Raw genomic sequence first — 72,089 nt, forward strand, 5'->3', positions numbered from 1 at the left:
GGATATGGGACCCAAGGAGTGCCCAAAGTATCCATGTTGTAAGTGGTGAGGTTTTTGCTTTCTGGCTGCTAATATCTTGATTTCTTTTCCATTATGCATTTCAAAATCAGGTGAAAAGTAAAGCGTAATCCCTCCCCCCCCCCCCCCAAAAAAAATACACAGAAAGCAGGGTTGGGGGCTACAAATATAAGGCTTTCTGGCTATCGTAACAAAATGTGTTCCCATATTTCGGGGGATGTGGCAGAGATATAAAATGCTGGATAAAAACTGTGGATTGAAGCATTTGTTAGTACGGCATATTACTAAGTTAGAGTTTCTCTTCTTTCATCCTCAAGGACCTTATTATCTATTCTGATCAATGTCTTGCTTGTTTCTTTCCTTTCATTATGTTATGTTGAGCTGCTCTCTGTACTTCCATTCCAAGAAATGATATTAGCACTCTTATCAGTGGCGAGATTTCCAGTCACAACGTTTGTCTTTATTAGAGAAACTACTTTTTTCTGAATTAATACATGATTTCTCAGATCTGGTCCTATTATTATCGTTTATTGTTTTAAAAAAAATGTTTATTCATTGTTACAAGGTCATCCGTATCACATGGAAGGACTGACATGCTTGACGATCAATGTGGATTCAACTCTTGTTCTCACAGGCTCAAAGGATGGCTCGGCTCACATTGTGAATATAACTACTGGAAGGGTCAGAAATTTCAATTGATGATACTTTACACTTCCCATTTTTCACAGTGGTTTTTTCTGTAATTGATGCTTCCTGACCTTAGGGGCAGTTTGGCTTATCGCTGATTTAATATTTTCTATGTCAGGTTGTCACTTCTCTGAGTGCTCATACAGATTCAATAGAATGTGTCGGCTTTTCAGCAAGGTTTTATCTACATCTGACATCTTTCTTTCTATCCTTATATTTTAGCCTTTGAGTGCCTTTGATTTGAAAGAGCGCGGAGGATATGGATTGGAAAAAAATGTGCAACAACTAAACCATATGCATGTGAATGTGCCTTGACCACTGAAGACTTGACTGTCGTATTGTCAAATTGCTAGAAAAGGAACCAGATGTTGTTAGCAAGCCTGAAGATGATTTAACTGAAGAGTCAGTAGTTATGTTGATATAGTCTAGGATAACATATCAGATTTATTGGTTAAGAACATTTAAAAGAACACTTTGATGCACCTTCAGTATCAACTGTGCCTAAGCAGTCATCTATTAATTTATGTGAGGATCTTTTGTGGGCATAAAATTGTTTTAGTGCGGATTTGGTTTGCTGCATTCAGATGTTTTGCAGTCTTTGTGTTGTATTTTGCGGGAGAGGATTGCTAATTGTCTAAGTAACAGATTGTGGTTTCAAATGAGAACATCCTGCTTAGACAGCTTCGTAAAGCAGGCATAAACGTCAGCATTGATTGTTATTATGCCCTTGTTTCTTCTATGTGACTCTAGATTGCTTTGAGATAAGCTTTGATAGTAACCCCTGAGGACCATTCTTCCTGAGCATACTACAAGCATACTTTTTGTATGAAAGTCTCTTCCCATAGGATGGGTTTAAGGTTGGCTCTGTAGCCATCGCATGGACTATTTGGAGACAAGAACAGGATGAAAAGACTTAGACAAGGGTGTACCTCTTAAATAGATGACTTAGGGATAAACATAGTATGTAAGGCTTTATATCAATTTCAATAGTTCAGCTAATCTCGCTCTCTGAAGTTCAAATCCCTTTGCCTTCCATCGGATCCTGATTGATTGACATGAGTTACATGCCTTGAATGTTCCGCTCTCTATTAGTAATTTTTGGGTTTGCTAAATTAATATTTGGTGATTTAAAATACTTCCATCATGTGAAATGACTTTCAGCGCTCCTTGGGCTGCAACTGGAGGCATGGATAATAAGCTCATTATTTGGGACTTGCAGCGCTCCTCACCTCGCTCCATATGTGAACATGAGGTTTGAACTTTCTTGTGCTCCAACTGTATATTTCTGTATCTTTACATGCAGTTGAACATCCATTTGCTCTAAACCACAATTTTTTTGTGTGCCATTCGCTGACAATAACTTTGTTTAGGATGGCGTGACATGCTTATTGTGGCTGGGGCAATCTAAATATGTGGCAACAGGTTGTGTTGATGGGAAAGTGCGGATATGGGATAGCCGTTCTGGAGAATGTGTGAGGACCTTTAATGGACACACTGGTGCGATTCAGTCTATTGCTGCATCGTCCAATGGGGAGTACCTTGTTTCTGCCTCTATGGATGGAACAGCGCGCGTTTTTGAGATAACAGACTTTAACTAAGGAGATCCCTATGGCTGTGTTCTTAAAAGAGTTAAAATAGTTACACTGAAGTTTAAGTACTACATAGAGCTCAAAGTTGCACTTCGCAAGGCATTTGCTTAATTCTTGTTTTCAGTTTTGCACATATATACTTTATAACTGATTACAGCATCTGAAGCTTAATGTATTAGTAGAGTAAGTATTCTTTGTTCTTTTTGTTGGGCGTCCCAAGCAAGAGCAGATTTTGAGGTTCATATTTAAGTAAGATTCTGTACTTAAATAAATCAAAAGATTCGGAATGCAGCTGTTAGAAGGTGAAAACATACTAATGGGGGTAAGATACGTAATATCAGTGGCGTACGCATGAATTTTCGCAACTGGTATCAAATTTTTGAAGAAGTGAACAAATAAATAAATTACTGTAACAACAAGCGGTGTCATTTTTTATACCTAATATTTTACTTTTATATATTATTTATACATACAGATTATGAAAAACTTTCGACGAAGCTCTTGAATCTATATTTGTTGTCACGAACGATGATCTTGAATTCAACTAGCACGAACTTTGATTTGAACTCATACTCCTTGAATGTTGATTTGTTTTTCGTTCTTGAGCTTGAACTTGATTTATTCTTCTTTCTTGAGCTTGAACTTGATTTCTTGAATTTGAACTTGATTGCTTGAAGTTTGAAATTTATAGAAAAATTTGCGACGTTTGATCCACGAGCTCTTTCTTGCTTCTTGTTATAATATATGTCCTCCCACTTCGTCTATTTTACTTTACCTCATATAATATGTTGGTATTATTTTTTCTTCCTTAATTATATATGTCGTTTAGTGGAGATGATTGTTTTTTATTATTGGCACGGTAGTTGCCCTTTGATTGGCATTGATGCAATATTACCTGTTGGCAAATCCTTAACTCTAGGTTTTAGAAAAAAAACTAAATTAATTCAATTATGAAATAACACAACTTGCCTATTTAGGGAATAGTTGGCAGAAATTGATCGATTTTTTTATCAACTTTCAATCCGAATCAGCAAAATAATGTCTCCTTGCATAATATGGATTACAAACATTCATGATCAGGATTTTAATAATTCTTCAGAAGATGTTGATCTGGAACAAATGTTTGATCGTATTTATGGATATTTTATACTATTCAAAAAATGAAAAGTTTAACGCAATTGGAATCCTCTTTTAAAATAAAACAACAACAACAAATTTAAGATCTGTGCAGAATAAAAACAACAGTCTCTTTTATCAAAACCCCTAAAAAGTTTTTCGGTTGCTTCTCTTTGACTGATCCGATACAAATTATACATTTTTATTAAAAAAATCTCATTTTCAAGCCTCTAAACTTAAAAACTTATGATTAATAAAGATGATTCTAAGTTTCTAACCTTCTTATTATACACTCGCAACGTATCGCACTTCCCTGGCTAAAGTAATATACTAAAGACGACCTAAAAAAAAGGAAAAAAAGAAAAGGTTCTATTCTGTTATAAATAGAATTTTATTTATGGAGAATGTCCATATTTAGAGAAATTCTAAGGTTTATTACTTGGTGGCTAAGTCACTCTCTCCCTATAAATAGAGGGTTCTATTCCATTGTAATTCATCCCAATATCAATAAGAATTCTCTCTCTACTTTGTTCTGCAATACTCTTCTTCTTCTTTTATTGTTTCATAACACGTTATCAGCACGAGACTCTAACCAATTGAGTAGAAGCTTTGGGATTGAACATAATGATTGTCAATTGCTCTTTGAACTTCCTTCATGATTAAATTCTGGATTTAAGGTAAATATTTTACTTTTCTCTTTCAAATTCTTGACATTCTATACTTTGATTTTAAATACAAGCAAAGACGATAAATTTTGATTGCAACTCTAATGGAGTTTGAAAGAAATTCTAACCACCCAAAGTGGTAAAATTTCTATGCCTTGCCATGATCAAATTCATGTATGATTGTGGGCAAAGAATTGAAAACCCGTCCCATTGAATTTGCTCCATTCTCATACCCTTTAGAGAATGTGATAGCAGTATGTGATAAGTCTGAAAGAAGACAAAATTACTACTATGAATGTATCAATGGATGTGGACGTGGCAATAAACGAATAAATTATAATCGTCATTATTGAGTAATGCGAATAATAAGAATTCTAAAAATAATCCTTCACTTTGTGAAAGTAATGTTTATCATCGATTTGACATGAGATTTTATAAAGCACATATAGATGATTATGGTCCATTCATGATGTCAATGTGACAACATCTTATTTATGAATACATATTCATTCTTGGAAGAATATGAACGTGTTAGTGGTAGTGAATATACCATACTCACCTCTAGAAGGAGGTTTAAGATGATATAAGAAAATAATATCATTATTATGGCATGAATGGTCATTGGTCACATACCTATTGTACGCCGAAACATTTTGGCAATGTGATTATTAAAGGACAACAATAATTTAAGAAACATATCTTGCATATAATTTTGACCATGACCATAATGGTATAACTTTCTCCTTGAAAGAGATATATGACCATATGAATGTTGATGAATATGTGGTAGTACAAAATTAATTGAGAGCTCTGGAAGAGCCAATTATACTATTTTGGAGAAATACAATTGATTACCAATAAGGTATTGTATTGTAGTAAGTCTCAAAGAAACTTATTCAATTTCTAAAGTATTCGCGAAAGCGGTTGGTTATATTGAGACTATAAATAAAGGAAGATTTAATATCTTCTATTACTACAACTTGTAGCGGGATAATATTTATATGAAAAGTTACCCGTTTTATTCTCCAGTTTGTACTACACAAATAAAAGAATGCCACAATAAAGTAGAACTTTATTGATATAAAACCCATATCATAATAAATTTGGAGTTTATTGATATCGAGTTGGCATAGCTGGTTTAGCCATATCAATTTAAGTATGATGTGCAAAAATAATAGAGAATTCACATGGGTAAATATTATAGAACTAGAAAGTTCTTTACGAATTCTCTTATATTGGTTATTCTCATTAATTAATTGACCGACTAAAGTTGAGATTGAATCCCATGAATTCTAAAAATATCAAAGGTGAATATGGGCTCATTCACCTGCCATGTATACCACATAAGATGTATTTATGAGATGGTTATATGTGCAATTATTATTAACTCGCAACATGGTATTTTGCGAGGTAACTTGCTCAATAGTTTAATTTCGAGCATAATTTCCAGATTTTCTATTCAAGAAGTTCATCTTGATAAATTGGTTTATATCACAGCTAGTTTAGCAAAATAATTTATTGAGTGTCTCCACTTAATAGCTAAATTATTGTTGATGGGAACAAAGTTATCTATATCAGTTTGATATAGGTCATATACGAAAGTATATTACATTCTCCCCTCGCAAGTGATTCGGGGTCAGGAACCAAATAATTTCATCTTATTATTATTGATGTACGGTGTATATATTGATTAAGACTATAACGCACAAAGATGGGTTCCCAAAATTGAGGAAGCAAGTTAGTTTTTCTAACATGAGGGGGAGACATGATAAACAGTTGAGAAAAAGTTATGTGGAATGAATTATCATTTGTACATTTAGATCCTCGAATAAGATAATATGAACTTGAAGTTCATAAAAAGATAATTCATTTGCAATATATTGCAAAGCATGTCAGACGCATTTGCTTACCCAAAGAAAGTAACTATATTCTCATTGGAATTGCTTATATTAAGTCCTAGAAGGACAAAGTCTATGGTACGCTTAAAGCATATAGACAAATCGGTTTCAAATAGCTTCTTGATAAAGAAGATGAGCAAATGATCAAAGTGATCATAATAAGGAGGCAAGTGATCTAGAAGATCACATGACATAACACTTCATTAAATCTCATGAGAGATTCAGGTACCTGAATATATGAATGAAGAGATCTCTATGTTATGTCTTTATGAAAAAATATTGGAACCGATATAAAATGTTCGTCGACGACATCTATGATAATGCTAAATATAGAATTGGTTTCATATGAAAGACATATTATCACACCTCCTTTTTCCGCCCCCGCGGGGGGTGAAGGAGTTTTTTCCAATTAAAGGACAATCGAAACGGGATTTGTTTATTTATTTCAGAGTCGCCACTTGGGAGATTTTAGGGTGTCCCAAGTCACCAATTTAATCCCGAATCGAGGAAAAGAATGACTCTGTTTAACAGTCTGCGCACCAGAAATCCGGATAAGGAATTTTGTTAACCCGGGAGAAGGTGTTAGGCATTCCCGAGTTCCGTGGTTCTAGCACGGTCGCTCAACTGTTATATTCGGCTTGATTATCTGATTTTTATACAAATATGAACTTATGTGCAAGTTTTATCTTTTTACCGCTTTTATCATTATTTATTTTTATTTTTACAAGAATGTGAACATTGTTTAAAACATGTCTTTGGATTACGTCACATGAAATGCACCCGCAATCCGGAACACATTTTATTCAATGTTTTGGGATTTGGATTTGGGTCGCATGAATGCGCACCCGTGCTTAAGAATGTATTATTGTTAAAATCGTGCCTAAAGCGATTAGCGTATTATTATTTATGGGTAAGACCGTGGAATTCACTAAACAGTCTATCCCGAATTCTAAATACTCAATTAAACATTTATCGAGGGCCCCACAATTGTTGCATTTTATTGGGCGAGGCTCATCTCATTTTATTTTTTTAAAAAAAAAAGGTCAGTCCTAAAATGCCTACATTTTTATTTGAAATTTGTCTCTACAAAATAAAAGAGAAAATATCTTAATTTATTTACATGTTATTACCTAGTTACATTATACTAGGCATGTTCTCAGTTTGTCAAATTAAAAAAAAAAAACTTAGCAATCTAATTTTAATCCTAAACCATTTACATGCTGAAATTAACCAATATTATTTAACTAAACAATATTACTACCCAGTTCCTACTAGATGGCCTATTCGTTTGATGACTCGACGGAGTTACTACACCATTTGCTAACTACATGATTCTGATTTTTTGCAAGCTAAATAATTTGTACATACAAATAAAATTCAGAATATAATTAAAACAAATTTAGAATTTCAACTCTTCATTTTTCGTATTTATGCTTCATATTTCGGATTACAATAATCAGCGTGTCAGTTGTGTACCTGATATTGGAAGCAAAAAAAAATGAAGATGAGAATCAGCAGCAGTAATAACAATACAGCACAGCAACAACAGTCCAACAACAGTAACAACCCAGGAACAGAGTTTGCAAACCAGTGGAGCAGTAATCCCGAAACAAAAGCTTCAAGCTTTGATGAAACAACAACAATTAATGCTGATTTCAAACAATGAAAGAAAGCAGAAGATTTTTTTTAGTTTTTTTTTATTTGAAAGTTTAAAATATTTTTCGGAATTTTTCTTTCTCTCCTAAATATTCAGCTCTTTTTTTTTTCTCTTTCTGTCCGTTTTTTTTTGTTATGTCTCCTCTTTTTCAGATTAATTCCCTCTTCTCTCTATTCTCCTGTCTGTGTGTTCAAGACTTCCTATATATAATCTCAACCCTTTAATCAATTAAAATCAATCCCTTTCCCCTACCAAACCCATTATCTTCTCACTCATCCCCATTACATTAAATAAATATATCATCACCACCCCATTATATTTTGTCCCCCATGCTTCACTAAACAAATACAAGATTCCTCCCCACTAAATTTTGTCTTGTCCCCCATTTATATTAAACAACTATATCACAACCCACCCCATTACATTTTGTCCCCCATGCTTCACATAAAAAATTACAAAATGTACAATTTCTAAACTACCCCTCTGACCTTATTGCAATTACCATTTTACCCCTGAACGTACTACAAATTACCAAACTACCCCATCAGCTATAACAATCAATTAATCAAACTTAACCAAGATATAGACAATATGATCAATTTCTAACAATGTTCAAATAACAAATCACATGAACATGATTTCTTCAATATTTCAACAACAAATCACATGAACACAAATTGAACAACAAAGAACAACTAAAATTTGATTGAACAATATTTTAGCAACAAACAACAACAACAACAACAAACAAGTATATTCAGATTTCTAAATTCAATAATTTTGAACTTAAAATCAACTCTAACAACATTACAACCAACAATTCCTATATTAAACTTAAACAAGATTATGAGACAAATTCAAGAAATAATCATAAATGATAAACAAGAAATCAAACTATACAAATTTCGGATTCAAGATCAACCAAACAAAGTATGAACATGAATGAAAATATTCAATAACAATAACAAACAAACTTTGTTCAAACTTCGAATTAAACTTAAACAAAACAAATAAACATATTCAAATTACTAATCTTCAAATAATCAATTAATCTTTCTTAAATTAAATCCAACCAAAAATATAACAAAGATATATGATCCAAAATTAAAAAGCAAAACATAACTTCACATTAAATTACTAAATTAAAAACGAACTTCAAACAAAGTGAACATAAATTAAATCTATTTTTAAACAACAAAACATGATGGATTCACATGATTTAAACAATGTTAACAATTTCTGAAAATACATAAAACACATGAAACAAATTGAAGAAACAATTAATTTAAACTTCAATTTGAATCTAACAAACATTAACTAACAATTCCTTTTTTTTTACAAAAAATGAATAAAATTAACATGAAATAAACATGAAAAACAACTAACTAATTTCCCATTTGAATCTGAAAATTAAATTAACAAAACACATGAACAAACTAGAAAACTATTTCAACGATGAACAAACAAAACAAGAATCAAATATTTAACGATTTTAACTTCGAGAAATATAAAAACGAAATATGGACAAAAAATAAAACTCAAAAACCAACTAACCGGAAATGAAACGACAACAACGACCGATCGACGATGAACACAAACCTAAAAAGCAACTGAAGCAAACGAAGTAGCAGTAGTTCAACACGACAGACGCGATGAAACAGAAGCAGCTGGGGTGCGTTTGGTTCGCTTGTACGAAGAAGATGAAAGCAGCCACAACAGCGTGGCCATGGCAGAAACGTGAGCAGCAGTGACGACTCAACACAGCAGCAACTCGACGTGACCGGAAGGAGGAAAAGAAGCAGCATCGCGGCAGCAGGGTGAAGCTGGTCGAGGGTTTTCCGGCGTGACTGGGGTTGTTGGTCGTCGACTGTGGGCGGGGTTATGGGTGACGGACTGTTTAGGCGGAACAAGGAAGAAGATGACCGGAGCTCAACAAATAACCATGGGAGCTTGTGAAGGAACAGAAGTGAAGAAGAAGGAGATGACGACGGGGCAGCCATGGGAGCTCGGAGGGCAGCTTCGTTGTTGCGTCAATGGCGGACGTGAAGCTGGAACTTGTTGGACGAAGGGTGGTGGTCCGGCTGTGTCGACGGAGCAGGCTGGGGTGTGTGTGGGGTGGGGGCAGCCATGGATGGGAGCTTGGAGTTTTGAAAGTTTGGAGAAGAAGCAAAGGTGGGGGAGGCGGATGTGTTTTTAGTTTTTAGGGGTTTTCTTCTTTTTTTTTTGTTTTGTAAAATGCAAGATAGGGGGTGTTGGGTTATGGACCGGGTTGACCCGGTTTGAAATGGACTGGGTCGTTTGGGAAGATTGGGCCATTTTTTGGGCCTGTGGCTTGAAATCGAAGAAGAGGCCCAATTCCGACTTTCTTTATATTTTCGCTCTCTTTTCTTCTTTTTATTTCTCTAAAACTAAATTATAAAAATACTTAAATTATTATTAAGAACTAAATTAAGTTATAAAAGTGCAAATTAACTTCCAATAACAATTAACGCACAATTAAGTAATAATTAAGCATAAAATTGTATATTTGGACATTAAATGCTAAAAATGCAAACGATGCCTATTTTTGTAAATTTTTATTTTTTTGTAAACAAACTTAATTACTAACAAATTGTAGAATTAAATCCTATATGCAAAATGCGACATATTTTTGTATTTTTTATTAATTTAGCAAATAAACATGCACAGACAAATACAAATAATTATTCAAAATATCACAAAATATCACAAAATTGCACACCAAGAAAAATTATTTTATTTTTTTGAATTTTTGGGAGTAATTCTCATATAGGGCAAAAATCACGTGCTTACACATATAATTTTGTCTATGTTGTTCAAACGCTTGAAAGTATAAAGTTAATGGTATGTGCAATCAGTTTTCGATATCTTATTTGTCTAGCATGACATGAAAACTTGATATGCATCTAATTAAAGTCCATTATATGACTTAACTTATATGACAATCCTTAAAGGATTTAAATCGCTTAAAGCATATACAATTCTTAGTCTTGAAGTACCACATCCTAAGTGCAATTTGTGCACATATGTATCTTTCTATAACTATAAGCATGATAATATGATAGCGAGAATACCTCTATGGAGATATTGAAAAGGCCATTCTACGGAAGTTTATGAAGACATTACTTCTCTATCAAGAATGATGATTTCAAGATACAATATATTCATTCAAGTTAATATGGTTGATTTGTTTATCAAGTCTCTACCAAAGATCGTTTTGAAGATGGTGCACAAGATTGGAATGCAAATGCTTAAAGATGTGAATTGATGCTCTCATAAGGGGGAGTTAATGTGCGTTGCACTCTTTTTCCCTTACAAGATTTTGTCTCACTGGGTTTTCCTTGCAAGGTTTTTAACGAGGCAACCAAAAGGCGTATTATTAGATATATGTACTCTTTTTCCTTCTCTAGAATTTTTTTCCACTGAGTTTTATTTTAGTTAAGGTTTTAATGAGGCACATTATCTGTTGAATAGACATTCAAGGGGGAGTGTTATAAATAGAATTTTATTTATGATGAATGTCCATATTTAGAGAGATTCTAGGGTTTATTACTTGGTGGCTAAGTCACTCCCTCCCTATAAATAGAGGGTTCTATTCTATTGTAATTCATCCCAATATCAATAAGAATTCTCTCTCTACTTTGCTCTGCAATACTGTTCTTCTTCTTTTATTGTTTCATAACATATTCCTATTTTTTTTGTTTTAATTTCCTCATATTCAAATAGTCACATTTATGTAACTAAAATAAAATAAAATAACGTTCTTTCTGTTACGAACAATAAAAGAAGAAGAAGAAGAAGAATATTGCATAAAAAAGTAGGGATAGAGAATTCTTATTGATCTTGGAGTGATTTACAATGGAATAGAACCCCTCTATTTGTAGGAAAAAAGTGACTTAGCCACCAAGTAACAAACCCTAAGATCTCTCTAAAATATAGACATTCACCTTAAATAGAATTCTATTTATAACACTCCCCTTGAATGTCTATTCAACAGATAATGTGCCTCGTTAAAACCTTAACTAAATAAAACCCAGTGGGAAAAAATTCTAGAGAAGGAAAAAGAGTACACATATCTAATAATACGCCTTTTGGTTGCCTCGTTAAAAACCTTGCAAGGAAAACCCAATGGGAAAAAACCTTGTAAGGGAAAAAGAGTGCAACGTGCATTAACTCCCCCTAATGAGAGCATCAATTCACATCTTTAAGCATTTGCATTCCAATCTTGTGCACCATCTTCAAAACGATCTTTGGTAGAGACTTGATAAACAAATCAACCATATTAACTTGAATGAATATATTGCATCTTGAAATAATCATTCTTGATAGAGATGTAATGTCTTCATAAACTTCCGTAGAATGGCCTTTTCAATATCTCCATAGAGGTATTCTCGTTATCACATTATCATGCTTATAGTTATAGCAAGATACATATGTGCACAAATTGCACTTAGGATGTGGTACTTCAAGACCAAGAATTGTATATGCTTTAAGCGACTTAAATCCTTCATGGATTGTCATATAAGTTAAGTCATATAAGCCATATAATAGATATCAAGTTTTAATATCATGCTAGACATATAAGATATCGGAAACTGATTGCACATACCATTGACTTTATACTTTCAAGTATTTGAACTACATGTCCAAAACTACATGTCTTTCATATTAAACCAATTCTATTTGAATTGTGTATCTTCTATTTGGCCAAAATTTTTGTGTCTATATTCGATAGACTTAAGATCCTCATTTATACTTAGCGCTATGATAGATGTCATTGACGAACATTTTATATCGATTCCAACATTTTTTTCATAAAGACATAACATAGAGATCTCTTCATTCATATATTCAAGTACATGAACCTCTCCTTAGCTTTTATGAAGTGTTATGTCATGTGATCTTCTAGATCACTTGCTTCCTTATTATGATCATTCTGATCATTTGCTCATCTTCTTTATTAAGAAGTTTATTTAAAACAGATTTGTCTATACGCCTTAAGCGTACCATAGACTTTGTCCTTATAGGACTTATTCTAATAGGAGCATTTGCATTGAAAATATAGTTACTTTCTTTGGGTCAACAAATGTGTCTGACATACTTTGCAATATATTGCAGATGAATTATCTTTTATGAACTTCAAGTTCATATTATCGTATTTGGGGATCTAGATATACAAATGATAATCAATTCAAAGTAACTTTTTCTCAACTGTTTATCATGTCTCCCCCTCGTGTTAGAAAAACTAACTTGCTTCTTCAACTTTGAAAATTCATCTTTGTGCATTATGGTGTTAATGAAAATATACACCGCACATCAATAATAATAAGATGAAATTATTTGGTTCCTGACCCTGATCCACTTGTGAGGGGAGAATGCAATGTACTTTCGTATATAACATATATCAAATTGATATATATAACTTTGTTCTCATAAGAAATAGTTTAGCTATTAAGTGGAGGCATTCAATAAATTATTTTACTAAACTGGTTGTGATGTAAACCAACTTATCAAGATGAACTTCTTGAATAGAAAATCTGGAAATTATGCTCGAAATTAAATTATTGCGCAAGTTACCTCGCAAAATACCATGTTGCGAGTTAATAATAATTGCACATGTAACCATCTCATAGATGCATATTATGGGGTATACATAGAAGGTGAATGGGCCCATATTCACCTTTGATATTTTCAGAATCCATGGGATTCAATCCCAACTTTAGTTGGTCTATTAATTAATAAGAACAAGCAATGTAAGAGAATTCGTAAAGAACTTTCTAGTTCTTTAATATTTATCCATGTGAATTCTCTTTTATTTTTGCATATCATGGCTAAATCAATTATGCCAACTGGATAAATTATCAAAATTGATAAACTTCAGGTTTACACCATGACGTGTGCAATTATCAATAAACTTCAAGTTTATTATGATATGGGTTTTTATATCAATAAACTTCTATTTTATTATGGTATTCTTTTGTTTATGTAGTACAAATTGGAGAATAAAGCGGGTAGTTTTCACATACATATTACCCTGCTACAAGTTGTAGTAATAGAAGATATTAAGTCTTTCCTTTATTTATAGTCTCAATATAACCAACCGCTTTAGCGAATACTTTAGAAATTGAATAAGTTTCTTTGAGACTTACTGCAACACAATAAATTGACATGATAATCAATTATATTCCTCAAAAATAGTAATAATTGGCTCTTCCAAAGCTCTCAATTAATTTTGTACTTCCACATATTCATCAACATCCATGTGGTGAATATTTCTTTTAAAGAGAAAGTTATAGTCAAATTATATGCAAGATCTGTTTCTTGCATTACAGTTGTCTTTTAATAATCACATTGACATAATATTTTGGCATATAATAGGTACGTAACCAATGATCATTCATATCATAATAATGACATTATTTATTTTTTCATCTCAAACCCCCTTCTAGAGGTGAGTGTGGTATATTCACTACCACTAGTACGTTCATATTCTTCCAAGAATGAATATATATTCATAAATCACATGTTGTCACATTCACATCATGAATGGACCATAATCTATATGTGCTTTACAAAATCTCATGTCAAATCGATGACAAATATTACTTTCACAAAGTGAATGATTATTTTGAGAATCCTTATTATTCTCATTACCACAATGAGACGATTATAATTTCGTCTATTGTCGCGTCCACATCTATTGATACCTTCACGGTCATAACTTTGTCTTCTTTTAGACGTATCATATATTGCTATCACATTCTCTTAAGGAAATGAGAATGAAGCAAATTCAATGGGACGGGTTTTCAATTCTTTGCCCACAATCCTATATGAATTTGATCATGGCAAAGCATATAAATTTTACCACTTTGGGTGGTTATAATTTCTTTCAAACTCCATTAGAGTTACAATCAAAATTTATCGTCTTTGCTTGTATTTAAAATCAAATTATAAAATGTCAAGAATTTTAAAGAGAAAAGTAAAATACTTACCTTAAATCCAGAATTTAATCATAAAGGAAGTTCATGGAACAATTGACAATTATTATGCTCAATCCTAAAGCTTCTACTCAATTGGTTAGAGTCTCGTGCTGATAACGTGTTATGAACAATAAAAGAAGAAGAAGAATATTGCATAAAAAAGTAGGGATAGAGAATTCTTATTGATCTTAGAGTGATTTACAATGGAATAGAACTCCTCTATTTATAGGGAAAAAGTGACTTAGCCACCAAGTAACAAACCCTAAGATCTCTCTAAAATATAGACATTCACCTTAAATAGAATTCTGTTATGAAACAATAAAAGAAGAAGAAGAAGAGTATTGCAGAGAAAAGTAGGGAGAAGAAAATTCTTATTGATATGAGATGATTTACATCAGAATAGAACCCTCTATTTATAGAGAGAGATTGACTTAGCCACCAAGTAATAAACCCTAGAATCTCTCTAAATATAGACATTCACCATAAATAGAATTCTATTTATAACACTCCCCCTTGAATGTCTATTCAATAGATAATGTGCTCGTTAAAATCTTAACTAAAATAAAACACAGAGGGAAAAAATTCTAGTAAAGAAAAAAGAGTACACATATCTAATAATACGCCTTTTGGTTGCCTCGTTAAAAACCTTGCAAGGAAAACCCAGTGGCACAAAACTTCGTAAGGGAAAAAGAGTACAACGCGTATTAACTCCCCCTGATGAGAGCATCAATTCACATCTTTAAGCATTTGCATTCCAATCTTGTGCACCATCTTCAAAACGATCTTTGGTATAGACTTGATAAACAAGTCAACTATATTAACTTGAATGAATATATTGCATCTTGAAATCATCATTCTTGATAGAGATGTAATGTCTTCATAAACTTCCGTAGAATAGCCTTTTCAATATCTCCATAGAGGTATTCTCGCTATCACATTATCATGCTTATAGTTATAGCAAGATACATATGTGCACAAATTGCACTTAGGATGTGGTACTTTAAGACCAAGAATTGTATATGCTTTAAGCAATTTAAATCCTTCAAGGATTGTCATATAAGTTAAGTCATATAATGGATTTTAATTAGATGCATATCAAGTTTTCATGTCATGCTAGACAAATAAGATATCGAAAACTGATTGCACATACCATTGACATTATAATTTCAAGCGTTTGAACAACATAGACAAAATTATATGTCTTTCATATGAAACCAATTCTATATTTAGCGCTATCGTAGATGTCGTCGACGAACATTTTATATTGGTTCCAATATTTTTTCGTAAAGACATAACATAGAGATCTCTTCATTCATATATTCAGGTACCTGAATCTCTCATAAGATTTTATGAAGTGTTATGTCATGTGACCTTCTAGATCACTTGCCTCCTTATTATGATCACTTTGATCATTTGCTCATCTTCTTTATCAAGAAGTTCTATTTGAAACCGATTTGTCTATACGCTTTAAGCGTACCACAGACTTTGTCCTTCTAGGACTTAATATGAGCATTTGCAATGAGAATATAATTACTTTCTTTGGGTCAGCAAATATGTATGGAATGCTTTGCAATATATTGCAAATGAATTATCCTTTTATGAACTTCAAGTTCATATTATCTTATTCGAGGATCTAAATGTACAAATGATAATTCATTCCACGTAACTTTTTCTCAACTGTTTATCATGTCTCCCCCTCATGTTAGAAAAACTAACTTGCTTCCTCAACTTTGGAAATCCATCTTTGTGCATTATGGTGTTAATGAAAATATACACCGCACATCAATAATAATAAGATGAAATTATTTGGTTCCTGACTCTGATCCACTTGTGAGGGGAGAATGCAATATACTTTCGTATATAACATATATCAAATTGATATATATAACTTTGTTCTCATAAGAAATAGTTTAGCTATTAAGTGGACGTACTCAATAAATTATTTTGCTAAACCAACTGTGATATAAACCAGCTTATCAAGATGAACTTCTTGAATAGAAAATCTGGAAATTATACTCGAAATTAAACTATTGAGCAAGTTACCTCGCAAAACACCATGTTGCGAGTTAATAATAATTGCACATGTAACCATCTCATAAATGCATCTTATGTGGTATACATGGCAGGTGAATAGGCCTATATTCACCTTTGATATTTCCAGAATTCATGGAATTCAATCCCAACTTTAGTTGGTCAATTAATTAATGAGAATAAGCAATATAAGAGAATTCGTAAAGAATTTTCTAGTTCTTTAATATTTACCCACGTGAATTCTCTATTATTTTTGCACATCATACTTAAATTGATATGGCTGAACCAGCTATGCCAACTGGATATCAATAAACTCCAAATTTATTATGATATGAGTTTTATATCAATAAAGTTCTACTTTATTGTGACATTCTTTTATTTGTGTTGTACAAATTGGAGAATAAAACAGGTAACTTTTCACATAAATATTATCCCGCTACAAGTTGTAGTAATAGAAGATATTAAATCTTCCTTTATTTATAGTCTCAATATAACCAACCACTTTCGCGAATACTTTAGAAACTGAATAAGTTTCTTTGAGACTTACTACAACACAATACCTTATTGGTAATCAATTGTGTTTCTCCAAAATAGTATAATTGGCTCTTCCAGAGCTCTCAATTAATTTTGTACTACCACATATTCATCAACATTCATATGGTCATATATCTCTTTCCAGGAGAAAGTTATACCATTATGGTCATGGTCAAAATTATATGCAAGATATGTTTCTTGCATTATTGTTGTCTTTTAATAATCACATTGCCAAAATATTTTGGCGTACAATAGGTACGTGACCAATGACCATTCATGCCATAATAATGACATTATTTTCTTATATCATCTTAAACCTCTTTCTAGAGGTGAGTATGGTATATTCACTACCACTAGCACGTTCATATTCTTGCAAGAATGAATATGTATTCATAAATAAGATGTTATCACATTCACATCATGAATGAACCATAATCATCTATATGTGCTTTATAAAATCTCATGTCAAATCGATGACAAACATTACTTTCACAGAATGAAGGATTATTTTGAGAATCCTTATTATTCTCATTACTCAATGATGACGATTATAATTTATTCGTCTATTGCCATGTCCACATCCATTGATACATTCATAGTAGTAATTTTGTCTTCTTTTAGACTTATCACATACTGCTATCACATTCTCTAAAGGGAATGAGAATGTAGCAAATTCAATGGGACGGGTTTTCAATTCTTTGCCCACAATCATACATGAATTTGATCATGGCAAGGCATAGAAATTTTACCACTTTGGGTGGTTAGAATTTCTTTCAAACTCCATTAGAGTTGCAATCAAAATTTATCGTCTTTGCTTGTATTTAAAATCCAAGTATAGAATGTCAAGAATTTGAAAGAGAAAAGTAAAATACTTAACTTAAATCCAGAATTTAATCATGAAGGAAGTTCAAAGAACAATTGACATCATTATGCTCAATCCCAAAGCTTCTACTTGGTTAGAGTCTCGTGCTGATAACGTGTTATGAAACAATAAAAGAAGAAGAAGACTATTGCAGAGAAAAGTAGGGAGAAGAGAATTCTTATTGATATGAGATGATTTATATCAGAATAGAACCCTCTATTTATATAGAGAGAATGACTTAGCCACCAAATAATAAATCCTAGAATCTCTAGACATTTACCATAAATAGAATTCTATTTATAACAAATTGTATTTATAACACTTTCACAATTTTGGCCCATAAATTATTATCCTTCTAATACCCTCCTTAAACCCCAAAATCACTAACATCCACCCCTCTTCTTCCGCCGCGGCCGCCGCCGTAATCTCATTCATACGACGACGTTTAGGGTATAATCATGAACGCTCCATCACGCCACCACGATGAAGATGAACACGAAGAAGAGGTCTTCATAGATGAAAATGATATCATTCAAGAAATAAACGTTGATGAAGAAGGTATAAAACAAAAGTCCAATCTTTTCCCCCAAACTCTTATTTTTTTATTTTATTATAGTTAGATTTATGGACAACTACAAAACAAATAATGGTTGCAGAGTTAATTGATGCTGATGAAGATGATGAAGGAGAAGAAGAAGGAGGAGGATTGTTAGGTGAGTTATGTTTGGCTCAATGGAAGTCTTTTGTTTTAAGTTTTCAGCTTTCTATTTGACTTAATCACTTCTAGATGCCTTCTGAGTATATACAGCTAAAATTTCATATATCTTGGTTACTCATGTTTCTGCTGTAATTACTTTTACTTGCTCCCTACATCCCAATTTATGTGAATGTATTTGACTGCACTACAGGTTTAAGAAATAAAGAAAGACTATTGTAACTTGTGGTCTAAAACAAGCCATACATTTTTGTGATTATAAATCACCTTATAAAGGGTAAAATGTAAATTTTAAAGTTAAATTATTTCTATATATAGAATGGTGATACACTAAAAAGTAAAGCGTATCACATAAATTGTGACAGGGAGAGGATATCTTGCTGCAAGCTGCAAACTTTGCGAAATTGAATTATTGCTGTAATTCTGGGTTTGGACTTTGTATTACTTATTTTTCTTGTTGGGTGCATTTTCTTGGAGGGGGGGGGGTGGGGTGTTCAGTTCAGAACCTTTTTTTTTTTGATTAATTAGCATACTGATATGGATGTTTGGAATAATGGTTTCAGATGAAGCTGATGATTCGGTTCATACATTCACAGGCCATACTGGTATTGTACTTCTTTAGTATTCTTGTAATTTGATATTTGAATAATGAACAACGCTCATTTGATATTCTTATTTAGTTTAGTCCTGCAGTAGTTGGAAAACTGGAGGTTGCCTGATGTTATGTTGAGTCTCTTTGTGTTTCGGTTAAAAAAACATGTGTGAGGTATAGCTAGGTTGTTTAGCTGACTAAATTGGGAAACATTGCCTTTTCAGTCGCATAGAATTCTACACTTAGAAGTGATATTGCCTTTGATTGATGGTGCTTCAAATAAGTGGACAGATTTTACTGGGAAGTGCATTGTCGAATCTTCAATCAAATAAGCAAAGCTAATTTGAAAGAGGCAAGCTTGAACAAATAATGAGTACTAAAAGAAGGATTGGACGATGAAAGAGACAACCAGTGGTCATGGTGGAGTATACATACAATTTCTTAAGATATGAAAAAGAAAACCAGTGGTTTTAAAGACACTGATGGATCATGGTGTAGTAGTAGTCTTAGAAAGTAGAACCAGATGCCAATGCTTATTACCAAACAAGTTTTATGCGTGGAATATGAAAGTTGCAAAAGGGCTATGTTTTTCTTGGATTGAGATTTTTCTCAGAGGACAAGATTCAACTTTGCCCAAATTGAGATAAAAAATAGGATTTTGTTTATAGCCAACTGAATCTTTTTGATTTCAGTTGGAGTATTCTACAACATGCTTTTGGAAGAGGAGATCCTGCAATGAAAAAGAAAAAATTACTTGATCTAAAGATGAAAAAGAACAAAATATGATATATTCTAGCTAACTGTTCTAGGCTTCTAGCTGTTCATTCTGTGACTGGATTTTAATCTGGAAATATGAACAAGATTTTTGCATCAGATGGTGGTCCTCTTTTTGGTATTTGTATCCGGGAATTTCCCACACATCAATGTAATTTTTTTGGCTTGTCCTAAATTTGCATCTGCTGCTAGTGAACCTGCTTCACTTAAGATGGTTTAACCTCACCGGCACAATGATTTTAGATATGGATGTTAAATGTGTTTCATGGATTTTGTAGTAGTTAATAGTTTGATGCAGCCATGAGTTAATTGTTGTTAATGCCTCCTAATTGAGTATAGTGTATAATTAGTTTGTACTTTATGGTGCTTACTGTTTTCTTGATAATTTGATTTTTCAATACTTTTCCTCTTTGTAGGTGAACTATATACCGTTACCTGCAGCCCAACAGATGCTAGTTTGGTGGCAACAGGTGGTGGAGATGATAGAGGATTTATGTGGAAGATCGGCAATGGTGATTTTGCTTTTGAGTTGCAAGGTAATTGAGTCTTGACTAAAACAAAAAGAATCCTTTTCTTGTGTTTATCATTTGAATGGTTCATGGTTTAATGTAAGTTGTTTGATTATGGTGCAGGTCACACAGATTCTGTATCGAGTTTGGCTTTTAGTACTGATGGTCAGTTTCTTGCTTCCGGGAGCCTTGACGGGAATATAAGAGTGTGGAACATAACTTCAGGTGGTCTGAATGGCACACTTGAAGGTCCTGGAGGCGGAATAGAGGTGAAACATTTTCTTGTGTGTAACAAATCCTATTTTTGTGTAACAATTTGAGATCAATTATGAAATATGAGGTTGCTCAGTGGATCAGGTGGCATCCGAGAGGACATGTGGTGTTGGCAGGTTCAGAGGATTCTTCCATTTGGATGTGGAATGCTGATAACTGTGCTTTCATGAACACGTTTTTAGGTCATAGTGGTAGTGTAACCTGTGGTGGTTTCACTCCTGATGGTACTTTCTCTGTTTCTCTGGTAATATTTCCAGTGTTTACCCCCTTTTGAGTAGAACTTATGTTTCTTATATATATTTGCTCAGGTAAATTGATTTGTACTGGGTCCGATGATGCGACCTTGAGGATATGGGATCCAAAGAGTGCCCAAAGTATCCATGTGGTAAGAGGTGAGATTTTTGCTTTCTGGCTGTGGCTGCTAAATTGGGTGAAGAGTAAAGCTGTTATTCTGCCTCCAACACTCCCTCCTCAAACCTACACACCACAAAAGGGGTAGGAAGCCTACATATAGAAGGCTTTCTGTCACTTGCACAAAATGTGTTAACATATTTCGGGGGATGTGGCTGAGTGCTGGATAAAAATTGTGGATTGAAGCATATGTTAATAATATATTGCTGAGTTAGCATTTCTCTTCTTTCATTTTCAAGGACCTTAATCCATGCTTATTGATATCTTGCTTGTTTCTTTCTTTCAATGTGCTATATTGAGCTGGCTCTCTGTACTTCCATTCCAATAAATGATGTTAGCACTCTTATCAGTGGCGAGATTTGCTGTCACAACGTTGGTCTTTTATTAGAGAAACTTTTCTAGATTTAGACCCCACTTTTGGGATTAAACTGGGGTTGTTGTTGTTGTTGTTGTTTGTACTTTTCTAGATTAATACTCCCTCTGTTTCAATTTAAATAACACACTTTCCTCATTAGTCCGTTGCAAAAAGAATGACATATTTCTATTTTTGGAAACAATTTAACTTTAAACTTTTCATTTTACCCACTTTACCCTTAATGAGAAGCTTTTATGGCGAAACAAATGTCATGGGCCCCACAAAGTTTTTGCCCCTTAAGCTTTTAGGACCACATATTTCAAGAGTCTTCTTTTTTCCTCTTAAACTTTGTGCCAAGTCAAACTACATTATTTAAATTAAAATGGAGGGAGTATATGATTTGTCAGATCTGGTCTTACTATTATTATTTTTAATTTCTGAAAAATGTTTATTTATTGTTGCAAGGTCATCCGTATCACACGGAAGGACTGACATGCTTGACGATCAGCTCGGATTCAACTCTTGCTCTCTCAGGCTCAAAGGATGGTTCGGCTCACATTGTCAATATAACTACTGGAAGGGTCAGAATCTTTGATGAATGATAATTTTCGCTTTACATTTTTCACAATGGCTTTTTATGTAATTTGATGCTTCCATACTTTGGACGGTGTTTGTCTGATCACTGATTATTATTTTCTATGTCAGGTTGTCACTTCTCTGAGTGCTCATACAGATTCGATAGAATGTGCCAGCTTTTCGGCAAGGTTTTGTCTACATCTGACATCTCTATCTATCTTTGTATTTTAACCCTTAGAATGCCCTTTAACTGCAAGGGGACAGAGGAGACGGATTGGAAAATAATTAAAATATCATGCAACAATCACCACAAATATGTGAACGTGCCTTGACCACTGAACACTTGACTGCTATGTTGCGCGGACTCTCCAAAATGTAGCCGCACCCTTGTCGGATCCTTCAAAAATGCACTACTTTTGGAGGATCCGACACGTATCCTGCCACATTTTCAGAGAGTCTGAGCAACATAACTTGACTGTCTTATTGTAAAATTAGCCCAAGAGGAACCAAATGTTGTCAGATCTCCTGAGGATGATTTTACTAAAGAGACAGTAGTTATGTGGACATAGTCCAGGATAACATATTAGATTTATTGGTTAAGAACGTATTTAAAAAACGGAAAAGGGTAAAAAATACCGATCTCCTATTGGATATTGTTTAAAGTTACCCTCCGTTATACTATTTGGTCATTTTAATCCCTAAAGTCTTACTATTGATCATATTTGCCCTCCATTTGACGGAGGGGACATGTGGAGGCCTTCTAAACCTTACCACCAACCCTGAATTAAATTAAACCTGACCCATTACCCATAACCCAGTAAAATCTGGTGTTCTTCATGGTTTGCTTGTAAAATCTGAAATCTCACTAATTCTTATTCTTCATTGAGAAATTTGGTTGTTATGAAAAACAACAACATACCCAGTAAAATCCCACTAGTGGGGTCTGGGGAGAATGGAGTGTACGTAGACCTTACACCTACCTCGAAAAGAGTAGAGAGGCTGTTTCCGGGAGACTCTCGGCTCAACAGGAGAGACAATAATATCAGAAAAGAAACAAGAGAAAAGGCATAACAACAAAAGATGCCAGAAAGAAAATAACAACGAATAAGTGAAAGGACAATACACAAAACTATGCAAAACAACAATGTGAACACAACATAGACCGCTAACAAACCTAAACAAAACTCTATCAGACTACCCGGTACAAAGAGGGAGGAACTCTCGACTACCCACTAGCCTACCACCCTAATGATTGAACTCCACATGTTCCTATATAGAGCCATGTCCTCGGTAATCTGAAGCCGCGCCATGTCCTGCCTGATCACCTCGCCTCAATACATCTTAGGCCGCCCTCTGCCTTTTCTTGTACCTGCCAAAGTCAACCGTCACACCTCCTAACCGGTGCATCTTGGCTTCTCCTCCGCACGTGTCCGAACCATCTAAGCCGCGCTTCTCGCATCTTGTTGTCCACGGGAGCCACATCCATCCTCTCCCGAATATCTTCATTCCGTATCTTATCCAGCCTAGTGTGCCCACACATTCATCTCAACATCCTCATTTTTGCTACTTTCATCTTCTGGATATGCGAATTCTTGACTGGCCAACACTCAGCTCCATACAACATGGCTGGTCTAACCACCGCTTTATAGAACTTACCTTTGAGTTTTGGTGGCACCTTCTTGTCACACAAGACTCCAGACGCTAACCTCCATTTCATCCACCCTACCCCAATACGGTGCGTAACATCCCGTCGATCTCCCTATCTCCCTGGATAATTGACCCTAAGTACTTAAAACTTTCTCTCTTGAGGATGACCTGTGAGTCAAGCCTGACTTCCACATCCGCTTCCCCCGTCACGTCGCTGAACTTACATTCCACATATTCCGTCTTAGTCCTACTTAACTTGAAAATTTTAGACTCCAGGGCCTGCCTCCATATCTCCAATCTCCCATTAACGTCGCGCGTCTCATCAATCAGAACTATATCATCAGCGAACAACATACACTATGACACCTCTTCTTGGATATGGTGTGTTAGTGCGTCCATCGCTAGAGCAAATAAGAACGGGTTGAGCGCAGATCCTTGTTGTAACCCCATAACCACCGGTAAAGGCTCTGAGTCACCTCTCACAGTCCTAACCCGAGTCATAACTCCATCATACGTATCCTTTATCGCCCTAATGTAAGCCACCGACACACCTTTCACCTCCAGACGTCCCTAGGGACCTTGTCATATGTCTTCTCTAGGTCAATAAATACCATATGCAAATCCCTCTTCCTATCCCTGTATAGTTCTACCAATCTCCTGATAAGGTGAATATCTTCCGTAGTAGAACGACCCGGCATGAACCCGAACTGGTTTTCTAATATAGACACCGCCCTCGTTATCCTTCCTTCCACCACCCTCTCCCAAATTTTCATGGTATGACTTAGTAACTTGATACCCCTATAGTTGTTACAATTTTGGATATCCCCTTTGTTCTTGTATACCGGAACCATTGTACTCCAGCGCCACTCATCAGGCATCCTCTTTTTCCTGAAGATAACATTAAATAACCCAGTCAGCCACTCCAAGCCTACTCTACCCGCATATCTCCAAAACTCTACTGGAATCTCGTCTGGTCCGGTCGCTTTGTACAAACTCATCTTACCCATCGCACCCACGACCTCCTCAACCTTAATGCTCCTATAATACCTAAAGTCTCGGTGACTCTCGGAGTGCTCCAATTGCCCTAACACGATGTTTCCATCCCCCTCTTCATTCAGAAGTTTATGAAAGTACGACTGTCATCTTTGCCTAATCTGGGCCTCTTCCATCAATACTTGACCGTCCTCGTCTTTGATGCACCTCACTTGATCCAGGTCGCGAGCCTTCTTCTCTCTCGCATTGGCTAACCGAAATAACTTGTTGTCCCCACCTTTACCCCCAAGTTCCTCATAAAGCCGACCAAAAGCAGCAGTCTTAGCTTTTGTGACGGCTAATTTCGCCTCCTTCCTAGCCTCCTTATATCTTTCTCTGTTCGCTCTCCTCTGATCCTCGTTGGTGCTCTCTACTAACTTAATGTAAGCCGCTTTCTTGGCTTCCACTTTACCTCGGACCACGTCATTCCACCACCAATCGCCTCGGTGCCCGCCAGAGTAACCTTTCGAAACTCCCGACACCTCTCTTGCTATTATTCAAAAAATAGAAAAATTGGGTCTGGTTCATATTGTTCTTCACAGTTTGCTTCTAAAATCTGAAATCTCATTTATTCTTGTTCTTCATTGAGAAATCTGGCGATTAACTAGAAAATTACCCAAAACTAGAAAAATTGTGTTTGCTTCATATTTGTTCTTCATGGTTTGCTTCTACATCAACAACAACAATACAGTGAATTCCCATAAGTGGGGTCTGGGGAGGGTAGGGTAGGTTGTACACAGCCTTTCCCCTATCCTGGGAAGGTAGAGAGGATGTTTCCAATAGACCCTTGGCTAAAGAGAAAATAAAAAGAAACAGTGGAAACAAGTAGTAACAACAACAAGATATTAGGGAAGTGAAATAAAGATAGCAATCAAACAATAGGTAGTAATAGTAACTAAGAATAAAAAGATATCGTACCAACGCTAGTGCTACCGGACTGAGAAAGAAAAAGGGACACGCTCGACTAGCTACTAATCGTCTACCCTAATCCTCGACCCCACACCCTCCTATTAGGGGTCATGTTCTCGGCAAGCTCCAGCCCGGATCTCTTCTCTTGAAACCCGGATTTGGAAGTTGGGTTTGAAAATCCCGTCACTGATTTGGGGTTTAGAACTAGGTCACCATTGCCGAGCTTAAAACTTCGAATTTGGGTTTGCATTTTCAGAGGTCTGAGGTATGTTTGTTCTGAATCTGATAAGCAAATAGTTAAAGACCCCTCGAAATCTGTACTTACAAGTGAATTCGTAAAATGCGATTGTTGAGTCGAGGCTCTCAGATCTGGAAATTCGTCGAAGTTGTGACTCAGATCAATTGGGTGTTCGAATTTCTTGTGGGAAATACCTTGTGAAGCTTGGATTGATATTTGATTTTGTTTGGAGAGGATTCGAATACCATAAGCTACTGGGTCTCTTGGAAATGCGAATTTGAGGTTTAAAAGAAATGAAGAACGATTGGAATTGAATGTTGAAAAACTCAGCTGAATTTTAAAAAAGTATTTGCTTCTAATTTTTACTGGGTTATGGATAATTGGTAATGGGTCGGGTTTAATTTTAATTCAGGATTAGGGGTTAAAAAGGCTTAGAAAGCCTCCATGTGTCCCCTCTGTTAAATGGAGGGCAAGTCTGATCAATAGTAAGATGGTAGGGATTTAAATGATCAAATAGTTTAATTGAGGGAAACTTTAAACAATATCCAATAGTAGAGGGGTATTTTAAACCCTTTTCCGTAAAAAAAAACACTTCGATGCACCTTCAGTTCAACTGTCTCTAAGCAGTTATCTATTAATTTATCTGAGGATCTTTTTGGGCATGAAATTGAATTTGCTGTGCTGCATTCAGTTGTTGTGGAGTTCTCATGGATCTCTAATTGTCTTAAGTAACAGATTATGGTTTCAAACGAGAACACCCTGCCGAGACAGCTTCTTGTCCTTAAGAAGGTTCAAAAGTGTATAGTGTCATTGCTGAAAACTGGAAGACTGTTGATGCCAGGTCTTGCCTTTCTCCTGAATGAGAGGCTTAATTGTAGAACTTTGGTGACCTCAAAGTTTTAATGAGTTAATCCAGTACAGGAAATACATTCAGACTGCGGTGATGCAAATTGGTTATGGACTCCATGCCCCCAAAGTTCCAACATTTAGACATGAGTTGGACCTAAGATAGCATCAAGCTTTCCAGGATAAGAAAGTCATGGTGGAATAATATAACATCAATTTAGTTATTTGTTTGTTGGACTAGCAAGTCAAAGCTTGTTTCCATAAATCTTAGTAGTTGCTATGACCGTGTTTCTTCGAAATACTATGTGTGACTTGAGATTGCCTTGCAATAACCTTTTATATTAACGCCGGAGAACCATTCATCTTTAGCCTATTACAAGCATAGCTTTTGTTGGGAAGTCTTTTTCCATATGATAGGTTGAAGATTGGATCTGTAGCCTTTGCATGGAAATGTTCCTTCGAAACGGAGAACAGGATGAGAGACGAAGACAAGGGTGTATCTCTTAGTGAATGAGTTTGGGATAAAACACAGGATGTAGGGATTTAAATCTATTTTGACTGATGTGGCTATCCTCACTCTTTGGATTTTTGTAGTAATTCCTTGGTTGATTGTCATATGCCTTGAATGTTCCTTTCTCTAATACTTATTTTTGGTTTGTTAAATTAATAATTGGTGTTTTAAACGACTTCATCATCTGAAATGACTTTCAGCGCTCCATGGGCTGCAACTGGAGGCATGGATAATAAGCTTATTATTTGGGACTTACAACAATCCTTACCTCGCTCCACATGTGAACATGAGGTTTGAACTTCCTTTTACTCACTGTATATATCTGTATATCTACATGCAGTTGAATGTTCATTTGCTTCTGTAAATACTCTATGCTATTTCAAGAAAGTTTTGTAGTAAACACCAGTTTTTTCATTGCCTTGCTATTCGCTGACAATACGTTGTTTAGGGGGGCGTGACATGCTTGTTGTGGCTGGGCCAACATAGATATGTGGCAACAGGTTGTGTTGATGGGAAAGTGCGGATATGGGATAGCCGTTCTGGAGAATGTGTGAGAACCTTTAGCGGACACGCTGATGCAATTCAGTCTCTAGCTGCATCGTCCAATGGGGAGTACCTCGTTTCTGTCTCTATTGATGGAACAGCACGGGTATTTGAGATAGCAGAGTTCAACTAAGAAGAGCCCCCTATCTTTGTGTGATTGAAGAGTTGCAAATAGTTACGCTGAGGTTTAAGTGCTACATAGAGTCAGAGAGCATTGTATTGTTCTTTTTTTCGGATTGACATCATTTGATAGTGTCTTGGCGACATTGATATTACACATATCGACCACATTTCCTTATTGTTTGTTCATTGATAGTGCAACACAAGTCCATGCAACTTCAATATGTATGTATGCGATTACCTAGAAGGGTGTAACTTAATGGTTGACGAGGTGGGTGAAAATCACGAGATTATGATTTAAACCCAACATAGACAAAAAGAATGTCACGTGATTTCTTCCTATCTGCTTAACCATTGATGGAAGAGTTATTTGATTCTTGTGTTGTGTTGGTGGGAGACACGTGCTGAAAATACTCTAGGTGCGTGCAAGTTGACAAAGCCAGCAATGCTATAAAAAGGATAAGTGTGTGTTAGTGTGTGTCAAACGAGGGTTTTGAAAAGTTCCACTTGACGAAAAAAACTTAACAAAAACCAAGTTGCAGTTGACTAATTCATCATAAACGGCCATAACTGGAGAGTCAATTACTGAGATAAAGTAAATTTTTAAAAACTTCAGGTTTTATTATAAAGTAAGAATAAACCTTTTAAATTACTTTCTCAAAAAGAAAAATAAAGGAAACCTTCACGCTAACTAGATAAGAAGCCAGCTGAATTCTGGTGTCAATTATTTTGCAAGAATTACATGGTGAGATCTTCTTTCACAACTGATCACAACCAAACAGGTTGATTAAAACAAATTCGTCCAACTTATCATCCAGTTATAATTTGAAGAGAAAATGATATTGTATAGCGGCTTTTAAAATAGTAGCTAATTTGAACATATTATACTTTTGCAGCTACCGATGTAAATAATTTTGGCCACGGACTAAAAGTAATCTTTGCTCTAATTTGAACCCAGATATACAGACAGGAAGCAAATGAAAAGAGGAGGGGTAAAATTTGTACTAAAGATGCCTCGAGATTTCTAGTATACTCATATAGTGCTCAACTAGATTAGGTTGGTATTAAATATTAATACACCATAAGTAAATTGAATCCTCCACTTTACTTCAATTTTGGCATAATTTGAATATAAACATATACTAACTATATCATGATACCAAAAAACTCTAAACGATGTGTAAATTGATGGTTAGAGAGAGAAATAGAAATTGCATTTATTGAATCATCTATCAAGGGTAGGAAAGGATTAGAGTTTGATTTTTAACACAATTAGAATTTCAAAATAAAAATACTATTAGAGTAAGGAGAAGTTTACTCTACTTTTAACCCTAAAGATATAACTCACATATATAGTACTCCTATTAGTTATTTCTCTTAAGTCATTCATTAGTCATGGGGCTAAAATATAAGCACATAATATTGATGACAGCTCCTTCCATGCTATTCTGCTTTTGATCAACACTATTAGTTACGTTAACCGCTATCCCTTTCTGCCTAATTTATATCAGCATTATCGTTGAAACCTTTCTGTAAAAGGAAAGGGATGGTAAGTATATTATTAGAACCAAAGATTAAGCACCAAGGTAAAAGCTACTCCGTGAATATGATGAGTACATGCAAAATAGTCAGGATTCCAAACACAGCACTATATTACCTTCAAAAAGTAACAAACACAAATAAGTTGTGGAACCATATACATAAATATGAGCTGGATAGTAGTCTGATATGTAGAATAATAACTACTTACGTTGGGCAAAAGATTGTGATAGTAGATTAAACGAAAAGTGGCTCCTAAATGCACAAACGACACCAAATGATGATTATGATAACAGATTAAATGAAAAGTGACTCCTAAATGCACAAGCATCACCAATTTGATATAATATACAATTCTCTTTATAATAAACCAGTCTGCAGGTATATTCTGAAAACATGGTGTATAATGAACAAAGCACAGAGAAACAGAGTCAAGTGATAAGTAAAAAAGCAAAGTACCTAACCACAACCAATGAAAGTTATTATTTATATTCTGATTGTTCAAATCCCTACAACTTTGGAGCTAAGTGGGTTCAAATGTCAATACAATTCCTAATTAATAAAGGAGACAAAAGAAAGTAGAAGTTAGTCACAGTGAAGGTGAAGTTGGTAAGAATTTTGATACATATACATATAGTCAGTGATCTTACTTTTAAGAGACAATAAATGCTCCTCATTTGTCCGGAGTTGAGATTGACTGTGTTGCAGCATAACTCCAATTCTTTCTGATTTTTCACAAAAGAATCAGTATGTAGAGTATTCTACAACAGTTAAGTGACAATGAATCTGATAGAAAAAGAAAGTTTAAAACAACCACCAAGTTTTTTAAGTACATCACCAAGCAAGTGTCCAAATGATATGAATACATGAGCTATAACACAGTTTTTTATTTTCTGTTAGTAATAGTTATATTATTCATCATGCAGTACTTATAATATTCTAAAATATTGGCATGAAATAACCTAATACTATTGATGCAAGAAAATGCATTTGGATTATCAAATAATATTGAAGCAAGAAAAAGAATGCAAGATAGATGAACAAAATGAGACAGAGATGGAATAGACTATACATACCATAGAAACAGTAAAATCAAATAGATACAACATTGATCTATTTGTTGCACATCAGAAAACTTTTCCATTTTTTAGAACATACAAAATTTAGCAAGGATTTTGCAAGCAAATAAGTTAACCCTTGGTTATTGCATAGCAAAGGTGCAAAAAAGTTGTTTCAACAAGAATCATTAAATGAACAATAAGCACACGGATAAAGATAAAAATACCTCTGTAACAATATTAGAGTAACTTCTAGGACTATGCAAAACCTCAAGCCAAATTGCCATGAATTATGTGAGCATAGTACAGAACAGAAGTTGGGGCCATCCTCTGGAACTATTTATGCAAAAGCTTTTTGAATGATTTCATCATATACTATATTGTAAGTTGAATGATTATCATCACTATCTGTTGTAGGTGGTCGAATTAATAGTTTTACACAATTGGAACTTTTTGCTCTTGATAGCGCTACGTAGAGCTGACCGTGTGAAAAAAACAGGTTCGCGTAAATAAACTCCCACGAAGTCCAACGTTTGACCTTGAGCTTTATTTATTGTCATAGCAAAATATAATCTCAAAGGAAATTGTGTTCTTTTGAAAGGAATAGGCAATTTTTCATCTGCCGATGATAATAATGGTATTCTAGGAATAAATACATGTGTATTCTTAAAGTTTTTAGTGGCAATTTTAGCACTTATAACATGTTTTCGAAGATCACAAGATATAAGTCGTGTACCATTGCATAAACCTTCACAGGGATTTAAATTTCGTAACAACATAACAGGACAATTCTTTTTCAAGGTTAATTTATGGGGAGGTAAACCAACAGGATATAAAGTATGCAAAAAATCTTCATATTGACTTTGATCGTTTACTTCAATAGTCTCATCAAATGCAACGTATAAGATCACCAGGAAATTGAGCTATGAGCAAATCATTTATTTCATCGACAAAGTCATTTTTGGTTGTCAGAATTACACGAGAAGTCATAGAAGATGCATCAGAAAAGCATGTATGTAGATTTGGATAAGTAACTCTAAACAACAGAACTAATGATTGATTTTCAGAAACGAAAGGGATAACAAAACAATCGGGGATTTCAATTTTGTCATGGCTATTTGTTTTTTCTTGTCCATTTCCTATTCTCATCAAATATTCACATAACGTAGGTGTGAGCACGTGATTTTTTCCCTATATGAATTACTCCCACAAATTCAAAACAAAAATAATTTTTCCATTGTTTGTAATTTTGTGGATTTTTGTGGCATTTTCTGTTATTGTTTGCATATTGTTTGTGCATGTTTGTCTTATTTAATTAGTGAAAATACAAAAAAATATGTTGCATTTGCATTTAGGATTTAACTTTACATTTTTAGGATTAATTAGTAATTAAGTTGTTTTATAAAAGGAAAATCACAAAAAAAAAAGTTTAATTTGCGCCTTTTAATTTTAATTTTGATTTCGAGTAGTTTTCTTTTAATTTGCTTGTTTAATTAATTGTGATAATTAATATTTAGGTTTAATTAGTGTTTTTGATAGGTTAATTAGGTTTTAAGATTTGATTTAGATTTTAATTTAATTTTGGAAAAAAGAAAAAGAAAAGAATTTTTGGAAAATTGATTTGAAATAAGGAAAAAGAAATGAAGAGATAGAAATTTGGGATGCTTTAAATTAATTTACCCAGGCCCAATGACTTCCATCCAAACCGGCCAACCCAACCCGTATTCCACCCTGACCCGGTCCGTTCCCCCACTAAACAAAACGACCCAGTTTAGATAGCCTAATCAGATCTCAGCCGTCTATATTATCTAATCTAACGGACGGGAACTGGGGGGGGGGGTTAATATATAAGTGTCTGAAATGTAACTCCCCCCTATCAAACTCGTCTCCTTCACCCCTCAGAGACTTCAAACCCTAATAGCCAGCTGCCCTGAAATCCCACCACCATCCGGTGGCGGCGCCACCCCTGTTCACCACCAAATTAACATCCTAGGACCCCTTCCCTCCCCTCATTCCAAATACCAACTCCACTTCCCTCGAATCACTCTAGAATCCCTCGAATTTTAGATCGAAGGGATGAACCCTAATTCCCAAATAGTTCCTGATTCGAGTTTGTTTGAAGATTTGGGCCTATTTTGATGTTATTTGTGTATTCTTATTAAGAACATACGATTAATATCATAGTTGGCCGGAAAATCCGAGAAGTTGAAGATTCAGACTCCTTTCCTCATTTGCTTGAGTCTCAATATGTATTTTCTTTTCTTCTTTTCGGTTTAATCTAGCTTTCATTTTTCTTTTCTATTTCTCTACATCTGTTTCTTCTTCTAGATTTCTTTTCCATTTTTTAGTTTTCCAGAATTTTGTATTTGTTTTTTGTTCATGCATGATTAGTCCTACATTTTTAGTATCATTAGCCTGTTAATTAACTGAGTTTACTAATTTAGTTAGTTCTAGTTAATAAACCGTTTAACTTAGATTTTAATGGCTGCCATGTTTGCATGCTTCTGGTACTCCAGACTTTAATTGGGCCAATTGTTTGTTTGGGTTTTAGGATCTCTGGCCCATTTAGAAGAGAAGGGAAGCCCGTTCACCTAGTTAACCCACTGGGTTTTGAAGGGTAATAAACAGGGGTATGAAGGATAATTTGGAGTAATTAGGTAGGGGAATCTATTTGTAACTACTTGGGAAGCTTCTAGGAAGCTGGGGAGGGGAATGTCTTGCAAAATTGAAAATTGAACTAAGGGTAATTAAGCTAAAATGAAAATTGGAGGAGTATAGAAGGGCAAATCTAATTTCCTTAGTGCTGCCCTATTCCCTTGCCTATAAAGGCACATTTTCTTGCCATTCAAGGCAAAGCTTAAGAGATAAAAATTCAGAAAATCCAAAAACGGCTAAAAAATTCATAATATCTACTATTCTATTGGTCTTTGATCTTATTCTGGAAATTTTTCTTTTTCTGAAGTTATCTATGATTCACCTAGGGCAAAAGATGGCTTAGTTTAGTTTTTCAAATACTGATTTTGAGCTGAATTTGGTGTTTGGAGTCTTGTTTCAATTCGAGTTTGGGGAGGATAAAATTCTGGAAATCAAACGGCTAACAAAAATACTGTTCTATTGCTTTCTTCTACAATTTTGAAGATTTTCAATCTCTGAAGAACTCCTCTTTTACCTGGGTGAAAAAATGGTTTAAAGAGTGAAGTTGGTTGAATTTTTGGAGGTTGCTTGATTGAGTCTTACTGCTGATTGTTGTTGCTGTATCTATTAGATTGGTTTGGTTTTAAAATCATTCTCAAGGTCATTTATTCCTCTTTGCTGTAACAGGTACATTCTCGAATCCTTGCAATGAAAATGTAAATGTTGAATGAAAGATGGTGTTTCAATGTCCAATTTCAACTCCCTTTTCAAAGTCTGATCTTAGAATTCTTGTTAGATGTCTGCAATTTAATTGAATTTGGTGTTGTCATGTAGTAGCTTGTAACTATAAAGTTTGGACTTTCATTTTTTTAGTAGCTTCATGTATATTGGAATGAATTTCCAGCTTTGTAGTGAGGGTCTGATGGCATGATATAGTGTGTTTGACAATAGCTTCATGTCTAAATTGCTCTTAAAGATGCTAAAATGATATTGTTTGGTGCGATTTGGGAAATGGTGCAGAAAGTAGGATGTTTAGATAATTGATTTAAGTATGAATGTTTGAAAGAAAACATGATTATTTGATTAGAGTTTCGGTGACTACAAATTTATAGTGTTGCAATGGTTATCATTTGGATGTGCTTGACTTAAAACGGTTTGGCTGGAGGGTCATTCTAATTCTGTAGGGCATACTGTCAGTTTTAAGCGGGGTTCATGAATTTCTTCAACCTTTTGTCTTGTTTGTGAGATTTTAATCAATCATATGGCAGCATTAGTTTTTGGTTTGCAAATACGAAATCCCCCCCTCTTTTGTTTGCATTCTCATTTCTATGCCTACATCAGTTTTATTTGCTTCTTTGGTTAATGTTTTCCTCCTCGTTGTGCTCTTCTAATCAGTAATGTTATCCTGTTATCATCACATTTTGAATTTTGTTTGCTTTTTGTTATTCTATGGGTTCGATACGCGACCCATTTGATATTCGACTTGAGCTTGCCTCATGAGAGCATGGCTCTCCGCTTGGGCTCAAATGAAATTTGTTGCGGAGCCCAGCACTCTGCGCCATGGTGATTCCATTGAGCCATTGGGCCTCGTTTCAGGCCAAGTCAAATTCTGGAATTGGTATAGAATGGACCTCGCTATTTTAGACTATGTTTTAATTAAAACTATGGCTCATTTGGATTTTCTAATTAGCAGGTCCTTGTAGTTAATTGAGGTGTGCCATTCAAAACAAATAATTTATGGCCCTCCGAACTTTAGTTTGAATTCCCTTTTAAGAATTTGAATTGAGGTGCGCCGCGCCAAATAAAATCTCAAATGCGTGGCCCTCATTTAATTATTTCTTTTAAAATCCTTAGAATTCGAGGCGTGTCATTTAGCAAATTTTCCATGGCCCTCACAAAGTTAAAAATGCGTAGTTGCTTTAGGCACGTTATTTTAATAATATTACCTTCCTAAACTCGGGTGCACATTTCATGTGACCCAAATCTAAATCTTAACAACGTCAAATAGAATATGTTTTAGACTGCGGGTGCATTTCATGTGGCGCGGTCAAAAGATGTGTTTTGGCTGACGTTGAAATCTTCCTTAAAAATGAATAAAAGTGGTTATAAAGTTAAAATGCACATAGGTTCAAACTACTCTAAAATCAGATAATAGGCCAATAATAACAGTTGAGCGAAGAGCAAATTGACCTTCTTCGTTTTTGGCATTTCTATATTCTGAAATAGTTCGCCAATTCAGTGCTTTATTTGTCGATTCAATCTTCCTGGAGAAGACTTGAAAAGGATTTCCCGAGCATGGTTGAGATTAATGTGAAAATCAGAATGCCGAATCCACATTATTTGGAAACGAAAGACCCCTAGAACCACGAAACTCGGGAATGCCTAACACCTTCTCCCAGGTTAACAGAATTTCTTACCCGGATTTCTGGTTCGCGGACTATAATACAGAGTCAATCTTTTCCTCGATTCGGGATTTGAACCGGTGACTTGGGACACCATAAATTTTCCAAGTAGCGACTCTGAATCTTTTAATAATATAACCCCGTTTTGATTGTCCTTTAATTGAAAAAACTCCCTTATACCCTTTCGGGGTGTAGGAAAAAGGAGGTGTGATAGCTCTGGTAGAGACAAGAACCCAAAATCTCTGGTTCAGGGGTCAGAATTTGAGCTTAGATAATTTGTTATGGTCGGCTTTATTTATTATCTGATTTTGTTACATGTTTGGGCCTAATGCGCTAAATGTTGCTTTTACCGCTTTGATATTCTGTGAAGTATATATAAACTGCTATGAAACCCTTCCTCTCTCCGAGTCTTCTAAATCATGGAGAAAGGTGCACTTCGTGTGACTTCTCTTCTATTAGAGTCATATCCCAAATTTTAGAACGAGGTTCAGATAAGTTGCAAAGCCGGTGAAGCTTCTGTATTTCCGGTAAGCTGCCCGCCCTCGGCTCGAGTTATCCGCTCGGGTAAGCCAGGTTTAGAACAATAAACCCAGGTTTTAAACCTAGTATTACACAACCTCATGCCGGATCCCTAATAGGAACGCTTGTTTGCATCACGTGCATCTGACTTTGGGGACTCAATACAGGGGTTGAGTCCATCTAGGACAGGTGTACCCAAAATAATAGACCATCTTGATGCATCCTATGTGCTACATGTTGCATTTCTTCAAGGGTAAAAGGGTCATTTGGCAGACCAATGATAATTGAGGGTGAATGAAAAAAGAAAAAAAAAGAAGAGGTTGAAGTATAAAATTGAAGCAAGTGGGGCCCAGTTATAATTTTCTTTCACACTTTTTCAAGAAAAACCAAAAAAATGAAAATGAAAAATCCAAAAAAAAAAGAGTTTGCACTTTTCCCCTTTTTTTTAAAAATAAAAAATAAAAAAAAAAGAGGAAAAAGAAAATCCAAAAAGAGTTTACATATTTCATCACTTTTCAAAAAGACAAAAATACATTTTCTCTAAGTTATTTGTTAATTTTATTTCCTGCCCGTATCCAATCTGCCGAACTACGCATACATGATTCTTGTCTTTCAGGGCGTGATATGTAGGCAACCCACATAGGGTCCGGTCTTCCTAGTAAATCTTAGGTTCTTGGCTTTGCGGTGTCTTAACCAAATTTTACACTTCTAGCCACCTTTTGGCCAAATAAGCCATTTTGCAAAAATAGTCTCAATCATGTCTTGCATGTGTCTAATAGGGAGTGTTATTATCTCACATAGTGATGGTTAAAGTTTTCTCATACAGGTGTGGGTCTATTTACCGGAGTTTGAGCATGGCAGACGCCCTAGGACCATCCAGTCAGGATCACTCATTCAGGAGTTTGCTTGAGGAGATTTTCTTTCTGTTTTAGTCTGTTGTTCTTTTTTAGTGTCATCTTTTACCTTCTAGTTTTGTATAGTAATGTCGAGTCTTTTAGATAATGTTAGAGTTTGTCATAGTCTAGTTAAGTTTGCCGAGTCTTTTATTATTATATTTCTTATTTTGTATTTGAAAATGGGTTGCAAGTCAAAAAAGCAACAAAAAAAAAAGAAGAAATTTTGTGTTTTTATATTTCCGTTAGAAGTTTTCTTTAGAATACTAATTCTAGGAATTAAAAAAAAATATCATTTGAGGCGGTTTTTTCTTTAGGCAATGAATATCTAGAACTTAAAATAAAAATTGCTTTTACATTTCCTTTTAGTACATTAAGAGCAAAAAAATTCAAAAAAAAAGAGAAGAGAATTTTCTTTTAGTACCTCTTTAAGAGTTTTCTTTTAAGATATTAATTCCAAAAATTCAAAAAGATTTTATTTTGGGGTTCTTCTTTAGGAAATTAACGAAAAAATGAAAAAAAAATTCTTTTATTTTCACTAGAACTTTAGGATATTGTACATAGAAAAGAAACATACTTTATCTTTTGTTTATCTTTAAAGTTTTTTCTTTAGGTAATCAAAAACTGAAATCCAAAAATATCTTTTATCTTGTTCATTTCTCGATTCGAAATCTTTTTTCAGGGATATCAAATGAAAATTCAAAATATTTTTCTGTGGTTTACTCTTTAAATTTCATTCCTAAAAAAAAATTTTTAAAAAAAATATTTTTCTCTTCTAGGATTTTTCCTTAATAGAGTATTTGTTTCAAAAGGAAAAAAAAAGAAAAAAAAATGCCCGTTAAGCTTGAGTTTAGAATAGGTCATAGAACATTAAGTCTAGAAAATTCGAAAAAAAAAAGATTTGCTCCTTTTATTTCTCTTTTCTCATCAGAGTAGTCATTAAGGTAAAAAGAAAAAAAATAAAATGTCAGTTTGTTTACTTTAGTCCCATTCTTCCAGAACTACGCAAATATCTGATTCATGCGGGGTCATGATACGTAGGCAACAACCTACATAGGATTCGATCGAATCATTTTTTTATTAGTAAAAGGAAAAAAGATAAAAAAAAAGAAGGACAAAAAAAGGAAAAAAGGAAAAGAAGAAAAAAAGGTTGAAGTTATGGGACGTGAGAAATGAGAGGAAAGAAAAGAGTGATAATTAGAAGGGAAAAGAGGAAGGAAAATGAGCAAGAAAGTGCTAGAAAACCAAAGAAAAGAGAGGTTGAAATAAACAAATTGGGATGATGCCAACTGACCTTTGTACCCTCGAAGTCATTTTAGAACCGAATAACTGTGGCTAAGTGCATTGCATATAAAGTGAGATTATCTTATGTTAAATGCCCTAACGCTAACGTGATAGCTTCATTTTGTTATATTCATAGCAGAAGGGTGGTTGGTTTGTGGTTTTTAAAGTGGTAACTCTTCTCTACAATACAAAGTCAAAAGGCAATGGAGAACAACAACAAAACTGAGTTGGTTGATATCGGTGCCCGAAAGCAGTTGGTTGAACATGACAATGGGTTGGTTGAAGAGGTAAAAATGTTAAGACAACACATGGCGGACATATACCAGGCTTGGATGACTGGGAAGACACCACCCTCGCCACTACCTAGCTTCCTAGATGCTGCCCTTACCCAAACTCCGGACACAATGCCAGATGATCCTCCATACTCTCCAGATCCACCCGTTTGTCACAGCTTTCCCAACCACCCTAGTAGCTCCATAACTCGTCCTCCAACTATCTTTTCCCAAAAGTGCCCTCCTGTCACATCCACTATACCCGACAATGAACACCCACTCAAAGCTTATGATGCCCAATATTACCCCTCAGAGGTTGCCCACAAAGTTCCCAACTCATACAAGCAAGGCCCGCGGGATGAGCCTCATGTTGAAAATAAAAAGTTCACAGGAAGAGAAGGGCAAGATGGGATACCCAGGAGGCTGAAAGGCATAGAACAATCCTTAAAGAACAAGCAAGGAATAAGAGACCAGGGTAGCATGGCTTACAAAGACTGTCTGTGTCCCCTGACGTTTGCCTGCATGCAGGATTCAAAGTGTCAAAATTTAACTTGTATGATGGGTGTGGAGATCCGGCAGCCCACCTGAGGGTTTATTGCAGTAAAACGAGATGTGTTGGAGAGAAAGATGACTTGTTGATGGCCTATTTCAGTAAGAGCTTGACTGGGACAGCTTTGGAATGGCATAATCGTCAAGATGTTGGTAAGTGGCCTACATTGGGTGACATGACTCAAGATTTTGATCGATACTTTCAATACAAATCAGGTGTTACCCCAGACCGCTCCTCTCTATCTAAAATCAAAAAGAAGCCGGAGGAAAGCTTTATGGAGTTTGGGCTCAGATGGAGGGAGCAAGATGCTCGAGTCAATACCCCGATTGGTGAAGAAGAAATGGTTGAGCTTTTCCTAAAAGCCTAAGGGCCCACCTACTTCAGTCATTTGATCCCGGCCTTGGGAAAGCCTTTCAATGATGTGTTAAAAAAGGGGGAGATGTTAGAAGAGGGAATCAAGTCAGGCAAAATCATGAGTTGTTCGGCATTGAAAGATACTACGAAAGACATTCAGAACATCCCAGTAAGTTTGGGTGGAAGAAAGAGAAATAGAAAAAATGATCCGCTGGGCATTCCTGCTCAATACTTTCAGCCTCGACATCGGCCCCATGTATATCCTTGTGCACCAGATGACCCTTCCCAATGCTACTTCTCTCCACGGAACCCCCAAAGTCATACATCGCTTTTCCAGTACCCAGCTCCACAAAATGCCTATCCACCCCCACGAGCCTACCGAAACCCTCCTGGATTAGGTTTTCGGCCCAATCAAGCATTTAAGAACGAGAGGTTGCAGAAGAAGAAAACCTTCACTCCATTGGGAGAGTCATATGCCAGTCTGTTCTAGAGGCTAAGGAAATTGGACATGTTGAAGCCGATTCAGATAAAAATGCCTAACCCTCTTCCAAAGAAGTTTGATTTTTCTCAAAGGTGCGCATATTGCTCAGATGCCCCGGGGCATGACATAGAGAAGTGTTGGAATTTGAAGAAAGCAATTCAGAAACTTATTGATGCAGGTGACATTGTCGTACAAAATCTAGATGCAGCAAACACTAGCCAAAGTCCATCGCCTGTGCATAATGAGACACATATGGTGGATATGATTTATTGTGAAAAGTAATGTGAGAATTCTTCTGGGAGCCTTGGAGGTCCACGTGCTACTAAGCTTTCAGCGCTATCAGAGGTTGATCTTAAGAACGAGCCGGCAAAAGGAACCCAAAAGCAATTTGTTAAGAACAATGTGATGAAGATTTGTGAAGTTCCTAGTATTGTTGATGCAAAATTCAGTGGCTAAGATACCGTGTTTGGTAATTGGAAAGACGCTCCATTTCTTAGTCAGCCGGAGAGGAGTTTTGGTGGTTTAGTTTGTTGTCATTTCTGTTGTACGGGTTATTTCAGGGTTGTAATCCGGATATTATCTTGTGACTCAAACCCTTCTATCCTTTTATTTTGTATAGTTCCTTTAGTCGTAGTATCTCATTCAGTGTTACCCAGGTTTGTTCTAGGGTTGTACCCCGGTTTATTTTGCTTGTTTTGTTATTCGAACCGTTTCACCATCTGTCTAATGCAATTTCCTGTCTTTTGTTATTTTCAGTCATTTTCTTTGTTTAGTTCTCTTCTATCCTTTCATTTTGTCTTATGTCTAATGCTGGTTCTAGTGACATGACATGCATGCAAAATTCTAGGCCTGGTCTTAAAAGTCAGTTTAGTCATGAAACAATGAAACAATTTTGAAGATGATAGGGACATTTGAGGGAAATAAGTAAAGGCATTTTGTGATCACTTCAAGCCCGAATTGTGAAACTGGGGCAGATAGAACATAAAGAAACCCTATTGAAATGCATCATGCCGCATCGGGTTGAAGCTAAAGGCAAGTTTGCACAAATTGATAGGGGCCGTTCGTGGTAATGAGAGTGAGAGTGTTGTCCAATGGTGCTTTGTATTTAGCAGATGTCGAAGGCAAATGTGTGGATATGGCTATCAATTCTAATGCAGTCAAAAGATATTATGTATGATTGCTTTGATTAAATTGTGTTTGTTTGTACTTGGCATATTTTGAAGATTGGAATGACAAAGACATTTTGTTCTGCTATCTAAACACTTTATCCTTTGTTACCCCTTTTGAGTCTTATTTATTTTCTTTCATACCCCTCTTTTGGAATCAGTAGCAAAGTTCAGAAACAAGCGCAAAAGATAAGTAAAGGAAAAGAGAAAAAAAGAAAGAAAAAGAGAGAAAAAAAAGAAGAAAAAAAAGAAAAAAACACAAAACACCAAAAAGAGAAAAAAAAGAAGAAGACAAGAAGAGAAAGAGAAGAGAAAAGAAAATAAAAATCACAACAACAAAGCAATTTCTATGACATGAACTACGTTCGACCTGATTCCATTAAGGATACGTAGGCAGCCTCACGGTTCGGTCACATCAAAGTAAAAATCCAAAGTCCCCAAGCAAAAAACCTGGGGCAGAAGTTTGTGTTTGTTGTAAGAAATCTGATTCCGAAAGTTGTAATTTTGAACCCATTTGAATTGTTTTGAGCCTTTGATACCCTTTCTTTCTAACTCTATCCAAAAACCCACATTACGGTCCAAAGAAAGACATTCCGATCAGTCTTTGAGAGATGCCAAGTCAAGCAGGTAGTGGTGATTCATATCAGGGGCAACACTCCAGTCCGAACAAGGAAAATAAAAAATGAGAGTCTTATTGGTGAAAACCCTCACAGGCACCGTAAGGCAATGGAAATCTGAGAGAAATAAAAAAATAAGAGAGTCTTATTTGTGAAAACCTTCACGAGCACCTTGAGGTGACTGTAAGTTGATAGAAAGAATGAAATGAGAGAGGCTTGATGGTGAAAACCCTTTGGGCACTACAAGTCGAATAAGGATCATGAATCGGATTGGATAATCAGAGCATTGAAGCCCAGTTTCACGGCGAAAAGGTACAACAAGAGTTAAACATCAGGATTGCTTGACAGAATAGGCCACAGGTGCATGTTATGGTCATTAGAGGTGATATCCACATCTGATAGGTTTCTACTTTGTAGCTTTCTTTTTAGGAATCATCTCTTTCCTTTATCCTTTGCTCTGTTCCTTTTGTTTTGTTTACTTCCTCTTCCTGAGTCTGTTTGGTCAAAACAAATGAGAAATGACTTCAAAATTTGCCACCAGCTTTCCAATTGCACAAAACGCGATCTGGCTAGCACATCACAGTGTCATAAGTCAGGAAAGAACAACAAGTGCACTGAGCTGGTAACAATCAACATGCTTTAGGATCCTTGTGAAATACAAAGGCTTGGTACATATCAATTCATGAACAATGCAATAGATAGAAGGTGTTAGGTGAAAGGATCAAAGGTATTTTCTGTGGTGGGATTGACAAAAGGTGGTTAACCAGTTACAAGCAAGGTCTTACAAGCAAAAATCAAAGTTATTATGGCAAGTGAATCAGCAATAGACCTCAAGGCCAAGGCTAGTGGTTTAAGTCAAGAAAGAGCAGCATACACACTGAGGGGGTGGCAATTGACGTGCTTTGGGATTCATGTGAGATACAAAGGTTTGGTAAATGTCAGTTCATGAGCAATGCAACAGATAGAGGATATTGGGTCTAAACGGAGAAGAGGATATTGAGATAGAGGATATTGGGCCTGACTGCTGAACTTGATTGCTTTGGGAGAAGAAAATTTTCTTTGTTTTGTCTATTTTTGTTGAAATCACGCACCCACTTGGAGAACATGGAGAAGCAGTTCAAGTTCAGCAGTCAGGCGCCCACCTGGAGAGCACGAGAATACAGTTCAAGTTCAGCAGTCAGGCGCCCACATGGAGAGCACGGAAATACAATTCAAATTCAGCAATCAAGCGCCCACCTGGAGAGCACGGGAATACAATTCAAGTTTAGCAGTCAAGCGCCTACCTGGAGAGCACGAGAATACAATTCAAGTTCAGTAGTCAGGCGCCCACCTAGAGAGCACAGGAATACAATTCAAGTTCAGCAGTCAGGCGCCCACCTGGAGAGCACGGGAATACAATTCAAGTTCAGCAGTCAGGCGCCTACCTGGAGAGCACGGGAATACATTTCAAAGTTCAGCAATCAGACGTCCACCTAGAGAAAAGGGAAAGCATCTCAGATTACAATTTAAATCGACAACAAAGGGACTTCATCGGGAGAATACAAGTCAACAAGAATCACAAGATCAAGTTTGAAGATATAGATAGAGCTTTTGTAATTAATAGATCATAGTTTAGTCTAGCTTCTTTTTATTTTATCATGGTGTAATAAGGGGTTCAGTAAGCAGCAGCAGCAACAACAGTGAAATCACAGCTTCATGGTAGTCCCAGCTACCAAAACTTCCCAAACTATACTGACCTGATTCCTTTATAGCCAAGGTTATGTAGGCATCCTCAAAAGCAGGGTGCGGTCAAATCTTTCAAAAATGCTTCCCACGGAGTATTCAAACGGGCAAAATCGCTCGTATACACTCACTTTATCTTTACACGAAAACTCTTTATGTTTCCGAGCAAAGAGGGGCAGCTGTGAGCACGTAATTTTTGCCCTATATGAATTACTCTCACAAATTCAAAACAAAAATAATTTTTCCATTGTTTGCAATTTTGTAGATTTTTGTGGCATTTTGTGTTATTGTTTGCATCTTGTCTGTGCATGTTTGTCTTATTTAATTAATGAAAAATACAAAAAACAAATATGTTGCATTTTCATTTAGGATTTAACTTTACATTTTTAGGAATTAATTAGTAATTTTATAAAAGGAAAATCACAAAAAAAGAGTTTAATTTGCGCTTTTTAATTTTAATTTTGATTTTGAGTAGTTTTCTTTTAATTTGCTTGTTTAATTAATTGTGATAATTAGTATTTAGGTTTAATTAGTGTTTTTGATAGGTTAATTAGGTTTTAGGATTTGATTTAGATTTTAATTTAATTTTGGAAAAAAGAAGAAGAAAAGTATTTTTGGAAAATTGATTTGAAATAATGAAAAGGAAATGAAGAGATAGAAATTTGGGCTGCTTTAAGTTAATTTACCCAAGCCCAATGACTTCCCCTCCGAAACCCGGCCAACCCAACCCATATTCCACCCTGACCTGGTCCGTTCCCCCCACTAAACAAAACGACCCCGTTTAGATAGCCTAATCAAATCTCAGCCGTCTATGTTATCTGATCTAACAGACGGGAACTGGGGATGTTTTAATATATAAGTGTCTGAAATGTGACTCCCCCCTATCAAACTCGTCTCCTTCACCCCTCATAGACTTTAAACCCTAATAGCCAGCCTCCCTAAAATCCCACCACCATCTGGTGGCGGCGCCACCCCCGTTCACAACCAAACTAACACCCTAGGACCCCTTCCCTCCCCTCATTCTGAATACCAACTCTACTTCCCTCGAATCACTCCAGAATCCCTCGAATTTTAGATCGAAGGGATGAACCCTAATTCCCAAATAGTTCCTGATTCGAGTTTGTTTGAAGATTTGGGCCTATTTTGATGTTATTCGTGTGTTCTTATGAAGAACACACGATTAATATTATAGTTGGCCGGAAAATCCGAGAAGTTGAAGATTCAGACTCCTTTCCTCATTTGCTTGAGTCTCAGTAGGTATTTTCTTTTCTTCTTTTCGGTTTAATCTAGCTTTCATTTTTCTTTTTCTATTTCTCTGCATCTGTTTCTTCTCCTGGATTTCTTTTTCATTTTTTAGTTTTCCAAAATTTTTGTATTTGTTTTTTGTTCATGCATGATTAGTCCTACATTTTTAGTATCATTAGCCTGTTAATTAACTGAGTTTATTAATTTAGTTAGTTCTAGTTAATAAACTGTTTAGCTTAGATCTTAATGGCCGCCATATTTGCATGCTTCTGGTACTCCAGACTTTAATTGGGTCAATTGATTGTTTGGGTTTTAGGATCTCTGATCCATTCAGAAGAGAAGGGCAGCCCGTTAACCTAGTTAACCCACCGGGTTTTAAAGGGTAATAAACCGGGGCATGGGGGGTAATTTAGGGTAATTAGGCAGGGGAATCTATTTGTAACTGCTTGGGAAACTTCTAGGAAGCGGGGGAGGGGACTGTCTTGCAATATTGAAAATTGGACTAAGGGTAGCTAAGGTAAAATGAAAATTGGAGGAGGGTAGAAGGGAAAATCTAATTTCCCTAGTGCTGCTCTATTCCATTGCCTATAAAGGCACATTTTCTTGCCATTCAAGGCAGAGCTTAAGAGATAAAAATTCAGAAAATCCAAAAACGGCTAAAAAATTCATAAAATCTATTGTTCCATTGGTCTTTGATCTCATTCTGAAATTTTTTCTTTTTCTGAAGTTATCTATGATTCACCGGGGTAAAAGATAGCTTAGTTTGGTTTTTCAAATACTGATTTTGAGCTGAATTTGGTGTTTGGAGTCTTGTTTCAATTCGAGTTTGGGGAGGATAAAAATTCTGGAAATCAAACGGCTAAAAAAATATTGTTCTATTGCTTTCTTCTACAATTTTTAAGATTTTCAATCTCTGAAGAACTCCTATTTTACCTGGGGTGAAAAAATGGTTTAAAGAGTGAAGTTGGTTGAATTTTTAGAGGCTGCTTGATTGAGTCTTACTGCTGATTGTTGCTGCTGTATCTACTAGATTGGTTTGGTTTTAAAATCATTCTCAAGGTCATTTATTCCTCTTTGCTGTAACAGGTACATTCTCGAATCCTTACAATGGAAATGTAAATGTTGAATGAAAGGTGGTGTTTCAATGTCCAATTTCAGTTGCCTTTCCAAAGTCTGATCTTAGAATTCTTGTTAGATGTCTGCAATTTTAATTGAATTTGGTGTTGTCATGTAATAGCTTGTAACTATAAAGTTTGGACTTTTATTTTTTTAGTAGCTTCATGTATATTGGAATGAATTTCCAGCTTTGTAGTGAGGGTCTGATGGCATGATATAGCTGTGTTTGACAATAGCTTCATGTCTAAATTGCTCTTAAATATGCTAAAATGATATTGTTTGGTGCGATTTGGGAAGTGGTGCAGAAAGTAGGATGTTTAGATAATTGATTTAAATATGAATGTTTGAAAGCAAGCATGATTATTTGATTAGAGTTTCGGTGCCTACAAATTTATAGTGTTGCAATGGTTATCATTTGGATGGGCTTGACTTAAAACGGTTTGGCTGGAGGGTCATTCTAATTCTGTAGGGCATACTGTCAGTTTTAAGAGGGATTCATGAATTTCTTCAACCTTTTGTCTTGTTTGTGAGATTTTAATCTATCATATGGCAGCATTAGTTTTTGGTTTGCAAATATGAAATCCCCCTCTCTTTTGTTTGCATTATCATTTCTATGCCTACATCAGTTTTGTTTGTTTTTTTGGTTAATATTTTCCTCCTCGTTGTACTCTTCTAATCAGTAATGTTATTCTGTTGTGATCACATTTTGAATTCTGTTTACTTTTTGTTATTCTATGGGTTCGATACGCGACCCATTTGATATTCGATTTGAGCTTGCCTCATGAGAGCTGGGCTCTCCGCTTGGGCTCAAATGAAATTTGTTGCGGAGCCCAGCACTCTGCGCCATGGTGATTCCATTGAGCCATTGGGCCTCGTTTCAGGCCAAGTCAAATTCTGGAATTGGTATAGAATGGACCTCACTTAGTCTTAATTTTAGACTCCCTTTTAATTAAAACTATGTCTCCTTTGGTTTTTCTAATTAGCAGGTCCTTGTAGTTAATTGAGGTGTGCCATTCAAAACAAATAATTTATGGCCCTCCGAACTTTAGTTTGATCTCCCTTTTAAGAATTGGAATTGAGGTGCGCCGCGCCAAATAAAATCTCAATTGTGTGGTCCTCATTTAATTATTTCTTTTAAAATCCTTAGAATTCGATGTGTGCCATTTAGCAAATTTTTCATGGCCCTCGCAAAGTTAAAAATGCGTAGTTGCTTTAGGCACGTTATTTTAATAATATTACCTTCCTAAACTCGGGTGCACATTTCATGTGACCCAAATCCAAATCTTAACAACGTCAAATAGAATATGTCTCAGACTGCGGGTGCATTTAATGTGGCGCGGTCAAAAGATGTGTTTTGCTGACGTTGAAATCTTCCTTAAAAATGAATAAAAGCGGTTATAAAGTTAAAATGCACATAGGTTCAAAATGTTCTAAAATCAGATAATAGGCCAATAATAACAGTTGAGCGACCGTGCTAGAACCACGGAACTCAGGAATGCCTAACACCTTCTCCCGGGTTAACAGAATTCCTTACCCTGATTTCTGGTTCGCGGATTGTAATACAGAGTCAATGTTTTCCTCGATTCGGGATTTGAACCGGTGACTTGGGACACCATAAATTTCCCAAGTGGCGAATCTAAATCTTTTAATAATATAACCCCGTTTTGATTGTCCTTTAATTGGAAAAACTCCCTTATACCCTTTCGGGATGTAGGAAAAAGGAGGTGTGACAGTAAGATCTGTTTTTGCACGCATATTCTCTGATAGTTGTAGTTTTTCGAGTTGATTCCAAATTTCAGAATATAATAAGCTTTCTTGAATAAAATCTTCTTCTTTTTTCCGCTCCTAACAACTGGGAGAGTTTGTCTAAAATCACCACAAAAAACGATCACTTTTCCTCCAAATAGAGCATTTGTATCCATTAAATCCTTCATCAGAATATCAAAAGTTTCTATCACTTTCTTTTTTGCCATAGATACTTCATCCCCGACAATTAGTTTTGCATCACATATTAAAGTTGCAAGTGTTTGCTTACTAATGTTGCAAGAATATTGTTCATCGATATCAATAGGAAATTTAAAATGGGAGTGAGCAGTTCGTCCTCCTAGGAGGATCGAAGCTGCAACACCTGAACTTGCAGTTGCTAAAGTGACAAAACCTTTTGATCGTACAACAGCTAATAAAGCACGGTATAGAAAAGTTTTTCCGGTTCCTCCAGGTCCATCAATGAAAAATGCTCCTGATTTGTTAGAAAATATTCTATTAAGAATCGTGTCATACGCTTTTCGTTGTTCAGTTTTTAATTTTCTCTCTAGAAGCAAATCTTCTTCTCTAACAATGATGTTTCTTTCAAAATGACAGTCATTGGTTTCTCTCACAGCAACTGAAGGTTTAATTTTCTCAGGAATCAGATTATATTCATTGATATCATGTCCCATCAAATGCAAAATATCATTGATATGATTTAAAGCCATAAAACAAATATCTTTAGCATTCATGTTAGGTAGAATCTTAAAATCTTCGGACATTGAATCTTCAAATTATTTCCAAAGTTCTGTTGGATTAGCAGGATTACAATACACTAATAATGTTGCAAACAAATGCCTTAAACTATATGGCATTTGATAATTTGTAGCTTCAAACATATATTCAGCCAAGTTGTTATCACAGTGTAACAATCTTCTTTTTTTCTGCGGCCTCTCTAAATGTACTACAACATTTGCCGTCAACTTTACATAAGTCCTGATATGATTTTGGTCCTCTAACGTTCATCAATAATAATCTAATATAATATCTTTGTCCTTCTGTTGGATGACATATTACAACACGTCCAATTACAGTACGTTGTTTTCGACGTGTCCCCATTTTTTCCTTAGGTGACCATACAAAGTACTCTAGAAATTCTTTATATAATAATAACAGTTGCATAACATCTTTATCTGTTCTATTCATAACAAAAAATTCAGTTAACATTGTTTTTCGAATCATTGGATTACTCAATATTCTATCAACATTTTTAATACTTTTAAAAGAGATAAATTATTGTCCTTCCAAATGTAATTGAAGGTGAAAAACACTTGGAGTCATTTCACTAATGGGAAAACCAAATAATCGCATGCAGCTTTTGGAGGAGAAACCCATCTAGCAGATTGATATTCTTTTATTTCATCTATGCCTGTATCTGTATCATTATCATGTATATGAAATGCAATTTTATCGTGTCCTTTGCAAATATATTTGTAAATATATTTCATTACTTTGATATCAGAACAAACTTCAACATTCATATGATAATTATACTTGCATAGCAAAAATGGATTATATGGAACAACCCAAGAATTATCCAGAAACTCACCTCTTACTTCTACAGCTTCTCCGGTTCTTCTCCTTTTGTATATTGGATATGAATTCTTCCCTTTTGATGTTTGTTCAGCAAAATCTTTTGGATACTTGAATTTGCAGTTATTATTTTTCATGCAAATATTTATAGGGTTTAACTTTCCACAAGGACTATGCATCATATGTTTAATAACAAGTGAATATAGATCGCGATCTTTTTTAGAATCAGGCAATTCTGCACAAACAAATTTATCATAGGATTCAGGAGTCAATAATTTGTGTTCATCAGCAAGTATAATAAGAAATGAGCATGTAGAAGACCACGTTTTTGAAATTCTATAGTATACATGAATGCTGCAACTCTTCCAAAGATTTAGTTTTCTGCATGCTATTTTGTATGCCTTGCTTCCTATTTTCCAAGGAAAGTCCATATTAGTGCGTGAGTTGAGTAGTTCCTTCTAGATTTCATCTTCCTTTTGTATCGCATTCGAATTTGGTAGCTTGTTGGCATATTAAGGCATCATATGAAACTTTTGATCATGTCCGGGGTGACTTATTGCTGGAGCAGTTAGCACTGGGTGAGACGAGAACATTGGATTTAGGATCAGTGCAATCTGATTACATGAAGTGTATTAAGGAGCAAAGATCATTATTTGGTTCAGAATGAGGTAATGGTTCTTGTCAGAAGTATAGACTCAATGATTGGTTGACTCGGCAGTTGGTTATGAATTTCTACACATCTCGTCCGTCGTGGCGGTATTGTAAGAGTTAGAGGGAGACCCGTGTATGTCATAAGGTGCACTGGGAGCATCAAGTTCGTGATATTTCGACTAATTTGATCAGAGAATGTTATTGTGGTCCTTGAGTAAAGTGGTGCAAAGTGTGAATTCAGCTAAGGTATGCAGTCATGTTTTGGTGCTGCGTGTAGTATTGATACGGTGAGCGTATGTTGGAAACAGGCCTGACAGAGAATTCCGTATGATGGAATTGGGCTCTAAGGCTTATTTGCTTAAGTGAAAAAGGATATCTTCAAATTGATCGGGCTAGGGTGCCCAGCTGAGTTGTGGTATCACGAGTAGGTGCTCGAGGCGTTAAACAGTGATTTCGGACAACCCCAACGCAATTCTTAGCACGTTCGAGGACAAACGTTTGTTTAAGTGGGAGAGAATGTAACGACCCAGCCGGTCGTTTTGAGCTATAGCGCGCCGTTCAGCAGTTTGAGGCCATGAGCAGCTTCACTTCAGGTATTATGACTTGTACGCATGGTCGGAATTGAATTTCTGGAAGTTCGGAGTTGATTTGGAAAGAGAATTCTCATTTCGGGAGCTTTAAGTTGAAAGAATTTACTAAGATGGGATTTCAGACTAAATGACCTCGGAATCAGGATCTGAAGGTCCCAACAGGTTCGTATGATGTTTTCGGACTTGGGCGTATGTCCGAATCAGGTTTTGGATGACCCGGGAGCGTTTTGGCGCCTATTATGGAAGTTAGCACTTTTGGAGGAAATTTCATAAGTTTGGCTTGAAGTGCATCTCAGCATTATCGATGCCCGTTTGGGATTCTGAGTCTGGGAATAGCTCCGTATGGTGATTCTGGAGTTGGGAGCGCGATCGAAAGTGAATTCGGAGGTCCGTAAGTCATTTTGTAGTCATTTGGCTAAAGGTAGAAATTTGAAGGTTTTTGAGAAGTTTGACTGGAAGTGGACTTTTTGATATCGAGGTCAGAATCCAATTCCGGAAGTTGGAGTAGGTCCGTAATGTCAAATATGACTTGAGTGCAAAATTTAAAGTCAATCGGACGTGATTTGATAGGTTTAGACATCGAGAATATAAGCTTGAAGTATTAAAGTTCATAAAGCTTGGATTGGTGGTCGATTCGTGGTTTTAGCGTTGTTTGATATGATTTGACGCCTCGAGTAAGTCCGTAATGTATTTTGGGACTGGTTGGTATGATTGGTTGGGGTCCCGGGGGGCCTCGGGTGGATTCCGAGTGGTTAACGGATCAACAATGGAATTTTTGGAAGTCTGAAGTTGTTGGTTGCTGTCATAACCGCACCTGCAAGAATTGGGCCGCAGGTGCGGAGCCGCAGGAGCGGCCAGAAGAACCGCATATGCGGTATTGGCGGAGGAGAGCTGGGACTGCAGATGCAGTCATATTGCCGCAGATGCGGGACCGCACCTGCGGTGTGGAGGATGCAGAAGCGGAAAAAGGGCAGCCTGGTAAGGAACCGCAGAAGCGGTCAAGAGACCGCAGGTGCGGAAAGTGCTAGAGGCAGTGCTTTGTTTTAAAGTTGGGATTTGGCCATTCTTCTCCCATTTTTCATTTGGCATGGGCAATTTTGGAGAGCTTCAAGTGGGGTTTTCCATCATCAACGATAAGGTAAGCTATACCCACCTATCTTGAGTTAAATACATTGATTTGTAAGGATTTGAGCATGAAATTTTGTAGAAACTTGGGATTTGAAGGAAAACCTAGGAAATTGGTAATCTTGGATTTTGGCCATGATTTTGGGTATGAAATTAAGAGAAAATCATATATTTGAGTTCGTGAGTTCACGGGTAAACTTTATCTTCGAAAAATTTCGGAATCCGGGAATGTAGGCCCGAGGGCAATTTTGTCAAATTTGCGATCGGGGTTAGAAGTTTTTATAAAATGGATTGTAATGAGTAATTGAACATATTTTAATGGATTTGCATAATTATGGCTAGTTTTGGAGCATTGAGCATTGATTCGAGTCTTTAGAAGAGCATGGAATGCCAGTTATGGATCTTCGGAGCGAGGTGAGTCTCCTTTCTAACCTTGTAAGAGGAAATTGTCCCCATAGGTAAAATAATTGGTTATGTGCTCCTATTTGTGGGGCTACGTATGCACGAGGTGACGAGAGTCCGTGCGTAGCTACTATTATGCTATTGTCCGGGTAGTTTAGGACCCAAAGGCATGCTATACTTGGATTATTTGTGAACTTATTGACAACTTGAATTGCTTAAAGCACATCGAATTAGTAAATGAGTTCTAAACAGATTAAACTTCATTTTTTCTTAAATAGTTAAAAGAGGATTGACTTTCTTTGGATAATTGCTCTGTGTTGACTTCTTGATTGACTGTCTGTGTGTGTTTATTTTTGGAACGGGCCAAACGCCTTAGTAGATTAAATAGATGCATCTATGGTTCGCGCCGTTTGACCCTCGGCAATGCACAATTTACATTTCTATTGGATCGGGCCGTACGACCTCGGCATGATATGCGTATGCTTGTATGGCTTGCCTGGAAATTTTTAATGTTGATATTTGCCCTTCCTGGCCCGATGTAAATTGATAAAGATAAAGAAAAATTAATTTTGGAATTCCTTTATTATTTGAGAAGGTGTTTACCTGCTTTCCGGCTTTATGAGTTATAATTGCTATATAAATCCATGATTTCCTCACATTTTTACTATGTTATTATTGGACCACTAGCAAGTGTCGAAGTCCACCTCTCATCTCTACTTCTTCGAGATTAGACGGGATACTTGCTGAGTACACGTTGTTTTCGTACTCATGCTACACTTGCTGTGCATTTTTGTTGCACAGGCACATGCATTTCTAGTGGCCTAGCGGGCGTAGCTACATGGTTGATATAGAGACTCAGGTGAGCTGTACTTCTTGAGGTGACCCATAGCCGGCAGAGTCTCTCTCAGATTTTTTTGTATTTACTTTCTGTCCAATTTGTATCCCAGACAGATGTTGTATTATATTGCTTCCTAGATATAGCTCATGCACTTGTGACACCGGGTTCTGGGATGGTTATAGGATTGTTCAATATTAAGTTTGTTAAAGACTCCATGGATATTTCTGTAAATTTTATTATTTATTATTTAAATGTATGAGGAAAAATGATTTCAACAAGCACTAAAATTTGAATTTAATTAAGTATTTTGGTTGGCTTGCCTGATAGCGGTATCCGGCGCCATCACGACCCCTAGTGGATTTTGAGTCGTGACATAGATGATTTAGTTCCTTCCAATGAATAACCTAGGAATTTACAGCTGTACTTCTACGATCATGATAATGAACTAGCCAATAGGATGGCTTGTTCGACAAGAATTAATGAATCAATAGTGAAAAAGTTGATGGATATATTGAAGGTAAATCCATATATTATTTTCCTTAGATCTCTCTTAAATGTTCCTCAATTATCTGATTTCTATATTGCTCTTAAATGTCACTCAACCTTAGATCAACGAATATATAACTTACCCAGCGCATCAGAGATTGCAGCATTTTGGCTTGAAAAAAATCCTAGAGACACATCTGCACCACATATTCGAATTTATACCCACAATAATAGATCTCGGTTAGTAAATTATTATTATGGATGCTACGATCCGTTGCAATATCCATTATTATTTTCCTTCGGTGAAAATGGATGGCATTGTGGAATCAAAAAAATTGTTCAGACAAAAAATGTGATGAAACGTAGAGCTTACTGTGAACATGAACAATTGCCCAGTATATCAAATATGTGTTCAGTTGATGGATTTCTTGATATGGAAGATGAGTCACTACAAAAAGGGAAACGAAAAAGAGATACAGTGTCTTATCGAGAGTATTATTGTTACAAATTTCAACTAAGAGATAATGAAACAAATGAAGTGCTACATTGTGGGAGAATATTCCAACAATTTGCAACCCGATCCAAATAACATACCCATGGCGGCGTGCCACCCGATCTACACATAGAACCCACGTAAGGAGATATACATCGAGCTAAATTTCTCATTAAAACAAAATACCAAATATCGGTCATAAACACGCTAAGTGCATAATACCATCCCTGAGGGGACATATAGCGCTATCAGCTACAAAACGCAAGCACAACTGAGGTGCGGTGTACGATCTAAATCTGAAGAGCCATCCTGCTCATATAACCTCATCGCTACGCGAAACCTCAACACATAAGAAATTTACCAAGTCGTCTCACAACTCATACGATGAAATATATCATTACATGAAATAGCTGACAACGAAATAACACCCCGACTACTCTTCCATAAGCAGCACATTGCTGAAATGAACACATCTGACCTGATATAGAGCCCATATTCACATTAAATCCATCCACAAACCTCAAGTCGATTTCTGATTGCACTAACTAGGCTAATAACCTTTCATGGGTCCATAATAACCCCCTTTTTGCGTAACACACAAGATCAACCGTCATAACCGAAGAAATCCTCCATAGTCCACAACTCAATAAACCGAGTGCCCTACAGGCATAAGTTCTCAAATTAATGATACTACCACAATCTTCATACTTGGTTTAAATTCTTCAACCAATCAAGTGGCTACAAGCCACACTTATACAACCTTCCCGTGGGCATGCTCCCATAACCTTCCATAACAGATAACAGGTATGTACACCCAAACCACCGGCCGCACTAACGCTGAAAAGCGATCAAAAATTCCTTAACCAGGATGCAAAGCCTTTTCCACAAAATACTGATCTTAGGTGACGCTGAAGACGATACCCACTTACTTTAGATATCGAAACTCCTTCACTGCTCGTCCGAGCTCGTGACATCCTTGCTAGCACCGAACTGTAACCTTGATCCTCACTTCAAATTCTATACTACTCACTGCTCCCCAATATGCCATCATACGATAGAACATGATCTTCATCATAACTCCGGAACTACTAATAGATTGACACTTCATCATATAAAAACTTTTCACTTAACTCACTTCAGGAGAACCATAGCAATACATAGGTAAATTCTCATAACCATAGAATATGAAAAACCTCTAAGTAGTGGTCTAAACCACCATAGCCCTTACGGGATCCGTCTACACATAACAGGCCACATACAATATAATACTTTCTGAATAACATCAATTACGGCGGCCGACAAACCTCACATGTACCATCACAAATCACTTGCATAACCTGATCCCGCTGCAAGAACTGATCACTGCCACCAATATACCAATTCAATTATGGCTAATCAATCTACCTTCTTCTAATTTATCCTTGATTGCCTTAGAAATAATACTAACTCCATTCAACACATAACATACTCCATCCACACTCATCCCGAGTGACCTTGAATCACGAGACCATGTTGTCCCAAATCCCACGAATCATTTCATATTTCCTAAATGCTACTACAAGTCAAGACATCATAGAACATCCTGGGCCTCTTCTCATAAGCTGCTACCAAGCTTGAATCTTAACCGTACCTATAGGCTCGAAATCATTAGGCTCCACACTTTACCCCTTTGTATCCACTAGGACCATTGTTGAGAGCCACCCGCTCTGACTTGACCCCGAATATAATCTACTCCATGAATCTTCTAGAACATGGATACCCTCTCGATGAAGCACCCATCAGAATTATTTTCCTTGAAACCCGCATCTATAAAAGGCATAAATCTTGAATCCTTCCCCAAGTCTGAACATGAGCCAAACAGGCCAACCATAGCACCCTTTAACAATCCCTTGCTCAAGTTACCACTTATGTTCTTTTCCCGTAGCTGAAATAACTCATCAATATGCCAATAACCAGAAACCTCGTAAGTAGTTAACCATGCAACCCAATCATAGGTGGTGAGACTCTCCCACTTAGCTTGAAGCCACTATTACATAACTCTAGAATTCACTAGGATTCTTCATCTCTTATTGACATAGCCTTACGCAATCAACCGCGAAAATTCTCGAAATTCTTCTGTAAGACCCCTTTTTATACTCTTAATCATCAACCACATTCGCACGACCAATCTCATTTGCTGTATAACCAACAGAATTCTTCACAGAAGCCCCGCCAACCACGCGACCACTAACCTTCTCACAGGGAATAACCCACCTGTAAAAATCACTTCCAGACATCTTCCAACGCTGTTGCACGGGGTACAACCTCTAGGACATCAATAACCCACCCTGTGTCCGAGCTCACTCTCTAGTTGCACAAGTCCATTCACCCATCGTGGACATCAATTAAATTTGTGGCAACATCCTTCCAATTCAAAGTTATGTTGTATCCTTCTTCTTTTCCAGCAGCTCCTTCCCGTTATATCAAATCTCCTGCCGCATAATAGCCCATGCTCAAAATTAAATCTGTAGACCCCAAATCACCAAATCACTAAAAATTCCCAAATTGTTCCAACTCCCCTTAAGGTGCATAGTCATCCTACCACCAAGCCCGTATGCAACTCTCCCACTCTCCCACTTTGGGCAATCTCGCTTCTTTAATCAACTACTCGACCTGCGCTTCTTATACCTGGCCTTCTAGAAGTTTTAAACACCGATTGACACTTCCCACATGTCTTTCCTCATACTTTGCTGCTCAATTATTTCCTTAAATAAAATCTACCTTCGTAGCACTTGAACCCACAAATCACTACTAACTTTAAACCTTTCCGAAGATTATCTTTCTAAAGCCGTCAACATTAGGAACACCGATTCCATCCTGAACCACCGCACCCCGTGCTCTCTAATCGTTTTAATACTGACCCGTAATATCCTGCTCCAAAGGCAATTGTAGAAGATCATAACACCGACGAACTTAGTACATTCAATAAGGACAACGACACCTCATCATATAAGAAAACTCCACCACGCTCGCAAATACTGAGTCTCATTACCCCATCAACCCAAACCTGAACACTCTCAGCCCGATTGCCTTTCCCCTACCGGGAATAAAATACCGGATCTCTAGATCATGCACTAAGTAAACCTCCCTTCAAGTCATTCACTGCCCCGACACGTAGGCAAACATCCTACCATCAGAACAATACTACGGAACAAACGTTCATAAGAATCATGGCAACTTGCGCCTAGCCTTAGAGCTCTCAGAAGTACCGCTACTGAGCTGAAACAATAGAATATCCTTCTACAAGGCGACGATAATAGCTTAAACAACCCCGTAGGGAGAAACAACCCGCACCACATTAGTAATACCGTTACAATCCTTAAATTCTCGATTTGTAACCAGAGGTTCGCGTCGCGTAAGTTTGAGTAGGAAGGAAACAAGGGCCTAAGCCTCAAGGAATCAAATCACACGATGAGGAATCAAGAAGGGAAGTACTCCTAATAGTCGTGTAGCCTCCCGAAGATAAATACAGACATCTCCGTACCGATCCGCGAGACTCTACTAGACTTGCTCATGAGACCTAAGGGAACCTAGTGCTCTGATACCATGTTGTCACGACCCAAAATCCACTAGGGGTCGTGATGGCACCGGACACCGCTGTTAGGCAAGCCAACCAAAATACTTAATTAAATTCAAATTTTAGTGCTTGTTGAAATCATTTTTCCTCATACATTTAAATAATAAATAATAAAATTTATAGAAATATCCATGGAGTCTTTAACAAACTTAATATTGAACAATCCTATAACCATCCCAGAACCCGGTGTCACAAGTGAATGAGCGATATCTAGGAAGCAATATAATACAACATCCATCCCCGATACAAATTGGACAGAAAGTAAATACAAAAATAATTCTGAGAGAGACTCTGCCGGCTACAGGTCACCTCGAGAAGTGCAGCTCACCTGAGTCTCTATATCAACCATGCAGCTATGCCTGCTAGGCCACTAGAAATGCATGTGCCTGTGCAACAAAAATGCACAGCAAGTGTAGCATGAGTACAAAAACAACGTGTACTCAGCAAGTATCCCGTCTAATCTCGAAGAAGTAGAGACGAAATGTCGGTTTCGACATTTGCTAGTGGTCCAACAATAACATAGTAAAAATGTGAGGAAATCATGGATTTATATAGCAATTATAACTCATAAAAATCGGAAAGCAGGTAAACACCTTCTCAAATAATAAAGGATTTCCAAGATTTACTTTTCATTATCTTTATCAATTTACATCGGGCTAGGAAGGGCAAATATCAACATTTAAAATTCCCAAGCAAGCCATACAAGCATACGTATATCATGCCGAGATCGTACGGCCCGATCCAATAGAAATGTATATTGTGCACTGCCGAGGGTCGAACGACGCGAACCATGGATGCATCTATTTAATCTACCGAGGCGTTCAGCCCGTTCCAAAAATAAACACACACAGACAGTCAATCAAGAAGTCAACACAGAGCAATTATCTAAAGAAAGTCAATCCTCATTTAACCATTTAAGAAAAAATGAAGTTTAATCTGTTTAGAACTCATTTACTAATTCGATGTAATTTAAGCAATTCAAGTTGTCAATAAGTTCACAAATAATCCAAGTATAGCATGCCTTTGGGTCCTAAACTACCCGTACAATAGCATAATAGTAGCTACGCATGGACTCTCATCACCTCGTGCATATGTAGCCCCCACAAATAGGAGCATATAACTAATTATTTTACCTATGGGGACAATTCCCTCTTACAAGGTTAGAAAGGAGACTCACCTCGCTCCAAAGATCCATAACCGGCATTCCACTCTCTTCCGAAGACTCGAATCAATGCTCAATGCTCCAAAACTAGCCAATAATTATGCAAATCCATTAATATATGTTCAACTACTCATTACAATCCAATTTATAAAAATTCCTAACCCCGATCGCAAATTTGACAAAATTGCCCTCGGGCCTACATGCCCGGATTCCGAAATTTTTCGAAGATAAAGTGTACCCATGAACTCACGAGCTCAAATATATGATTTTCTCTTAATTCCATACCCAAAATCGTGGTCAAAATCCAAGATTACTAATTTCCTAGGTTTTCCTTCAAACCCCAAGTTTCTACAAAATTTCATGTTCAAATCCATACATAATTAATGTATTTAACTCAAGATAGGTGGGGATAGCTTACCTTGTTGTTGATGATGATAAACCCCACTTGAAGCTCTCCAAAATCGCCGATGCCAAATGAAAAATGGGAGAAGAATAGCCAAATCCCGACTTTAAAACAAAGCACTGCCTCCAGCACTTTCCGCACCTGCGGTCTCTTGACTGCTTCTGCGGTTCCTTTCAAGGCTGCCCTTTTTCCTCTTCTGCATCCTCCCCACCGCATATGTGGTCCCGCATCTGCGGTCCCGCATCTGTGGCAATACGACTGCACTTGCGATCCCAGCTCTCCTCCGCCAATACCGCATCTGCGGTTCTTCTGGCCGCTTCTGCGTCTCCGCACCTGCGGCCCAATTCTCGCAGGTGCGGTTATGACAGCAACCAGCAACTTCAAACTTCCAAAAATTCCATTATTGATCCGTTAACCACCCGGAATCCACCCGAGGCCCCCTAGGACCCCAACCAATCATACCAACCTTTCCCAAAATACATTACGGACTTACTCGAGGCATCAAATCATATTAAACAATGCTAAAATCACGAATCGACCTCCAATCCAAGCTTTATGAACTTTAGAACTTCAAGCTTCTACTCTCAATGTTTAAACCTATCAAATCACGTCCGATTGACTTCAAATTTTGCACACAAGTCATATTTGACATTGCGGACCTACTCCAACTTCCGGAATTGGATTCTGATCTCGATATCAAAAAGTCCACTTCCGGTCAAACTTCTCAAAAACCTTCAAATTTCTACCTTTAGTCAAATGACTACAAAATGACCTACGGACCTCCGAATTCACTTTCGATTACGCTCCCAACTCCAGAATCACCATACGGAGCTATTCCCAGACTCGAAATCCCAAACGGACATCGATAACATTGAGATGCACTTCAAGCCAAACTTATGAAATTTTCTCCAAAAATGCTAACTTCAACAATAGGCGCCAAAACGCTCCCGGGTCATCCAAAACCCGATCCGGACATACGTCCAAGTCTGAACTCATCATACGAACCTGCTGGAACCTTCAGATCCCGATTCTGAGGTCGTTTACTCTGAAATCCCATCTTAGTCAATTCTTTCAACTTAAAGCTCCCAAAATGAGAATTCTCTTTCCAAATCAATTCCAAACTTTCCGAAATTCAATTCCGACCACGTGTACAAGTCATAATACCTGAAGTAAAGCTACTCATGGCCTCAAACTACTGAACGACATGCTAGAGCTCAAAACGATCGGTCGGGTCGTTACAATCTATAAAATGATATATTTGTCCTTGGACTCTAAATGTGTAGATACTACAATTTCTTCTCGCTAGCTCTTTATCATACGTGACACCAAGTGAAGTAGATGCAAACAAGTTATTGTACGTTCTAATATAAGTTCGAAAATTTTCAGATTCTTCAGTATTTCCAAAGTATAACTTCGATAATTCAGTTGCCATTTTATGATATGTCAACCTTATTGAACCATTGTTACAGCAAAATCCTGAAGGTTTATATTCAAACTTCTTTGCATGACAAAATTGACAATTTGGGACCCTTTTTAGAGCAACATACTCACTTCGTTGCTCTTTAGTGACCAGACATACCTTTTTGGTCCGCCTATGAGCTGAATATGTAAGAAGTATCATTAGGAAAAAAGGAGCACCAAGGAATACGTATGGTGGACATTATTGTAACATTAAATTTGTGCAAACCTTTGATTGGTATGGTGTTCAAGGTAACATGACGCAGGTTAGATGTACCCGATGTGGACCTTATTGTACAAATAGTCACAATTTACAGTAATGTATAAAAAATATGTCATTCTGAAAAGAGTATAATCTGAATGTAGGTTTATCTGCTTCACGAATGATGGGGGGTCCAATGTACCCTTTCCTTTGTCTAAATTAGGAGATGACGTAGTCATACAGGCTTTATAGCTAGCAGCTGGTACAAAATAGCCAAAATGTTTAAAAGTGTACAACGAACCCTCAATAGATGCAAAATAGTGTGTAAAAGAGCATGTAGTATTTATGTTTTTTCGTTTGTAGATACATATAAGTAAATAAGCTGCGCTATTCAATCTACAAGCAAAATAAGCATCGTTATATTAATAGTATTCTCCGTATAAATATGAGTACAACAATATATAACCAAAAAGGTAGCAAAAAAGGTTCTCGTATGGTTACCTGTTTCAGAAATGATAGGGGGATCCAATATACCTTTGCCTTTTTCTAAATTATCCTGCGATGTAGCCGTGCAAGCTTGATGGCTGGCAACTGGTAAACAGAATAGCAAAGACGCTTAAAAACATACAATGAAGCCTCTGTAGGTGCAAAATAAAGTGCAGTAGACCACATAGTATTTGAGTATTTTAGTTTATAGGCACATATAAGATAAATAAAGTATCATACTAAGTTTCCAAGCAAAATACATAAGCACCATTTGTGTTAATAATATATGGTGTGTAAATATGAGTACAATAATATAACCATTTTCAGGAAGTGAAGGAGGTTCTCATATGGTAAGACCGGGTTGTTTCAGAAATCCTGCTTTGTCCCAAGATGATATTGACTGCTCTGGGACAACAAAAATCAACCTTTGAAGAAGGTTGTGCATAGTAGAATCTTGTCTTCTCATACGTCGCGATAGCAACATCACTTCCCTTCTATGAGCAGATTTGGTTTTGCGTATCACGCCGTTTGAGTTGCATTGCAACCTTTCTTTTTTCTGCGTAAGAGCACTTGTTTGCTTCTTTGGAATCCAGCAGCTATACAAGTTCAACTTCTTTTTATCTGTAAAATATTTTCAGCCCAAATTTTTCATGAAATATTCAAGCCTAAAAATGTGTCATCGCCTGCCGCTTATCCAAAATCAAAATTACCGCCAATGATAAGACTGATTCAATCAAGAATTTTCTGAAGCACATGACATATTAAAATTCTTGTGCACAAAGGCTTGGCATGCCATAAAAGATACAACAGAGAAACAGAAGATGACAAGAAAGCTCACAACAAATTAGCACACCTAGCATCAGAAATTGTTCCCAATTTATTCTTTTCTTTCTTTCTTTCTTCTTCTTTAACACATCAACGTTCATTTAGTTGTTTGTCATCCAAAAATAATATAATTTCTTTAGCTTAGTGATGTGGGGTGGACGAAAGGAACAAGAAAAGAGAGCTCTTGTTAGTGTAGTTAAACCTAAAACAATAATAGAAATCTTGAAAAAAGGCCTAATTCATTCAGGAATTGCCTCGAACACCTAAAGAACAAAGGTGATAGACACTTTAAACTTTCTTTGAAGCAAAGCCTTAGCATTCCATGAAAGATTAAATAGAGAAACAGAAGATAAGAAGAAGAAAACTCACAAAAAACAATGACCCAAAGAGAAAAATTGGCGATAAGATCAACAACTGCGAGGAGCGAAAAGGTGGAACTGGGAAACTGCAATTTCCAGACGTTGGAGCTCTTAAACTATTGCCAGATTGGTTTTTGATACAGAGAACCTGCATCTGCCAAGTTTCTCAAAGAGCTGTCTGCCTGGTACCGGTAAGAAAAAGAAGAGTAAGAAGACAGAAGCCAAAGAAGCGGTGATTGCCAGGTTTTCTGAAGTGGTCGATATAATCCAAGCGAAGCTAATAAAAATTAGATGGAAAGACAATATTACCCTTGAAGTGTGAGGCAGGCGTGTCGTCCAGGTGCCTGCTAACTCTCCCTTATTAGATAGGAGAATTTGAATATGCCTAGTACGTACTACTACATTAATTGAGGCATTCATTTAAGTATAATAATTAATAAAAATAAACTTTTTTTATATTGGATAGCAGTACTTTGGAACAACAGTTTTACTATATATAGGTTAGGGAATGGAATCACAATGTTTTTGGGAACATCTTCAATACCATAAATGAGACAATAGAACTAGACTCAAGGGAAGAGGCGGAGTTAGAATTTTAAGCTTATAGGTTTCGAATTCTTAGCATTTTAAGTTATTGGGTTCAAAATTATTAAATTACAAATAATTAATGAATTGTTCAAGACAAATACAATGTATATATCAAAGCTACTGGCAAAGCCAAACCCGTAGCCAGAACACTGGCTCCGCCCCGGCTTAAGTGTATCCAGAATTCCCCTAACTATACTTCTAGCCGATTTCTATAATCAGACATAGATAATAAGCTAATCAATGACCTTAATGACACCCTACAATATGAAAATGACACGGGATCGAGATTAATCGAGCCAATAGGTACCGGATGGGTATATGTATATATATATACATATGTACATACGCACACATCTAATACACCACCTCAGGTTTTGATCTCCATGGCATTCAATTTAGAGGTGAATTATTTAGAAAATGAGCAAGGAAAACGCGCGTACATCAATATCACTATGGAGGTGCAAGAAACTAATCCTTCCAGCAGTTCACGATCAACATTTTGTAAATACGACTTATGAATTCAGTGGCAGAGCCTGCGAAAGGGTATCAACTGACAATCTTTTGCCGGAAATATTATACTATTTAGCTAGGTAAAAAAATTATTTTTACATATATATACTATATGTTGATTCTCCTTGTTTTCTTCTTGTGTTTATCTCTTAATTAGATTTTAACACCCCTATTTTCTAGCTCTACCACTGCTTACGATGAGTAAGGTCAGAAGCATAGCTAAGATTTGAAGTTTGTGAGTTCTGAATTCATCATAATCCATAACTCGTCTTAGTTACTGAATTCGCAATTAAGTATTTATACATATTTAATAAAAAAAATTAATACAAATACAGAGCTTAAGCGAAAATCATTGGGTTCAACCGAACCCGTATCAAATAGGCTAATTCCGCCCCCGAGTAAGGTCAAACCCGATGTTATGATACTTTTGGGATCGCATGCATTAGATTTTGTACCTCTGCACTGACCAATTCATATGCTTTTTGTGCGAGATACGTTAATGTAGATCCTGAGTCAATGAACACTCCACCATTTCGGTTAGGTTTGGAAAACATCTTTTGATTTATTGGATAGTTGTTTTGTCTCCAATCCTGATTCCTATTATAGTAACATATATATACATGGGCGGATTGTCACGACCCAAACCCCGCTCCGATCGTGATGGCGCCTCTCGTGAAGACAAGGCCAGCCAACAAACTCATATCACCTTTTCAAAAATAGTTAAACATTAATAGACAGTTTAAATATAATTTAATGATATAATTAACGGAAGCACAACCCGACACAGCCCTAACCGGGGTGTCACAAGTCACGAGCATCTACTAGGGTATAAACACAACTGAAAGCCTGGAGTGTACAAATACAGACTAATGAAATGAGGAGAGAGAAAAGCAGTGCTGCGAACGCCGGCAACTACCTTGCTAAACCCTGATGACTCTGCCTCCGATCAGCCAAAACATACCTGAATCTGCACACAAGGTGCAGGGAGTAATGTGAGTACTCCGACTCAGTGAGTAATAATAATAAATAAAGACTGAACGCAACAAATCACGCAAAAACACAAAGTATTCCATACTGAAGCAGAAAAATCACTTTAAACAGTAAAGCAGTGAGAAATCAAGTGAAAATCCCTTTTCTTTTTCCAACAAGTAAAGCAAGTAGTTTACAAGTGAGTAACAAAAATGATAGAAATGTAAACATCCCCTCGGGCAAAACATGTACAACAAACCGCTACTCGGGCATAATATCAACAGAACCAGCCCCTCGGGCTCAATATCAGAACAGTGCCAGCCCCTTGGGCTCAATATCAGAACAGTAACAACCCCTCGGGCTTAATATCAGAATAGTATCAGCCCTTCGGGTTACCTCACAATTACTCATATCAACCCCTCGGGCATAGTATCAATCACTCAAAACAATGGGTACCCGCGCTCACTGTGGGTGTGCAGACTCCGGAGGGGCCCCTTACGGCCCAAGCGCTATATCAAGCCACCTCGTGGCATCATCACCCAGCATATCATCACATCACTTAAGCCACCGCGTGGCATATAAAGTATCTCAGGCCCTCGGCCTCATATCACTCGGCCTCACATTACTCAAGCCACCGCGTGGCATAAATAGTAACTCAGGCCCTCGGCCTCATATCACTCAGCATATCCTCACATATGGCCCTCAGCCTCACTCAGTCCGAAAATCATCACAAGCCCTTTGGGCATTTGTAAAACAGTAATTCTCAGCCCAAAATATCATATAGAAATATCATTTGAGTTTCAAATCTATATAAAAGTGGCTGAGTTTGTAAAACAATAATCATCAACAAGACTGAGTTTAAATATAAGTCAAAACAGTGAGGAAATAGTGATAAAAATCCCCGAAGGGTTCAAATAATTGGCACGAAGCCCAAATACGGCAATCAGCCCAAATCATGATGATAACAAATCAGTTTCAATCAAATATGCAGTAAAATCATCAATACGGGATGAACCAAGTCACAATCCTCAGTAGTAAAGGACCCTGCGCTCATCATCCAGCGCGTGTCTCACCTCAATATAGCACTACAATGTGCAATCCGGGGTTTCAAACCCTCAGGACATCATTTACAATCATTACTCACCTCGAACCGGCTAATTCTCTAGCTCGCGATGCCTTTGCCCCTCGAATTGACCTCTGAATGCCTCGAATCTAGCCATAATGATTCGATTCAGTTAATAAAAATTATAGGAATTAATTCCATATGGAATTCTATATTTTCCATCAAAAATCCGAAATTACACTCAAAATTTGCCCGTGGGGCCCACATCTCAGAACCCGACAAAAGTTACAAAATATGAAACCCCATCCAACCACGAGTCCAACCATACAAATTTTACCAAAATCCGACAACAATTCGGTCTCCAAATCTAGAATTTTCGTTTTTGAAAGGTTTACAATTTTCTCCAATTTCTTCCATTTGATTCACTAATTCATGATGAAAATAACCATGAAATCATTAAATATAATCACTTTTGGATATAGAACACTTACCCCAATCTATATGGTGAAAATCGCTTCGAAAATCGCTTCAATTCGAGCTCCATAGCTCAAAAAATGAGAAAACTCTCGGATTGCCCGAATTATATACTGTCCAAAAAATTTCGGGGTACTGTTTATACGTTTTTACTATTCACGGGTACTGTTCACTGGGTACTGTACATGGTACTGTTCATGGGGTACGGTTTACGGGGTACTGTTCACGGTAGTGTTCACTGGGTACTGTACACGGTACTGTTCATGGGGTACTGTACACGGTACTTTTTCTGCAATTTTTCCTAAGTCCGAAATCACTCCGAGACACCTCCGAAACACTCCCGAGCCCTCGGGGCTCCTAACCAAACACATACACTAACTCAACAACATCCTACGAACTTAACCGTGCGATCAAATCGCCAAAATAACGTCATATACCGTGAATTAAGCTTTAAAATCCAAGAATTCTTTCAAATTTCATAAAACATTAAATTTTCCATTTTGAGTCCGAAACACGTCAAACGACGTCCGTTTTCAACCAAACTTTACAGAAAGTGCCTAAACTATATATAAGACCTGTACCGGGTGCCGGAACCAAAATACGGGCCCGATATCATCACTTTCTAATCAAATTTCATTTCCATTTTCCTTAAATATTTTCAGAAAATAATTTTACTCAAAAATTTATTTCTCGGGCCTGGGACCTCGGAATTCTATGATTCTTGTTCCTATGAGTCACAAATAATGATATGAACATAGTCCTTCAATCGAAATTCAATTCGGAGCTCGTTTGCTTAGTGCGATACCCATTTTACTCGTTAAACAATTAACATATGATTCAGGTGAAAAACTCAATCGCGACTTGATGAAATTAGACCAAAATTTTCAGATCACTCCTATAATTCATTATCAAAATTTCGGAAGTCTCGAAATCAAATTTCTATCTCTAGAACTAAAAATGGACCTTTAGATCATTACATACTTATGCTCAAAACGGCAAAATCTTCCAAAAACTCTTCCAAAACTTATCCGAGCCTCATGGGACCCCGACCAAACATGCCAACATAATTCATAACATCATTTAAACTTGTTCCAATCATCAAAACACTTCAAACAACATCAAATTACCCAAAACTCATCGAATTCAAGCCTAAGTTTCCAAAAACTTCCGAAATACAATTTCGATCAAAAACCCGACCAAATGATGTTCGAATAATCTGAAATTTTGCACACACATCACAAATGACATAACAAAGCTACAGAAACTCTCGGAATTCCATTCCGACCCTCGGATCAAAATCTCACATATCAACCGGAATTCGCCAAAATACTAACTTTGCCAATTCGAGCCAAATCCTTCCACAGACTTCCAAAATGCATTCCGATCGCGCTCCTAAGTCATAAATCACCTAACGGAGCTAACCAAATCATAAAATTCCGATTCGAGATCATATACAAACAAGTCAACTCTTGGTCAAACCTTTCAAATTCAAAGCTTTCAACTGAGACTGTTCCTTCAAATTCATTCCGATTTTTCCTGAAAACCAAAACCAACGATCTACATCAGTCATAATACGTTACACGGGGCAAGTCATGCCCAAGAACTAGCGATCAAAGTGCGAAAGTTCAAAACGACCGGTCGGGTCGTTACACGGATCTACATGGAACCATATGGGTGCGTAAGCATCCATTGTGTTTGACTATGATTAGTAGATTTACATAGGCAATTATCAATTTTTTTAGATAAGTATCGGGTGAACACCCATCACTGAATTCATTTTTCTCTACTTTCAGAACTTTTATCGGCCAGCACCCCTGACTTTGAAATCCTGGATCTGCCACTATATATATAGTAAGAAGAATCATAGATTTCAAATGGCGTAGAATCACGAATGTGAAAAAATTGGTCTTAAAAGCATATGTTTAACAACAATGGGAAAAAAGACTTGCCAATTTAATGAACAATTGAAATATATCTAAATCCTAGCCCAAGAAAAATTGGTCTACGTTAGCACCAACATCATTGCTTATTGCACAACCAAAGACCATGTCTGAAACACTGGTACTACCTTCATCAGAAATACCCACAGTTTTGCTTGCACTGTAACCATTACGTTGCAATGGTATCAGGGACGGCTTTAGGGGGAGTCTAGAAAAGTCTTTGCATTAGGCCTCCGATATTTTGGGGCTTCAAAAAGTTGTAATAGATTTTTTTATGTTATTTTAGTTTAGACAATATTGAAATTCGTAGGACTACGAAATGTACAAAATCTTTATTAAAAAAGATAGAAAGACTATCTATTTTTTAACAGTAAAATATTTTAGAAATTTAAATTAAACTACTCAAATCTTCCTATTAGTAAATAGTATTTTTTGAAAAAAAAAAAAACAAATAATAATAATAGTTTTTACAACATGATCCTAAGTAACGTATTACAAACATATGGCTAACATCTTATTAACTTGAATTAACCCTTCCCAATACAAATTTAATATTATTATCAGATGTTTGTTTTGGTTCTCATTACCCATAAGTTTTATCTTGAATCGAGCGATACTAAACAACAAATACAATCAGCAACTAAGTGTCTTAGCTATTAACAAAAACATTATAAATGCAAGAGCTTTTGAGAGTAAACTGGAATCTGTAATTACCATTAAATATAGATGTATATCTTGTTTTTTTTTTCTTTTTTGGTGCAATATGGCTATTGCAAATGACATTGAGGCCATTTTCACTTTTTGAGCTCATTACACAACTTGTAATGTAGTCTATTGTTGTAAATGCTTCCACAACATTTTCTAATTGTTGAAATCAATATATTATCTTTTACACTGAAAAAGAAAAAAGGAAGATATTATTAATGAATTTATTACTTTTTTCTTGAAAATAAAATTCAAGAAAAATTGAGAATCAAGACTAAGCTGCTCAATCTATAGCTTAAATCGCACAAACTTGTCAAGAACTTGCTATAGAACATGCTCATGCCTTTCATAACAATTGGGGTATTTTTTTTTTATTGAAATCGGATTTTACTCTTTTAACATGGGGATGTTTTTTTTAGTCTTGAGAATCAAGATTAAGTTTAAGATATATGTGTTTTTTTATTAAAAAAACACTCCTTGGCGTATGATAGAATGTCTTAGAATCGGCATCTCTATATACATATATCTTAAACTTCCTCTCCATTTCTGCATAATTGACCCTGAATATTTCTGCTGAATGATACACATCCGACATTGGTTCAGAAGGTTCTGGAATGTTCGAAGAAAGCGAAGGAGAGTGCATATACATGAGAGAGACTAGGGTGGTCTGACGAGGATTAAAATTGAGAGAAAGAAAATGACTTTTTTGAAACTCCACCTGGTTGATTTTCATAATCATTGACGGTTAGGCATCGCCATTGCCGACGGAAGCGGATTATGTGGCGTTCAGGGAGAAGATTTGGCAAAATATACACTATTCAAGGTCATGTACTTTTTTTTACTACTACTATTTCTTTTTTATATGACAGGTTAAAAAGGACTGATTTTATGACAAAAAATAAAAGAATCTAATATTTTTCTTTAGAAAATAATCAAGACATAGCTTAGGCACGTCTAAACAAGAAATAAGCAAAAAATAAAAAATCACTTGCTGTTTTTAAAAAAATTATGTAATAGTTTCTTTACTACAGTAATTTTGTCTATCATCCTTGTAAAAGTTTAGCATTACCTTACTGAAGATTCTAATTTCAATTAGTTCAATTCATCATTTAAAATGTTAGAAAATTATCATTGCTTGCTCTGTTTTGTTTATTACAGTGGAATCCTAAATTACACTTACCTAAAAAATGAATAAGGCATTTTTCAAATCCCATATAACCAAACACTATAGTCCTAAATAAAGAAATTTCTAGAGTTTATACAGACCCATTCTACTCACATATGCAGAAATTCACACAAAGAAATGGCAAATATCGGAGAAGTTACCAAAAATTAAAGGTGTCTAACGGGTGGGCCGGGCTGGATAGGAAAAAATTAAAACCGTTCGGATTTTGAATCGGGCCGATTACGGGTTAGGGGTTACCGGGCTTAACGGATTTGGGTTCATCCGGGTAAAAAATAAACCGTAAGGGCTACGGGTCCAAGGGGCCGGGCTGGGCTGGGTTAGTATTTTTTCCCCCGTATTTTGTATAACTATTGTAATTTATATTAATATAAAGTAAAAATATAAAGAATACAATGAAGATGGAAAAAATTGTACTTATAAATTACGAGTGCTACATTTATTTCAAAATTCAAACTTACAAATTGAAAGGTTTACATTTAACAAGTAAATTAACGAATAAGAGTAAATTCATAGGTTTTGCATTGCCTTAGACTCTAAAAACTTAAATAAAAAAATAAAAAAATAAAATCTAGCCTTTAAACCGGTCCGGACTGGGCCGATTAACCGGTTCTACAAGGATTTTGGTTGACCGGGTTTGATCGGTCCGATTAACCGGATGAATTAAAGTGAACGGACAAACCCCCTAACTCCATTAACCCATCCCACCCGCTCCCTAAGTACCGGGTCGGGCCGGTTCCGGTATCAACCGGTCTGGGCCGGGCCCGGGTCAACCCGGCCCATTCGACACCTCTACCAAAAATACAAAGGTGAATGGGTAATAGGCTTCTCTAAAAGCCTAAACATAATAATGATTAATGAACATTCTTGCTCAATTAACAACGATACAAAACAAGGTTTTGATATTGCTATAGCACAAGGTCTAACATCCTTAGAAATTCAAAAATGATTTATCTTATTCTTTTAACTACTACATTATGAACTTATCTTCGGATACATATTTAACATCTATTTCAAAGTACTGTATAGACTAAAATCTTCCCATTTACTCTCCCTCTTCTTCCTCTCCCATTCCATGAATCTATGAATCTACTTTCATCCTGATGAAGAATTCTACCGCTCCTCAATTATTCGGTTTTTTCAGAATGGAGAATTATTATACACCAAAGGACAAAAATTTTCACCCGTTGGTATTCAGGCAACATGCTCAAATCTTCCTCAAGGTGGTTCAAGTGATCATACTTATTGGTTGGACCTCCTAAGTGATGGATGAATGAATGGAAGAAGCATAATAGAACATGAACTGTATAATTGAATTTACACATAATTTTAAGCCAAAAACTAATTTAACCTTGTTTGGTGTGTAAAACGTGAGAATATGAGTTTAAACTCCACTGACAACAATTAAAAAGTTTCGAAATTTTAAATTCGACAATTGTATTTTACGAAATTATTATTTATTTGGATTGGGTATTGTTGCAAACGACGGGGAATATATTTTGGAGTTTATACTCCAATTTTGAGGGAGTTCGGTGAAGATTCGAGTTGATTTTTATTGGAAGTTCATATTAAAACTCGAAGAGAAAGAAGAACAATAAGTTTTATGTATTTTATATATCGAGTGTACAAACGACATATAAAATATATACATATATATATATATATATATATATATATATATATATATATATATATATATATATATATATATATATATATAACTAACATAATTATATGCAAGTTGTATGCGTTTGACCGGGTTTTGTAGAACAAAAAATTGTAAACAAGTTGTACATAAGTTATACGTGAATTATAGGTTTTGACCGAATTTTGTATAACAAAAAGTTGTATAGAATTGTATATAAATCTTAAATCAATACCAAAAGTACATCAATCTCAGATAGGGTCTAAACACGACTACAATGGCTTCACAAAATTTCCCAAGATCGGGTTTCACAATATCGTCACGGGCATCTAATAAGAGTATATTATCTCAACTAAATACAACATCTATTGAAAATAAAAATATACAGACAAATAAAAATGAGTACGGAAGAGGGACTCCGTGTGTTGCGGATCGGATCAAGTAAAGTAGCTCACAACGAAGTCTCTAACGAAATACTCCTTTTCAGCTCAAAGGGTACTGCTAATGCCAGCCTCAGAACCTGCACAAAAATATACAAAAGTGTACTATGAGTATAAAATTACGGTACTGATCGCTGCCAACTCCGCACTACTACAAAGTAGGAAGAGAGGGTCGCAAT

At 36.2% G+C, this 72,089-nt stretch overlaps 3 protein-coding genes across 3 annotated transcripts in view; 2 read left to right on the top strand and 1 right to left on the bottom strand.

Moving 5' to 3' along the window:
- LOC104219996 (uncharacterized) overlaps window positions 1–2,509 on the top strand; it is a 5,803-nt gene extending 3,294 nt beyond the window's left edge. Inside the window, exons 6-10 of the mRNA XM_070162763.1 lie at window positions 1–45; window positions 584–699; window positions 824–882; window positions 1,867–1,957; window positions 2,076–2,509. The exon at window positions 1–45 is cut by the window's left edge and continues 39 nt beyond it. Coding sequence (XP_070018864.1) covers window positions 1–45; window positions 584–699; window positions 824–882; window positions 1,867–1,957; window positions 2,076–2,303 — 539 coding nt within the window. The 3' untranslated portion in view covers window positions 2,304–2,509. The remainder of the gene's footprint in view (window positions 46–583; window positions 700–823; window positions 883–1,866; window positions 1,958–2,075) is intronic.
- A 15,897-nt stretch (window positions 2,510–18,406) lies between these two features.
- Window positions 18,407–28,307, top strand: LOC104210218 (uncharacterized). Its single transcript, XM_009759060.2, has 11 exons — window positions 18,407–18,613; window positions 18,712–18,768; window positions 19,334–19,375; window positions 20,553–20,672; window positions 20,769–20,914; window positions 20,995–21,142; window positions 21,227–21,310; window positions 22,150–22,265; window positions 22,390–22,448; window positions 27,644–27,734; window positions 27,892–28,307. Exons 1-11 carry the CDS (start codon window positions 18,514–18,516, stop codon window positions 28,117–28,119), a joined length of 1,191 nt encoding a protein of 396 aa, XP_009757362.1. The 5' UTR covers window positions 18,407–18,513; the 3' UTR covers window positions 28,120–28,307.
- Window positions 28,308–42,300: 13,993 nt separating this feature from the next.
- LOC138880892 (uncharacterized) lies at window positions 42,301–48,486 on the bottom strand. Its single transcript, XM_070161076.1, has 2 exons — window positions 47,851–48,486; window positions 42,301–42,369 (listed from the first exon to the last, which is right to left on the bottom strand). Exons 1-2 carry the CDS (start codon window positions 48,484–48,486, stop codon window positions 42,301–42,303), a joined length of 705 nt encoding a protein of 234 aa, XP_070017177.1.
- Between the last annotated feature and the right edge of the window lie 23,603 nt (window positions 48,487–72,089).

This window comes from Nicotiana sylvestris, chromosome 11 (genome assembly GCF_000393655.2).
Source record: "Nicotiana sylvestris chromosome 11, ASM39365v2, whole genome shotgun sequence".
Lineage (NCBI taxonomy): Eukaryota > Viridiplantae > Streptophyta > Magnoliopsida > Solanales > Solanaceae > Nicotiana > Nicotiana sylvestris.

What these genes read in the sequence shown, in the direction of transcription:
- LOC104210218 (XM_009759060.2), top strand. Translation starts at nt 18,514, where the DNA reads ATGAACGCTCCATCACGCCACCACGATGAAGATGAACACGAAGAAGAG. An exon ending in TCAATATAACTACTGGAAGG is followed by an intron (nt 22,266 to 22,389) that starts GTCAGAATCTTT and finishes TTTCTATGTCAG; the next exon opens with GTTGTCACTTCTCTGAGTGC. An exon ending in TGTGCCAGCTTTTCGGCAAG is followed by an intron (nt 22,449 to 27,643) that starts GTTTTGTCTACA and finishes AATGACTTTCAG; the next exon opens with CGCTCCATGGGCTGCAACTG.
- LOC138880892 (XM_070161076.1), bottom strand. Translation starts at nt 48,486, where the DNA reads ATGTCCGAAGATTTTAAGATTCTACCTAACATGAATGCTAAAGATATT. An exon ending in ATGCTCTATTTGGAGGAAAA is followed by an intron (nt 42,370 to 47,850) that starts GTGATCGTTTTT and finishes TTGACCAAACAG; the next exon opens with ACTCAGGAAGAGGAAGTAAA.